This window comes from Camarhynchus parvulus, chromosome 1 (genome assembly GCF_901933205.1).
Source record: "Camarhynchus parvulus chromosome 1, STF_HiC, whole genome shotgun sequence".
NCBI lineage: Eukaryota > Metazoa > Chordata > Aves > Passeriformes > Thraupidae > Camarhynchus > Camarhynchus parvulus.
The window spans coordinates 79,226,640-79,298,728 of record NC_044571.1 but is presented as its reverse complement, the minus strand read 5'-3'; the positions used below and the strand labels follow the sequence as shown (position 1 = coordinate 79,298,728).

Sequence of the window (72,089 nt, the reverse complement as noted above, 5' to 3'; positions counted from 1 at the left end):
CTTGGTGGCAACTGCTCAAGTGCACTCAAATGACCCTGGTCTGAGGAGCCATTTTAGAATAACAGGCTTAAATTTGGAAGAATTTGCCAAAGAAGTGTTGGATTTAACAGATGGGAATGTGGCTGTGAAAAGCAGAAGGCTGTTTCTTTACCATGTAAACTCAAATGGCCAAGTAAATGTCCTGCAATGTTCAGTGAGAGGTTGTGGAATGAGAGAAAACCAGAAGACAGTACCAGAACTGCAGGTTTTAATTCTGGAACCAGAGAAGCTACTGACCCCCACTTTTCTTCTACCAGGGCTGACCTTAATGGATGAGTGAAACACACAGCAGCCCTGTAAGCACAGTTTCAAAGGCAGAACACGTTTGCTACAGCTCTTTGGGACACCTGAAACACAAGGATGAAGAGAGACATAGTGATCCAGACAAATCCAGTGTAGGAACTCATAATAATAACTGTGCTGGAGAGGAACACACCACAGCTGCATTATTATTCAGTACACTGTGCATTATTCCAAACCCAGCTCTGACAGACATGCAGAGGAAACCAATAGCTCTTTTAAGCAACAATATTGTAGTAAATGGGAAGGGATGGAGATGAGACAGCAAATTGCTATCACAAGAAACTGAAATTCCAAGCAAATGAAACCAGTTAGAAAAACGGCAGTGCTCTTAGCAGGCATACCTTTGAGGAATTATGGGTTAAATGGGGAAAAGCCATTAGGGTAGCAGCTGGGGAACCCAGCTAGAGCAGCAGCAAGCACTGAATCGGATGGGGAACCACTTCTTCCACTGAATTAACACAGACGTTCCAATAAGCAAGGAAAATGTTGAGAGATGAACAAAAGGCTCAAAGAGATAATAAACACAGGAATGAGTCAGGGCTTCAACATTTGCTAACGATAACCTCCAGCAATTGGACTTAAGAAAGAGGGATAAGAGTGAAGCACTGTATAAACAGGAGATCCAAATATGGTACAAATCCCAGAAGCAGAAAACGACAAAAGAAAAGGCAGCATCAGCTCCAAGACTCCTCCAACATTCATTCTGAATAGTTTTGGAAGAAAAAGAGAACCACATACAAAAGAATATCTAACTGCTAGAGTAGCTAAAATGTTTGAAACTGCAGAACCAGACAAGCAAATGCAATACAATTAGAATGAAAATGAGCCATTCAAATTAACAGAGAGTATTGTTAAATTCAGTGAGGCATGTGAGGAGGTGCATGAAGGAAAAATGGGGGGGCTGGGCGTGGTCCATTGCCTACAAAATCAACAGAAAAATAAAAAGGACAAACAACAACCAAGTGCTACATAGGACATGTACGTAATTAACAGTTGAAAGGATGGTGGATTAGGTGTGACCCTTCAATGAGAGAGAGAGAGAGAGAGAGGTATTAGCTATTTCATCTGAACGTGGAGAGATCTATCTCTTGAATACTGAAGTTAACACTATAATGTCTGATTTTAAGTGACATGTGAAAACCAGTATTTTTTTCAGAGTACAGATAAGGAAATGAAAAAAACAAAACCAAATAAAATGTGCCCAAAAAAACCAACAAAACAAAAGGAAAGGAAAGGTTGTAGAAGCCTATGCATACATAAGAACTGCTAATTTAAGATAAAACAAACCTATCTATAAATATATAAATAAACCTACCTATAAATAATACATAAGAAATGGATAATAAAAATTAATTGAGTACATATAAACAATAGTATAGCCATCTCAGGGGATGAATTACATGAAATAAAAAAGCAAACATGCAGTTAATCAGGCCTTTAAGATCACTAGAAAACCCTATGAAGAGAGATACTTAAACTGGAGTAACTCGGATAACTATTAATAACAACCCTTAAGCTGGAGTAACTCGGATAACTAATAATAACCATCTTTAAGCTGGAGTAACTTGGATAACTATTAATAACAATCCTTTCTGCTTTATCTGCCAGAGGTAGAACAGAAAATGAATCTATTCAAACACTACAAGTATATTTAATTATAAGTTGTTTGACTCCATTTCACTTAATTTTAATTTTATTTTATTATCATATCTGAAACAGGATAGATGTAATACTTTTATAGGTCAGTGGCTTTGTCTGGTGTTGTGACTGATGAAGGATATACCTTATTCTATCAATATGAATATGATTAATTGATCACCAACTCATAAAGGTGTGTATGTAATACAAAACTGCACATGGATATGATGTCTGTTTATAGGACTTACTATTCTGAGTGTTGAAAAGCAAAGGTGAATCAGTCAGATGCACAAATGTAAGAGCTATATTTTAAAAGACTGCACAGCCGTGTTTGGCTAATTTTTCCTTTCTTTTGAAGCCTTTACTGTCTCTTGTCCAGGAAGACAAGAAGATTTTATTTCAGTGAACAAGAGCATATCTTAGACCTAGGGGTGTTGGACGGCAGGCTGGACATGAGCTGGTAACACAGAGAGCCAATCACATCCTGGGCTGTACCAAAGCAGCATGGGCAGCAGGGTGAGGGAGGGAATTCTGCCCCTCCATTCTGCCTTCATGAGACTCCACCTGCAGTGCTGTGTCCAGCTCTGGGGTCCCAACCATAAGAACATGGAGGAGAGCAGCCATGAAGATGATCAGCAGCCTAGAGCACATCTCTTATGAAGAAAGCTGAGAGAGATTAAATTGTTTAGCCAGTAGAAGAGAAAACTCCAGGGAGACCTTGCTGTGGTCTTTCAATACTTAAAGAGGTCCTACCTGGGAGATGGGGACAGACATCTTAAGCCCAAGCCATGAACTCCTGACAGTTGCATAACAAAAGACATGGGGACCTGTGGCCCATCCAGGTGACCAGACACTTAGAAACACACCAGGATCTTCTCAAAGGCACCAGATTTGTTTTTTTCTCTGTTGCTGCACCATGAATAAATTGCTTTATAGAATGAAGCAATTTATGGGACTCTGTTACGGAAAACCTGGGGTTAACTCTGGGGTTGAAATCTGCAGTAAGGAAACCTAGTCTACCTGGTGTGAGTGTGGGGTGTGTCTGGAGTCAAGCAGGGTACCATTGGGTCACTGGAGCTGCCTGCTGTGAAGGGGCTTCAGTTCCAGCCTCTGGCACTGAGGATGTGACTGCCAGAGAGTCTCATGAATGGCCAGACTGGGAAGTTTACCACCATCCAACCCAAACTGTTCTATGGTCTTCCAACACACCCCTTAACCTTTTCCAATCAGTGCTTCTTTTCATTGCTTGGTCATGTTTCAGTGACACAGTTTTAGTTAGGACTGCACAAAGTAGTATAAATGCTGCCATTCCTACTAGACCCATTAGAACATCCTCCTCCAGCTTCACCTACTTGGTCTCATGGTCTCTGAAAAAATGCAGCCTCCACAATCATAAAGGCAAGACTGAAACAGGGAACTTACATAACAGTGTGAGCCATCATGTTTCAAACACAAGGGAAAAGACAGGAAAAGGTTTGTAATTTAAAGGGTCTCTGAGGAGGTCTTTAAAAGAACTTTCTAAAATTATGCTAGTGTGGAATAAGAAAAAAAAAAGATTGGAAAGTTTTTAATAAAGGAAATTCCTGTAAAATTATGAAAGCTTCTTCAAACATTGAGACACAAATTTGGGAATGAAGAAACTCTACTATAAATATAGAGGCAGAGGGACTGTGATGCCAGGAAATTGTAATCATACCTACCAAAAAACTGACTGAAAGAAAAGGTCCAGTTTGCCCCAGAGGGTGACCAAAAAGAAAAAAAAAAATTAAAATAACAAAGCAGAAAGATATACACATATATGGATCTAAGACTGAAGATCACAGACTTGGATCGGCAGACACTTGGGAGAGAATGATCTGGAGCTACTATTCTTTTCTACTTCCTTTTCCCAGAAGATGCAGTAAGTACTCTCAAAGTTCACCAACCCTTCTGCTACAGACCCTCAAGAAGTTATCCAAACACCACCATGTCCCCTGTTGCTGACACATCCTATGGAACTGAGCTGCTTGGACACAAATTTTAAGCTAATGTCATGTTGTCTCCAACATTACAGGGCAATCCTGTCGATAGCTTCTATTCTCCTTTAAGATGTATGTGCTTTTGTCAAGTTCTAATGTTGACTAAAATGGGGGAATCCCATTTGGGGGAATCCTCCCAAAACTGCAGAGATTTTTCTCTCTTCACCCTGTGACTATCGCAAATTTCACCTTAGCAGAGTGGTTGAATGTATTTCATCCCCTTCATACTGCTCACACTGACCTGACTTTCCATGGTTCAGTCGAAAGCTGCTTCCCAAAGTCCTCTGCTCTGGGAGTGACTGGGCTGGGTTTATGACTGGAAATGAGAAAAAGGGATCAGCAGCAAGGGAGAAAGAAAATACAGGATGGATTGATATTAAAGCAGGAAAAGGATGGTGAGATTGGGAAGACACCAATTGGGAGCAGGGGAGAGGGTGAAACAAAACTTCCACAGTTTTGAAAGGAGAACTAGACTTTGTTAGGCAAGGACACTGCCTGCACATCAGGAAAGGGAGGTCCTGGGATCTCAAAGAAGCTCCCAAAGGGGATACAAGGACTGTCTGTAAAAGCAGACAGGAATGAAGCAATGAGGGGGTAGAAAAAGAGATTAAAATATAAACCAGGTGTGATATACCCAAAGGGAGAAGACATGGAGGAACTTGACAGGAGAGAGCAGAAGGGAACATATATGGGAGAATCAGCTTGAAAGGTTCGAATCCTAAAAACACAGCTTTTCCATGCCCTAGAATGAAACCCAGATTCCTGAGCTTCTTCCATCTTCTGATGAAATCAAGTAGCCATGAAAGTCAATAGCTTCAGACTAACTTAATGCTGATGAAAAAACAGAGAATGACAACAAATTGTGATGTCATCAATTTGAAGAGAGCTGTAGAGAAGATTTAAATACATAAGGTCCACTATCAGTGACAGCCAACAGGAAGGTCAGTAATTCTGAATGACAGAGTATTCAATTTTGGGGTTTTTTTCCAATCAAAAATCCATGACATGACAAAAAAAGAATGCCAGGAAACTACAGCTTAAGGTTGTCAAGCCATGTGTCAGACAAGTAAAATCAATTTTGGTACAATCCAAATTCAACGCTTTTTTTGTCACCTTATGTCACAGTTGTGGATGACCACTTACTATCCCTAATGGACTGATGTGTTCTATAAGTGGATCAAGTTTTGCCCATATAAACGGGCCGGGAAATGATTATTAGGTTTCTCCCGACAAAAGAATGGTGTATTGTCCATTCACATATCTCATTGGTGTACTGATAGGTTTTTCAATGTGGGCCCTCTGAAATTTTGAGTCCAAAATACTATATAATCTGTTGTTCTTCAAGTCCTACTTTAGAGACCTTAACTTTAAAAATTGGAACCAGTTTTGGTTTTTCTTCTGTGAAAGCTTAAAAGTATGATGGTTTGAATTGACTAACCCCTTATGACACAGTGCATTTTTGAAGTATCCTGTTTTCAGTAATGTACTAATTAATATTAAAAAGTAGAAAAAGAGGCTATTTTTGTTGTCTTCCTTTCCAAATTTTCATCCATGACCCATACCATTTTCTCCATAACTCATGCAGCCCTCATTTACTGCCAGCCAAGTTTCACTTCATAAAGCAGACACACTCCTTTCTCTTATGTTAGTTTTGAACATAATGCTGTCACAGCATGTTCCAAATTGCTTCCTGAATTCTTCCTTTGTTGTTCTGCTTTCAGCCATATCCCACATGCCAACCATACCAACCCCGACAGTATTTACTTTCTTATTGTTTGAGGTAATAATCATTCTGAGTTAAAAAACAATTCTGAGCTACTTCCACAAACATACCTCCAGGCATTTTGTACAGTTAATGAATTCCAGTCAATGCAGAATAATTAACATTTACTATAAATATAGCTTTGTCCTAAATGATTCTGTCCTTTGTGCTAGGAGAATGACAGAAGAAAAGCATGATTATTAGTGCACAAAGATGAAAAAGTAGTTGGAGATTCTTTTGAACTTAATAAAATTCTAAACTAGATGTATATTTTCAACATTAAGAAGAAGACTCTAGTGCAGTGAATGATCTAATACATATAAAACCACCTCAATAACTTTCATAGATGAAACTCACCTGGAATGAAGGCCATCACAAGGGCACTGCGCCTCTTAAAACCTATTACAATAACGTTTCTCTCTTAAACATTGCTAGAGTAACTGAAATGGTGTTTAGCCTTTATGTTGTTTGCCACTGAAGAGAGACGTGTAGCATTGCCCCTAAACAGCAGCTATACCTTGGGTGGAAGATTATTCGGTGGGCCAGCAGGCAAAGCAATGAATCCAGGCAGTAAGTTCCAATTTACACCATGATCTATTGTTCTGTCTCCCAACCCTCAGAACATGATCCATCTTACATTGCAACTGAATGGCACCACTAAATCCGCTGCTGCTGACTCGCTGGTGGTCCTGTTGATTATCAAAGGGCCACACTCCTGCTGCATTGGGTTTGCATGGCCACGTTTTGGTAGCAGAGGCAGACAGGGGTGGCTTCTGTGAGAAGCTGCTATAAGTTCCCTCCATATCCAACAGAGCAAATGCCAGCCAACTCCAAGACAGATGTGTCACTGGCCAGGGCTTGGTCAATTGGAAATGGTGATAATGCCTCTATGATAATATATTTAAGAAGGGAAAAAAAAATTACTGTACAGATGTAATTGTGGCCAGAGAAGAGTGGGGCAAGAATATGTGAGAGGAACAGCCCTGCAGACATCAAGGTCAGTGGAGAAGGAGGGCAGGAGGTGCACCAGGCACTAGAGATGAGATTCCCCTGCAGGCCATGGTGGGGCAGCTCTGCCCCTGCAGCCCATGGGGGTCCAAAGGGATGCAGAGATCCACCTGCAGCCCATGGAGGAGCTGGACCCCACACTGGAGAACGTGGATGCCTGAGGCAAGGCTGTGAGCCCATGGTGGAGCAGGCTCCTGGCCTGCAGACCTGTGGAGAGAGGAGCCCATGCTGGAGCAGGTTTCCTTGTAGGACTTGTACCTTGTTGGGGACCTGTCCTTGAAGGACTGCACCCTGTGGAAGAGTGACCCACGTTGGAACAGTTTGTGGAGAACTGCTGCCTGTTTGGTAGACTCACAGTGGAGAAGTTAATGGAGAACTGCCTCCTTTGGGAGACACTCCATGGTGCAGCAGGGGAAGAACTCCTCTCCCTGAGCAGAGACAAGAACAACGTGTGATGAAGTGACCATAACCCCCCTTCTCTGTCTCCCTGAGATACTGGGGTGCAGCAGGTTGAGCTGGGAAGGAGGGAGGGGTGGGGGGAAGGTGTTTGAAGGTCTATTTTTACTTCTTATTATTCTACTCTGATTTTATTGGCAATAAATTGAGATAATATCCCAAATCTGAGTCTGTTTTTCCTGTGAGGTAAGTGGTGAGTGATCTCTCTTGGTTCTCACCTCATCTCGTGAACCCTTCATTATATTTTCTTATCCTGTCCAGCTGTGGAGGGGAGTGATAGAAAAGCTTTGGTGGGTGTCTGGCATCCAGCCAGGGTCAACCCACTACCTATGAATCACAGGTAATAGTGGGAAAACAAATTTAGCTCAGGATGTAATTTGGTTGGTGTGATGGTGGTTATCAGAAAATTATACATTCTAATCAAGCAATCACCAAGTCTGACTCATATTTTATTTCCAGGGGTCTATCATGTTCCAGCTCCAGTCCTAGTTCTTATTTACCTGGCACAGAAGAACATATGTGAGAGGAACAACAAGTGGATACAGTTCTTGGTAGTCTTGATGGAAGTGGGCTATTACAGAACCACTGTAACCTAAACTTCCCATGAAAATTGGACTTAAGATAATCAAGCCTTCTATTAAAATATCTGGCCTATTCTTAGCTCTTCCCTGCGACTTTAAACTTTTGCTAAATTGCACTGGATTTGAGTCCTGATCTCAAGCTTTGAGGTTATTATCCTTTCAGACATTTTGTGAAAAGCTGGGTAGAGGAGCCAGACTTCCACTCCTTTGGGAAAAAGCCAGTTGTAACTGTGTTTTGTGTATATTGTATCAGCCATCTGACTGATCTCAGCTGATACCTCACCTCTCAGCTGATACCTGCACACCACGAGAAAGCCCAACTCTGCACAGTTCATATTGTCTTGGGGACAACACTGGTGGAAACTGGTGGTGAAGAATGAAACATGACCTCTATCTTTATTTTAAAAGTTGTATTTAAGTTTCGAACTCATTTGATCCACCAAACCAAACTATTCCTTGGTTCCAAATTTCAGCTTATGCATGGTCAACCCTGTGAAGCAGACCATCCATTATTGCTGGTGTTGGCAGATAGCTGCAGGCTTGTTTTTATGCAGCTTAGACCATTTGTGACAGCTTTGCATTAACTTAAAAAAAAGACAATAAGCTGCATAGCAAAATTAAATTTATTTTAAAACATTAACAAAATCACTCTCAATTCCCTTCCAAGAAGTACATAACAGACATTCCTTAGCCTCTTTTTAATGCGACAAAAGAGACAAAGAAACAAAATTAGTTTGTTAGCCCCAGTCCCATGATAGATTCATGGGACAGTCATCACCAGGACTTCAGAGCCTCCTGATTGCCAGTGCATCTCTCCCTCCCCAGCCCATCTAGGCCTTCTGGCTGTGACAAAACTAGCAGCTGCTTGCAAAAAACAAGCTGAAGGAAAGAGATAACAGCACCTGAATGCTACATAAACATCAGGATTGTGGTAGCTCTCTCTAATAATATAAACCAATTATGTTCTTCTGACTCTGGTTTCCATCTTAAAAAGGATTAGTCATAGGGTTATGCAGAATAAGGGAATTAGCCTTTCACCTCTGAAAAATATAAGTTCAAATATTAGTTGAGGTCATGAATGAAAATCAGTTTCTTCCACTCCAGCTTGTGGTTATATATTAGGAAAACACAACACAAATTGGCAGAGCAGTCCCAGGAGAGGAATAGCAACAGCAGCTTGTGGTATACACAGAGAGTGTGCATACATATATTGTATACAAAGCACATACATACTTATAACCCCTTACACTAAAGAATGGGGAAGGTGGAATAGGAGAGCATGTTTAAAGACAGGATGGCTTTGAAATGAAATTTGACACTGAGTCCTGATCAAGAGATCTGACGTGGAGCTTTAGTCCTGCGATAACCCTTGGAATAATCTTCCCCAAGCAATCCTTCCCTTTAATCACCTCACACTGCAATATCTAGTGTAAGCTAGTCCTCAAAGCTCCTCTTCAGTTTCAGCAGAAAGACATGCACAAGGTTATCTATTCCACCTGCTTCCCACATCCATCCAGTGATTACAGGACAATAAAGGTTCACAATCCTTGGGAAGCTGATCTCGATTTCTCTCTCTCCCTTAGGTTGAGGTCTCTCCCTTAGGTTGCACTCAACATAAATCCCTTCCCACCCCACATCTCTGTTTTGTCCAATCTATTGATTAAAGCTTCAAAAATGGGTGACTCTTTTTACTGAAAATTCACAGCAGAAGGATCCTTTTATGTGCCATGGAAATTCAGTGTGATTAAAACATCATTAAATTACTGAGACTGGGATGGCAGGTCTCATTTTATGGGCAATTTCCAGCAGGTAGAAAGGGGTTGGGAAATTATGGACAACAAAATAACCTTCCTCTAACTAAGGCTTTGATTTCTGTATTAAAAGTATTAACATTGTATGGAAAAGATGAAACCCAGACCAGACAGTGTTGATAAGTGAATATTCTGTTCCTCCAGAAAAGAAAGACCCTTCTTGATCAGAGAAGATACACACTTTTTGTACAGGCTCATGACAGTAGTGGACAAGGACACAGACTTTCATTTAAACAGTGGGCTTAAGTTGACTTAAAAATATAGACTTATATTTAAAAACCCCAAATTGCATAGAAATGGAAGAGGTATAAAAGGTATAAGACTCCAGCCCCTGCCATGGTGTACACAATGAGAACAGTCAACTCAAACTGAGATAGTTAAAAGTAGGAACACTATTTGGAAACTGCATTTTAGCTCTAAGTGTCCCTTGGTTTTGTAGAAATGTGTGCTGAAATCACAAACATAGAGGAGATATAATTTCTTCTTCTGTGGAATACCTGAAATTCAAGAGATTTGCCAAAGGGATACTCTGTCCTGAAATTTCATTTGTGCTCATGAAAAATTTTGACTTCTGTGACCAGTTACAGATTCAGAAAGTCAAATCAACAAATCGCAAAGTGCTTGAATGTATTTCCAGGAAGCAGTCATTTGTCTTCAGAATGAACAGGGGGAAAAAAAAAAAAAAAAATAAGACAAACAAGATAGTTTAGCCTCAGGCAGCAGAGCAATGCATGGAATATTTGATTGCTCCACAATTCAGGCAATTCCTGGTCTTACCCGGCAAAACAAATAGAGCTTGCCTTTAGAAAACTTTAGATTGCTTTCAAAAATAAATACAAGACATGGTTAATTTTCCTAGACATAGAAGAAAATTTCCCCAAAATTAACAATATAAAGGTCTTAACAATCCAACTGTGAAGAATCTATCTCTTCCTTTGAGATGGAGAGCTTTCTGCAACAATCAGTTTTTTCATAACAACTGCAACAATCAATAGGCTTTAATACCTATTTCACTTTCAAAGAGAATTTGGTTAATTGGAAATAAGGCTACTAAAAAGCTGAGTAAGATCATCCACAGATCGTATAATGCATCTTAATCAATCATTTTACAAAGCAAATAAGATTAACATTTATAATTTATCCTTTGACAGACAACACTACATAATAATTCCAATCTATGTTACTGATACTAATGAAGAGAGCGGAAATTCAGAGCAGATAAAGAGCATCCTCTTTACAGGTTCCTGAGGCAGGAAAGGTACCAATTTTATTCCTACCTGCCTGTTTTCCTACTGTCAGATGCCAGTACATCCACAGAAGTCAGACTCTTGTTCCAAAGCCAGAACGCTCACTCTGTTTCACATTTTGTGGCAGGCTCATACTTCAGGCCAAGCTCAGGGCATAGCTTTCTAATTTTTCTCTAAATCACTTGGTACACTTTGGGGAGTTATTAAATGAAGTGAGCAATGATACATAACAATTGTGTGTGACAGGGAGAAATACATTGTTCCTCTTGTGGGGACAAACTGCAAACCTGGATTATGCCAGGAGCAAAGCCTACCTTGAAAAGCCACATTTATGCTCAGGGGCAGTTTAAGCTTTCAACAAACAGTTAAAGATAAATCCTGTAGTAATGACAGACAACAAAATGGTACAGCTCTCCTGAAAGCACTTACACAGATTCTGGAAAGATGCCCAGAAAGAGCCTCAGGCATGAAAATAAATGATAATGTGCGTAAGTTTCCCGTAACAAGTCCGTAAGTCTAGTATAGTACATAGATAATGGACAGAGAGAATAACAACTTTCTGAAAGGGGAAATTGGAACAGAGGCAGATAAAGGGAAACACTGTAACACAAAAGTTATTCTTAAACTATTCTTAAAGATTCTTCAGGGAAAAATGCTCCTTTGCACTGATGAATACAGAAAACAGGCATTTCCTTGGATCAGCTACCTTTTCAACTTCTGGAGAAAGAAAAAGGAAAATAAGTGAACTCTCGCTTCTATCAAGAGTGAGCCTGTCCTGTCAAGTTGCAGTTACTAGTTTCCTATATCAGAACTGCAAAATAACTATTTAGGAGTGACAATTCTCAGAAGAAGGTTCTTCTTTGGTCCAAGCCATGAAGCCGTGATAACTCTAGCTGTAGTTTGAAAAGGACCATGTTGCCTTACATATTGCCTACTTTAACAACAAGCATCTGAAGTAGGGTTGTTTTCTTTTTTTTAATCAGTGTAAATGAGATTGGCACAAAAATCCACATGCACGATTCTATGTTCACTCCAACCAGGACTACTTCAGTTTATCTAAAATTGACTAGGATTTTAAACCGAACTATAAACTATTTCTTTAAAAAAAAAAAAAAAAAAAGCCCACAAAGTAATCTTTAGCATTTTGATTACACCAGCGCACGTTAAGCCTCAAAGAAGCAACGAGCCACAATAAGTTAGAAAAGACAGGAACTTGTCCTGTTTTTTCAAACGAACGCCAGAAGGCAGGTTACCTCAGGAACTAATTCCTGAAAACCTGAGGGGCATACCTTCCTCTGAAAGCAGGACAACCATACAGCGTGACCTGGATGGCCTGAAAACAAGGTGAAGTAGGGCACGAAACCCTCCCGAGTTACGTCTGCTGAGAGCAGCGCTAATTGCCGGCCCCGGCTGTGCGAGCGCGGTGTCACAGTGCCAGCGGCACGTGGCGGCTGTGCCACGCCGCCAGCCAGGCACGGCGACAGGCGGGCTGTGCCCTCCTCTGCCGCACGCCTCTCGCTTGTTTATTTAATGCAAATGAGCATATGGTAGCTGTCACTTTGAGGGGCCAAAAGGAAACTATATGTTTCAAGCGTAATTGCAGAGCGGAGCCCGCCGGTGCCCTTCTGTCGGCCCTGCAGCTTGACGGGAAAATCCCGCGGAACGAGCCCGGATTCCGAAGCCGACATGGGCGCGGGCACGTCCCGTCCGTGGCGCTCGCAGCTATCGCCCCACGGGCGCTGCCCTCAGTCTCGACCTGATCGCTGTGTTCAAACGCGAGGCACAAGGCCACGGCGAAGGCAGGGTACGACCCCTTCAGATCTGCTGCCAGGCCGACGGGAGCAGTGTGCCAGGAACACTCGTCTGGGCGCACCGTGTGCCTGGCGGCGACAGCGGCGGGGGGAGCGCTGGCCTTGCGCTGACGGAACACCGCGGTCCGAGCCGCGGGGCAGGGAAACAACAACCAAACCAACTCCGCAGAACCAAATCACAAACAACCCCCAAACAAGCGCTCTCCCGGCGGCGGATGGCGGATGTCCTCGGCTGAGCCCTGGGGCAGGAGCAGTGTTTTGGGACAGGGGCTTCTCCGCCGCCCTCGCCTGTCCCCGCGGCTCTCCGGCCACGTAAGCTGTCACCGGGGATGGCCGAGCGCGGCTGCCTCCGCTACCCGCGGATGCTGCCCCCGCCGCTCCCGCCCTCCCTCCCGCTCCCGCTCCGCGCCGCCGCTCCCGCCAGCCCCGCCGCCTCCTCCCTCCCTCCCTCGGCAGGCGGGGCTGGGCCCGCCCCCGGGCTTCCCCCACCGCCCGCGAAAGGGGAGGGGGCTCTGGCACCGCCCTATCCCCGCCCCTGCCGGCGGAGCAGCGCCCGGCGCGCCCCTTAAAGCCGTTCCCGCCCGCCTGCGCGGGCAGTCCGCGGGGCCGCCGCCGGTCACCGCGGGGAGGCGCCGGGACGGGGTGGCCGCGATGCTGGAGAACGGCTCCCTGAGGAACTGCTGTGACCCGGGCGGGCGCGGCCGCCTCGGCTTGGCGGAACGGGAGGCGGCGGCGGCGGGCGCCCCGCGGCCCGCCTGGGTGGTGCCGGTGCTGTCCAGCGTGCTGATCTTCACCACCGTGGTGGACATCCTAGGCAACCTCCTGGTCATCCTCTCCGTCTTCAAGAACCGCAAGCTTCGGAACTCAGGTAAGGGCTTGACCCCCGCACCCTGCCCGGCCGCGGCAGGGAGCAGCGAGCGCCCGGAGTTCCGCCGCTATCCTGGTCCTCGCTTCCAGCTGTCCTGAGGAGTCCAGCCCGCTTGCCGAGTCCGTGCGGGCCGCCCGCTGAAGGCGGGGGGCAGAGCCCCCCATCTCTGGGTTCTTGCCCTGTAGTGTGTGCAGGGACCCCCAGACGCTCAGTCACCCTTCCCAGCGCACCGTCTCTGCGCTCCCCTCGGCCTCCGTCCTGCCCTCCGTCCGGGAACACAGGTCGTTCAGTGGTGCCTAATAAGGCATTATGTGGTCTCTATGGAGCTCCCGAGGAGGGAAATCGGTGCCATCCGGCACAAAAAGTGTGCCCAAAGCCGTCGGAGGAGTGAAGGAGGAGCTTTTAAAACTTGCTCAAGAGTCCTAAAGATACGGTGCTGTGCATGCGTGGGGAAGCGGCTTAGAACGCTCTCTGGAGCCCGCATCAGAGTTCACGGTAGTCTTCACGAAATCGCCTTCTTGTCTCCTCATCGCACATCCTTCAATTAGAACACAACAAATAAAGTGCGGTGTTGTCTTTGAATCGTGTTTACAATTTCTCCTTGTGTGTGCTAGAATGTTGCTCTGCGTTTTTCACTTGCTAAACGTACTGGCTTTATCTCCTCATCTCTGCCGGGCTGGTTGCAACGTGTTTCAAACTACAAAACTCTGTAGTTCCTCACCAACTTCTCTGATTTGCCTCCTGGCCCTGATTCGCGCGCGTCCCGCGGCGTGCGGATCCTGCAGCCCCTCCGGCTCCCCCGTCGATGGAGCCGATTGTTCCCTGATGCGCCGAGCTGGGCACACCCGCACTCGGCCGGATGCTGGGTGTCGGTGCAGTATAAAGTGCTACCCCCGAAATTGTGGTGTATCTACTATACTTGTAGTACTTTGTTGTTCCCGGAACTCCTCATTCCTTCGAGACTCGAGTTCCCTCGTTTTCCATGCGCACGCAGGTCGGGGTAGCCAAACTTTGCTGGGAGCTGGCAGGAGTCCGGAGCGCTACGCTCCCCGCACTCGGAACCAGAGGGCTCTGCCGTCGATCCTCTGTGTCAGCGGGTGCTCCATTGCCACCGGGAAGGAGGGAGAGCTGCTGGCTTGTTTCTCCTGGGGGTGGTGGGAGTGTTGGTTTGGGATGTTTTTAACCGGTGTCACTTCCCAACGCTGTTGTGTCTCACGTGCGGTGACCAGAGCTCCTGCTGACGGGGAGCAGGCGCTCCTTCGCTCTTGCTCTAAGTTAAATCGTCCTCAGGGGCAAAAGCAGTTTATGGAGGGGTAACTCTTGCGCTCCCCAATAGCTGCACATCTCGCTGCAGGCGGGAGTTGCCGGCAAGTCCCGTTTACACAGGGGTGAGTGATCACACTCCCCCGAGCAGCGCCGAACCTGAGAACGACCTGGAGGGGTGCCTTGGCTGAGAGAGGGAAGACATGGGGTGGCCGCTGCTAGTCCGTGCGATTGTGCTTGGGCTGTCCGTCACGGGGCAGCAAGCCGAGACGAGCAGAGCCGTGCCGAAGCCGGCGGTGCCGCATGCCCCGGAGCCGGAGTCCTGCGTGCCCTGAGCGGGACCGCGGCCGCTGAGCAGCGCTGGGCGCTGCCCCGGGCCAGCGGAGCGGGGCTGGGCTGGGCTGGGCTGGGCGCCGCGGCGGGGCACGGAGTCCCGCGGGACCCGCCGTGACTCACCGGCGCTCTCCCGGCCCCCTCGGCGCCGGGGGAAGGCGAGTACCCGAGGGGTTCGTGCCTGGGCTCCGGGGGCAGGAAGTGCCTAGGGAGCAGGGCTCTCGCTGGAGGGGCGGCCGGCCCGAGGCACCAAATCCCGTCCAGCGGGGGGAACAGAGGGACTGTCTTCTGAAACGTTCCCTTCACCCAAATAACAGCAAAGGGAAGTTTGGACTTGAAGAGAGTGATGCCTGGAAGAGTAAGTTTCAAGATAGTGATCAAAGTTCTCTGTGGCACCCTGGGACTGTTGGGGGAAAAATCCAACCGCCCCCCGCAGAAAAAAAAAAAAAAAAACCAAAAACAACACCACAAAACAAAAAATCCCCCAAACATAGTCGTCTTACCTAGTTCAAATACCTGCTAATTGATCTCCTTCTAGGATAATCCTTAATGTGATGTCACTGACCCTGTCCCAAAGATCTCTTTATCTTTGATAAGTACTGTGAAAAACAGCAGGGAAATCTTTCTGCATAATCTTCATTAGGTTAAATACCTTTTAAATTGGCAGTTCTTAGTTTTACATCGGGGGAGAGGACTCTTGGAGGTGTAACTGAAAGGGCATAGTTTGGTAAATGTCTGCAGAAGTCTTTTCAGGAAAAATTTCTTAGGGAGGAAGCAGAGTGGAAGAGGACTGGAAACTGATGTGGGTGTGTGGGTGGAGTGATAGAGGGGATGGGAAAGGAGCCCTTAGCCTCTGACAAAGAAAGGTGGAAAAGCAGGTGGACTTGCAGGTTTCTAGTCTTAAAAAAAAAAAAACCTATGTGTTTGTACCTGCAAGGGAAGTGAATGCAGTAGAAAGTGAAATGGTGAGGAAAAACAGCATGAAAGGAGTTAGACCTTGTCAGAGAAGAAAAAGATGAAGTTAGGGGAATGGTTATGACAGGAAGACATCTAGATGATCGAAGGAAAAAGGAAGATCTATACATCATGAGCACTCAGTTCCCTTTGAAGAAGTTAGTGAGAGATTTTTCTTGTATGAGAGTTTGGTACTTCAAATAAGTCACGGGTGTATAAGGAATAAATTAACCAGCTCTGCCTACTTCTGTGGCACAAGAAGTAATCATGCTTTCAGAAAGCAATACAGGTCTAGCAGTTTTTCCAGGATTTATCAACACTAGTCTGTTCTAGACCTCACAGAGAGATTTGATAACTGGAAACAATGTAGTTATGCATCACTGTCCTTAAAATTAAAGCATGACCAAAAGTAAATCTATTCTAATGCTGTTATATAATGGGAGGTGCAAGAATGGAGTGAAATAAAATGATCTATCAGCCACTGGGCTTGTACCCTATTATGTTCAGCAGGAGAGAAATAAAGAATAGATAGGATTGGTGTTTCTGGATATTGTTCATTCACTCCTCAAACATGGGAATTTTGCCAGCTTTACAACAGAATGATTGTTTCAGATCACACAGCAGCCTCTTTCCCACATTTAAATTTGGTTTTGGGGAAAATCTGTGAAGACTTTTCCAAGTAATGCATAGCATAATTGGTATGAATCAACATGCTTGTCTTACATAACTGCGCCCAGTCTTTCTATGAGAGGCTGAGCAACTTCTGATCTCTGAAAGTGATTTAATTTACAGAAATTAATGCTTTTATCAGTTCTAATTTGGGAAGAGAGCAATTTCATCTAACACACTACAAAATTAAATAAAACTTCGTATGTGGAAATAATAAAATTAAATCAGCTTGCCTTTCTATTTGAAATGTCAAATGTGTTCTGAATTTTCAGAAACAATTATTGATTTTGTGTGCCTGCAATTAAACATGCCCGGTTGACGGCAGCTTTTATATTGCTGAACTTCTGAAGTGTTAAAGTTTACATGAGCTCAACAACCACTGCTGGGTGATCAAGTATCCCGAAAGTGTATCAAGTAAATCAAAGCCACTAGATGCTTTTAAGAACCTTAAAGATACTTTTGTATAGCTGTAGCGATAAATGTAACATTATGGGCGGGGGTAAGAACCTGGTAGGAAGCACTCTAGAAAGTGGGAACCAGCAAGGCATCTCCCAGAGGACAGAGATAAAGCAAACCATTTATACTTCATTGGTCCTAAGGCCAGCATAAAATCAGTGAGAAGTGAGAACTAGGCACATTAACTCAATATCATTTCAAATAGTAATGAGGACTTGGGACCCTTTGACTTTTGGCAGAATATTAATACTAACCTTGGTGCATTGCCAAAGAATGCATTAGTGGAAAGTGGTATTTTTAGTGCATTTTGTCAGCCCTCCTCACCCTCTCCACTATTTTCCTTTCTATATATATCAGCTAACACAGCACAGTGAGACTCTCATTTCCATTTGAATAGCAAGGTGCTGTTGCAACACAAATTAAATCAAAATTCATGTTTCTTTTACCTGTAAGAGCATCGGTGTATTCGCATGTTTAGTTCTCTCTAATGTGTATGTGGCTCTAGAGATGGACAATGCTTCTCATGTGGTCATCTGTACAAAATAAACAATCCTGCATGTAGGATTATAATATTGGTACTTATCCATCTACTAAATAAACTTGTTCAGCAATATAAGCAAGTCTTGTAGTATTTTTCCATGCTCTTTCCATAGCCTTCACTCCACATTTCTGTGATACAGCTGAAGGTAAGTTATCTCCGTTGTTAAATGCTGTTTTCAGTTATTCTTCATCTCTTTGGCCGCACTAGTTCTCTTTCCCTCCTTTATTCCTCCACTATTATTTTTCCTGTCCACTGGAATACAGGGTAGTTTTTTCCTGTGATGGAATCCATCTCTTACAAAACGACAGTGGAGAAACCTGTTTCTGAAACCACTTGGAAAAATTGTCCTTTAATACCAGCAGTGACACTGACAAGAACATATTTTGATGAGCAGATCATGAGATCCAACTCTGATGGATCTCCTTACTTCTTGAACCCTGGATCCACAGAAGGAGTACTTTGTACTCCTTACTTCTTGAACCCTGGATCCACAGAATTCTTAGCCCTGGGACTGGATGTGTTTGGCTTTCATATTCTCCCTCACATTCTCCTTAAAGGTGCTCAATGCTAAGAAATTGATGGAAACATAGCTCCAACATTCCAAAAGTTCATTGAACCCAACACTTAGAATAAAGTTTTTCTATCTCTTACCATGATTCAAACTAATTTTTACTTTATTTTAACTTTGTAATTATTAGTTGCTTACTTAAAGTGGATATCTTTATTTTTAGAATTACAATTGTCATTTAAATTGAATGGATTGTTTCTCCACTGGTTGAGAACTCTTGTGCAATATTAATGGGAAGTAAACAAATGTTTACCCCTCAACCTTTTTTTTCCCCCATAGTAGACAAGTCAAATACTTTTGTTTCCTCTAAGTAACTAAGTTCCTAATTTTCCTGGGGGTTTTAGGCCTTTCCAAACTAAATTAATCTGTCTTAAACAGAAAACTGACCTATTCACAGTAATGCAGATGAAGTACCACCAATACTCTCAAGAAAATATTAACATTTTATTCTGCTCTGTCCTTTCCTGGATAGACAAAATGGACCTGGCATGCCTTGAAGACACATTTTCCTTTTATGTGGTAGCATAATATGGGTGACTGTTCTTGGTGCAGTCACTTGCTGATGCAGCTCTTCTTTTTCTTTTGTTACACAATTATTCCTTCAGTGCCTGACCTCATATCTCATGTTATTATACTCTATCCACTTTCTGGTCCTTTAGTCCTCAAGCAAAAAAGGATCTTGGCATGTCCATGTATCAGTAGGCTCTCAACTATGTATTATCACAAAATTTCATTAGTTCTCTTTGTGTTTTGTGATGTAATACTTCTGAAACAGACCAAATTAGTTCAATGTAAGTTATCTCCCTCCGGTCCAACAATTCTCTTTCATCATTGTCTAGGAAGTGGTAGCAACAGACTGTAAGTGGTACCCTGGTGATTCCAAGGCTAGATTTGTTTAGAGCAAGCTCCCAGATCCAGAAAGTCCAAGTCCAGCTTTTATTAAATAAAGATGATCACTTTGGTTGGTACAGCCACTTTGTATAAGTTCACATTGATTTTATTCCATTTCTCTATACATGCATCTTTAATTTTCCTATCCCTCCAAGTTTGTCTCTCCAGTTTTGGCTAGAACTGAGATTAAGAACCCAAATAGTTCTCAATTCATTCTTCCTTTTCAATGATTTCCCACCTTGAATACAGGTGACATGTTAACACATACTCTATATTAGACAAATTAAACTTCCAGAGGTGGCAACACTGGTTTGCTGTTCTTATTACTCCCTGACTAATTGCTTTTCTGACTTGCTGCAAGCACCATTCATGCAAAATGAAACAGCATTTGTGCAGCACCATAGCAAAGGAGGAGGAAATGGGTAGTAAAGTGTGAGAGCACCACAGCTGCATGTGAGTCATGGCAACACTGCTCTTTGGGATGCATGTGGGAACCAAGCTCTGAGAGAAATCAAATCACTCAAGCCTGAGAGAAATCTGCACTTCCCTACTGGCAGGGAGGACTAGAGAACATTTCAGCCCCTTTTTACAGGTCACACATGTAGCTCTCAATACTTTCAGAACACAACACTATCTCTGAGATAACAGATGTTAAAAAATTCCTGCCGTCAAGAATATTCAATCTTTCTGATATTTTCCCTTTATTGTAGTGTAGATATGCTGATTCCTCACCTGTCATCCTGCTTTGTCCCCAAAACCACCATTTTTGTCCTTATTAAAAGGTCTAGTGCAATCTTTCTTCAAACCAGGGGCCATATTAAATCAATTTTCAGGGTTCCCCTCCCCCAGTAACTTGTCTTTCCTTTCCTCTTTTTCAGTGTGCTGAAAGGGCATTTTAATAAGTTTAGAAGTTTTTGTGAAGTCAAAGAAGTTTAGGGGGTTAGTTTCCATTTTATCAATTCTTGCTCTCTCTAGCAGTTTTCTCGGTGGACATATCTTTTACTTCTAGCCTCATTTCTTGTCCTTACTGAGACAACTTCTTCTCCATCTAGATCTGGAACTTTTTCTTATATTTTTCCCTCTTTTGGACACAAGTAACAGAATATTTTTGTACCTTTAATATGAAGAAATGCCCAACTTCTTCTACATTCAAATCCCTAAGCTCCTCAATACAGCTGATTTCACTTTCCTAATTAGCTTCTTTTATTTATCAAAATGTGCAAGCCCCCTTCTTAGCTATGTCTGCTTTGTTTATTCTTGTATTTAATTTAACCAAAATAATCTCATCTACTTTCAATACAACCTTATTTTCTATGGCAGGCTCTTCAGGGATGTCTTTGTTCTTTATGAAAACAAAGGCTGGGATATATTGGGAAATAGACTCTGAATTGAAGAAATCTGCTGGGTGTATGTCCAGAACTCAGCTGCCATTTCTGTGCTTATTTTCCCCTTTACATATGAGGACCTGCATTGTTAAATTGGCTTCATTAATGTTTTCCTCCTAAAAGGAAGGTGCTCTCATCCAATTTCAGGTTTCTGCATTCTTCACTGCACATTGTCTTTGCACCTCTTCCCCCTTCTAACTTTGTCTTTTACCAGGATATCCTCTCTAGTCTCTCCCTCTCTCTCTCTCTCTCTCTCTCTCTCTCTCTTCATTCTCTTTCTTCTATGAAGACAATAGACCTTTTGGTTGGTATTTCTCTTCTCTGATCACTGGTGCAATTCCATTCTAACAGAATTGTTTCCATAAAATTTTATTTCTCACTGGTTTTGGATCCCCTATTTTATTGCATGGGTTCCTGGCACCCTTTAACTGACTCTACTGCTTTTTATATTACCACTCCAGTTGAACTCTGCAATGTTTGAGCTCCTGTTTTCTGTATTTTTTGCCACCACCTTCCTGAAGCCAAAATTCCCTTGCCCTGGGTGTTAAATGAAGAAACTATGTGGTTTCTTCTCAAGCTCTCTTCCCATCTCTCAACTTCAAGTTCTTTTTATTCATTCTGCCAGCTTGGATTGCAAGCTGGTATCCCATATGCTTAGGTGAAGTCTGTCCATGAGGATATGAAACCTCTTCCCATAAAATACCCCAAATGATCAAGACTCCAAATCTTTCCATATAACTTCTAGAACTATTCAGGCATGTGCCCGTGACTCATCTCATAATTCTAATTATACTTCTATTCTCTTCTTGGAGAGGAAACAGAATTGGTTCATCACCAATTCCATCCTCTTTTCTGTGAGGCTTGGTTCAAACAGTAACCAAATGAGAAAATAAGTCTTCAAAGTTACTTATGAAATAATAACTTTGAACTTTGTTAACATCTAAGTAAATCCAAAAGTAGAAGAGCAAAGTGAAAAGCCAGTATTATTAATTTGCAAAATAAGAAAATTTCTTTAACAAAGGAGGTGAATCTTGCAGGTAAATTTAGAAAAAAGTGAAAAGTGGAAATCTAAGATTGTTTTAGAAGAGAAAAAATCTGAAGGATACAGAATTTTAAATTATTTCAGAAATAGAAAGTTTGTAAGGTAATTATGATCCTAAAGAGATTGAAAGACGTATTTAAGAGTACAGAAAGGTCATAAAATAATGGCAATAAGGCAATAATGTATTGCCAAGTTATCATTGTTCTGAATTACCATTTACTTTTATCCTGTATGGTAATCCATTTGTTGATAAGCAAAAAAGAAGTTTATTGCCAAGATCAGGTCCAAGATACTTTTCTTTTGGAATGTAATATTAAATCCCATTCCACTTAATAAGTGGAGCTATTTGTATGCTTATCTTTATAGGAAATAGAATGATAAGGAGATTTATTTGAGCTGCAGAAGTATGTTTTCCTGAACTTGTGAAGAAGAATCTAAGGGTGTATTTATGTTGTGTATTTCATGTGGCACAAGTCCACTCTACCCATGTTTCAAGGGAAGGAAAACCAAAGGATGCTGTTAGTGTGATGCTTTTCCTGCAACACTGTATTCAGGCTCCCCTTAAGGCCTAGTCTAACACAGTCACACAGCTTTTTTTTTTTTTTTTTTCAGCCCAGAGTATGAATAAGTTTCTTTCATCTCCTTGATATAACCAATGCAAACATACTCTAAGATACAGGAAATTAGAAGAAGGTCTTAGCAGCTGTATTGTGGCAGTTCCAATGGGTCTTAGGAGCACTCCCTTTCCTGCCAGCTCTCTCCTGGACTCTGGACTGACATTCCTTTTGCAAGACACACTGACTGCATGAGGAATGACCTCTCTGCAGTAAAGCTCTATTCTTGGATGGACCAGCAGAAGCAATTCAAGGATTCATGGTGCTCTTTGGCACAATCAGCCAGAGCTAAGAGACCAAACCTCCCCACAGAGCGCTAGGACAACTCAGTTTAAAAGACTAATTTTTTCATCTATTCTTAGCAGATATATATTCACCAGATTGCTTTAATCATTGTGTTGAGGATGTTATAGGAGACTACTCTCTTTCTATTAAATCAGTGACAACCTGTTCTCTCCCTCTAGGAGTAAATTCTACTCCGACTCCAATTCAGATCTATTATGAGTACCACTACCTTCAGATATGCTTCAGATTTTGGCTTCTTAGAAGTTATCCTTTACAAGTGCATATTGGTACCTTGACATAAACCGGCCAGTACATTGCCTTGTTCCCAGGAATACATATGAAACCAGCCATGCTTTCCTGAGCTGATAAAACCATTTTTTCATTTGCAGAAAGGAATACTAATGCTATCACAATTTTCATCTTCCTAAAAATGAATCCAAGCACTTGTTCTGCTTTTTAACCTTCCACCTTGATATGGGTGTAGAACAGATTTCCTGACAGCAAAATCCCACAGAAACATGGCTAAATCACTGTGGGTGCAACACTGTGGTGCGTCCTCCCTAACAACAGTAGCTGCTTTAGAATCTTCTGTTTTACTTTTGATCTCTATACTGATAAGGACTGAGATATATCAGAGTCAGCATTTTCCTGGCATTTCAGCTTCATATGGGACAGCTACATTTTGACATGAAAACAAATAAAAGCACCTTAAGCACGTTCATCAAATTACTAGAATCCTGACTGTTAGGATTCTTTTTGTAATTATTTATTAATTGTAGAGGTATTTGATTACACTGTTTAATAAATGCTGCTCAAATTATGTCTTGCAGAAAAAACATAACCCTTCTGACAGACTTACAAATTTTTTCAGCTGTGTTTTATGGACTTGGATCAGTTTCAATGTTTAAATACCTTATGAAGATGATAATAATTTATATGATAGTTCCATTTATACTGTCTTTTTTTTGCTATAGAACAACAGCTGCTTACCTGTTGGTTTATATTGCCGTATTTGCTCAACATAGGCAATAATTGCTGTCAGAAGATAGCACATGCAGCTCCCGGAACTAATAGTCTGACTAACAAGAAAAATATCCTTGGTATGTCAGCCCTTGTAAATATAATTATGTTAACTAATTGTAAGTTTAGAACTAGCGGCAAATTGTAAAATATATCACTGCAAAGAAGACAGGAACCAACAAGCAGCATCCTCAGGTCTCTATGATTTGCTCCAATGCTGCCCAAAATTCTCAGTGTCCTCTCATTCTAAAATCAGTTCAATTTTTCCAAATAATTCAAGTGTACACAGCATTTCATTTGAGTGCAAATAGGGAAAAGAACCTTTTGTGTGAAGGCTGTCACCTATGAATATATGTAATAATAATGAAACTTACCATTTTTATGCGCTAATTTTTTATTCAAGTAAAAATAACCTACTTTTTAAATATTATCCCCACAGTTTAATGAAAAAAGTGTCTATTCAAGGTGTCCATTCTGTGCAGATCTTGTCCATGGTAAAATTCATTGGAGTTGTGATCCTTAGGACTTTTAAAATATGTTTTTAAAAGCAGTCAACTCTAATCAGATTTTCTACTGAGAAATAAAAGGCTGTTATATTAAAACATGCTGCTTTTCTTCAAGACATGCAAATGGCATAGTCACTACGTGCCAACTGGGAATTGTCCAACCCTCCTTTCTGTGAACTGCCACTTCAGGTTCTTAAGAGTCTTGTGAATATAATCAAGAGACTAAACATTCCAACCAGCTTGCTTGAAATCAGTTGTTACTCACCGGAATGCACAGGGTGTAATTTTTGGATTGTTAGAGAGGAAAAAATTTTGATTAATAGGGGACTGGTATCTTTGTATGCCTTTGTCTTGTTACGTTAGTGGTCATGACAGAAAGAATATTTAAAATTCAAACTTCCCTGCCACAGGTCAAATTGCACACCATTATACTCCAGGTGTTTTACTGGCGTAAAATATAATGTCAGAAAGTGAGTGTTGTGCTGTGGAAATTTAGAGCACTCCTACTCAAGGACAAGGAGTCTTCCTGAGATATTTTTAAAGCAACTGCAAAAGTAATTGTTATTAGATTCACAGGTGGGGTTAGAGCCCGTGGACAAAAGATTACTTTCTGAATCAGTTTTCATGTTAAGCAAGACTTTCCTTTCTTTTTTATTCTTCTTTTATTCTTATTTATTCTTCCCTTTGCAGTCATTAGAAGCAAAATATATAAAATATTAATCAGATGTTGAGGCAGGGTTTGTAAAAGGATGGTGTAACAATATTGATTTGCCTAGAAAAAGTTATTTATCTGTAAGTGGGTTGAAAGAGTTTATAAGATTTTCCCTATGATTTTGGTACTGGGTATGAAACCTCAGCTACACAATCCAGAGTCCAATTGCAGCACTGGACATCTGTTGTTTCAAAGTAGAAGAAAAGCTAACTAATTTGAGGTCTTGTAATTATGAGTTTGGTTGGATAATCTAAAAACAATACAAACTTCTTTAGTCACTCTTGTGAAACACCTGGTATGCTAGGACCATAAAGACTGTAAAACTTGCTGTACAGCCAGCTTCCTGGTTAAAGATGAAGCAAGAATATCTGCTCTGCTCATGGAGAGCAAACACAATAGTGAAGCAGGTGACCTTCAAACACTCTCAAACATTCTCATGTAGTTTATATATATAATGTAGTGATTTACATGTAGTTTATATATATAATATAGTAATTTCCATTTGAGCTCAGTTTAGTAAAAGCTATATTGGTTTGCTCCAGTTTGCAAGTGTATTCATGGAGTAAAAGAGGTGTGACTCAGTAGGTTAGGCAGACAGAAGTTGCCCACAGCAGTGTTTCTGGGTCACAGGCCACCAGGTCACTCACTGGGCTGAACTAGAACTGCCACAAGGAGCTAGTCTGAAGGGCTGGTTGCACTCAGTTCACAGCGCTCAAAGGTCATCAGAGCAGCATGTGGAATAGGATTCTGCAGAATCTAGTTTAGATCCTTCTAACCTAGTAGGTGAGTATCTAGATAAGGAGGAGCATTCTAGCCTTGCTAAAGCCAGTGGGAATTGCTTTCTGAAAACGATTTTGCTAGGAGCTGGTGCCTCCTGCCTCTTTCTGCGCAGACTTTACCAGACTCCACGCTCCACCCCCACAGAGTTCTGTACCCTTACTGGTCTGTAGATTTACTGGTCTGGAAATGTTTCTTGACCCAGGTTCTCTGTTTGCCTCAGACTATTTTGTCCAATCAAAGATTGTTCAAAAAGTTCTGCTGTCACAAAGAATCCAAAGGCAGAAGTATAAGAAAAACAAAGCCCCATCTATTCTAATCTGCACTGGGGCCTCTTCTTCTGGCCAAGCAAGTCTAGCTCATTGTTAATGACCATGTCTGGTCTCTGCATGCATAGTAACAGGTATGATCTTAAGTACCCTCTGATATTTAGTAGATCAAGTAGACCCCTCATCTGTCACAAAATTGACAGCATCTTGCCTCTATTCCCTAGTGAAAAGGGAAAATATCCTGTACACTGATTCCTTACTGGAACAGGTCACCCTGAGAGGTTGTTGAGTCTCTGTGGCTGTAGACAGTGAAAGGCTGACTGGACATGGCCCTGAACAACCCACTATAGTTTATCCCTTTTTGAATGGGAGGGTTGGACTCGATGAACTCCAGAGATCAGTTCCAGCTTTCATAGTTCTATGGCTATACCGGTTGCATGCCTATCACCCCTCATTTACCTATCTCAACAATATCATGACTTGCAGGCGCAGCCACAGCAGAGTTGTTGTCTTGTCATTTTTCAAGGCTTCTACTGGCTCTTAGAAAAGACCTTGATTCAGCAAATGATCATTACACACTTTGTCTGTATTGAGTTGGAACACAAAGCAGCTAATACTTCAGAAGAGAATACACAATCATCTTCTTTAAAAGCATTTTATTTATTCATCTGTTCACATGCTGTTTACAAACCTATGAGTATCATTATAAGATGAATCATGTCACTGTACTTTGCTTTAAGACCTTGTTTCTAAAAGAAGCAGATGGCAGAGACTGACAACAGCTTCTGAAGACATTCATCTCCCTATGCATGTACAGTAACGAGGCCTTCCAAAAGCTCAGAACAGAAAGGGTAAGACTTTTCCTTACTGAAAGGTTATAATGGCCATTTTTGTCAAGTATCATCTATTTTCTTCCTTGGTGAAACAGGAAACAAGAGAAGAAAAGAAAATTATAAAGAAGGGACTCCATAGGTTGTTTAGAATCATAGGCAACCTGTCAATATAAGTGTTTTCCAATTAGATGTTCCCGTGTACTCTATTTACTGCAGTGTATAAGATCCTATTTTATAAAAATCCAGAATCCTCCACCATGTCTGGGAGTTTTAACACAGGAACGCCCAAAAGTACACAGAAGGAGTAATGGGCTTAGACTTGGTTTCTTTTAGCAGATGGAACCTGTTGACATGTACACGCTTTGCACATACTTGTCTCGGTAGCTGTCACAGGCTGCAAGTCCTCCACCTGCAGCCCTAGAGAGCAGTTGAGCAAAGCACTGAGGAAATTGCCACTTGCATGACTTTGGTTCTCTAAGTGGAGATCCCAACTTCTACACTGGTCAAAAAGTTCTGGGCTGTTTATTGGTCTGAAGGGCTAAACTACAAGATGCACCTTATCATGGCTAATCAAATCTCTTGGCAAATTGGTCGTGATTGTGCCCCACAGTCTCCAATAGTCCCCAGTTTTATTCACTTCGTATACCAGCCTGATAGCCTGAGTATCTTCAGTAATATTAAGCCTTATATTTTAAAATAGACCTATTTCATGTCTGAGATTTGTTGGTTTGTTTGGGTTTTTTTAAATTCAACTGATCTGCTAGCAAATATTAAAATAGAACAAAACACAAACCAAACAGCTTAACAAAACAAAACATGGTCTTAGTTTGAACAAAATTATTTTCATTTTTCAATTTCCTGTCTTTTTTTATAAAAGAAGGTGGAAGTTAAGTTATTCTAAGGACTTGAGCAATGTTTTCTTGCAGTAATAAAGAAAAATACCAACATAATTTCCTTTGACACAACTATAGTTTAGATACAGTAGCAAAGATGAAAGTAATAATAAAGGTGATGGAATGAACTATTGTTTCACACAATATAAATTAAAATCTGTCAGGGCATAATGAAGTTTTTTCCCAGAGTTTTTATAAGTGAAATATTCTTCCTTTGTTTGGTTCCACATTTCAGCCTTTTATAGTTGAGCTTGAACAAGTTTTGGGGTAGGGTTTTTGTTTGTTTCTTTAACAAAGCAACATCTTATAAAATGCTACATATTTCACTTTTATTTTTTTGACATGCAATATAATGCTGACACACTGAATAAAAAGTTATTAAAAATTATAGGTCGCCCAGCTCTTTATAGGATCTAACTAGATTGCACCTGTTGTATTTTACAGCTTTTCATATTAGCCCCTTTGTCAGCAGTAAATGAGTTTTCATACTTGCAGTTGTACAAGTAGGTTTCCTATTCTTTCTTGGTTGAAGCAATCAACAGCTGTGATTACTTCAAGAGAAGAAAATTAAGCTGATATGTACTGGCAGATATAGAAAACAGGACTTATTTCATGAAAAAACAGTCTGTTTTTTTTGTTATTTAGTGGTTGTGCTCAGCAGCTGGAGGTTCTGAGGCTAGGCTGCCACTGGTGCCATGGCACTTAGCCTCAGAGTGAATGTCTTGGCTTCACTCCCCTTGTGACATGTAAACTGGAAAAGGGGAGGTTTTAAACTAAAGAGGGTAGACTTAGATTAGCTATTAGTAAGAGATTCTTTACTGGGAAGGTGGTGCGACACTGGCACAGGTTGCCCAGAGAAAACATGGATGCCCAAACCCTGGAAGTGTTCAGGGCCAGGCTAGGTAGAGCATTGAGCAACCTGATGCAGTGGAAGGTGTCCCTGCCCATGGCAGGGGGTTGGAACAAGATGATACCTGAGGTCCCTTCCAACTCAAACCATTCGGTGATTCTACAAGACATGATTCTCTCAGCAACAACATTGGCCTTTTCAATCCTAAATTACCCTCAAGGCAAGGGCCTGACTTCACTGTTAGGGCATGGATAAAAGGGATCTTCTCCCCTGAGCCTGCTGCAAAATGCAGCTCAGTTTCAGATGGCTGGATGCACAGAACAAGGCATTGCTAGACTCATACTCTGTCTTAAGCAGTAGATGCTTAAGCAGGAACTGAGGAGAAAAAGAGAACAGAGCAACCCTGCACGATGCTTCTGTATTATTACAACTTGTGGTTCCTTCCATCTCAGAGGAGTTCCTAAATCTAGTATGATATGTCTGTTAAGTAAACTTCAAATAAGTACTCTTACAAGTACTTTTCCAGTCTTCCCTTGAACACAAGTAAAATTTTTTCATCTACAAAATCTGTTAAGGATTTACTACCTAGTGCAGCAACCATTCCCTTTTATTTGCTTTTAATACAACTACAACTAGCCTTATTTAATAGCTCTAGCTCTTCTCTTTGCTCCATCCCTCAGCATCAGTATGCCACTATGATGCTGTTTGGGAGAAGAAAGCTGGACCAGTGCTGCCACTTTTCCCAGACGATGCCTAACAGAGGTGGTGTTATCTAGCAGAAAAGTAAGAGCAAGGTTCATGAACCTGGAATGTTCTTCCTAATCAGTGTCTTGGAGAGTTCCTGCACCTATCTCAGTTTCCCTGCTGTTAAATCATGAGAGGGATTTTTAAACTTTTTTTTGGATGAGCATACTGATAAAGAGCACTCTACAATACAAGTGGTAACCTGTGTATTCTGATTCTAGGCTGAAATTCTTGAACATAACCTAGAAAGGGACAAGCACGCTAACCCCAGAAGAGCAGCAGGGCTGGTGAGTAGGGCACTCTCTGGGGACTATGGGAGACATAAACTCAACTCTTTCAAAGAAGGGTTCTTCTGTCATGGAAGTGTCCTAACTACTAGGCAACAGTGAAATTTTCTAGTAGTAGAGCCTGTCTTGCCACTTCTGCTTCCCCTTTTCTTTCTAAAAAAATACCCGGTAGTGGAAAAGTTCCTGCAATCTCAGAAAGTATCAGAAGCCCGGAAAAGTATTAATCACCCCGAAAATGTAGTATCTGATTAACGATCAGCGTTTTGCTTTGGAAGAGCAAGCCCGGGGCGTTTTCCTGCTGCCCTGCTAGGGGATGCGATGCTCTGTCTCTGCCGTGGCTCCCGCACTAGGTGGCAACAGAGGGTCACCACCGTCCCCAGCAGCACCCGAGCGAGCCACAGGCGAGCAAAACTGTGCGCCCAGGGACTACAAACCTCAGGCCTTTTAACTCAGCTTTCGACAACAGCACGGCACTTTTGCACCTGTCGTCTATTGGCAAACTCAGGGCAACAAACTCGCAGCGAGGACTGGTGTTCCCATATTTAACCAGAGGGAGAAGAAGAGGGGAGAAGAAGCAGAGGTTTTGTTTTGGGTTACATTTATGCCTAGTTGCCAAGCATGGTAAAATCATGATCTCAAAAACAACAGTGCGATTTAGATACCTCCTTTCAGTAAATCTGCGTCTGTGTTGACAGTTGAGAGATCTGCTTAATAAGCCTAAGATTCACCTCCTGCAAATGTAGCTTCCAGCACTAATTCATAGCTGCAGATGTGGGGCCAAGAACACAGTTCTGTTCTGGTTCGGGAGTCTGCAAGTCACTTAGCCACAATCTCCAAGTCCTTTTTACATGCTGAGCTTTTGTTCTTGTGAGTCCAGCATTCTTCTTCAGGCCAGTCCTGTTTAATATCTTTATCAGTGATCTGGACAAGAGGATTGACTGCCCCCTCAGTCTGCTTGCAGACAACATCAGATTGGATGGGAGTGTTGATCTGCTGGAGGGCAGGAAGGCTCTAAAATATGTTGTTCTGGTGGAAATCTATTGCCTGTCCCTTTCCCTTGTATCAAAGTCTGCAGTATACCTCACTAATATCTGAAATAATGAAACATAACTACAAAAGAGCATATCACTGCCTTTAAACTGTCACATTCAAAGAAAACAAACCCCCATCTGGCATTTGTTTGGAGCATTATGTTACACCTTCTGTTAGCAACACGCTGTTGAACATTATACCAAATTAACATGTCTCAGTAAATCAAAGCTTACCCTAGGTCTTGGCTTGTACTGTCGCAGGGAATTCAAATGTCAATGTGTGAAAAACTTAATTCTCTGCTCCACCTGATGCCACAGATTGAAGAGGGTGATGTCTCCCATATGTTGTATGTATGCAACATATTAAAACTTATTAAACAAATGTGTAACAACCAAAACACTATCTAAAAAAAAAAAAAAAAAACACTAAAAAAACCCACCATGATATAAGATATATAATTAAACATTTTCACCAGTTTAAAACCAAAGAGAGAAGAAAAACCTTTAAAAATAGTTGCTTACTGCAATTGCTTCTGGTTTTAGTGGAGAAATTAAAAGTCAGTTGTCTTTTCAGAAGGCAGATGCTTAGCTCTTTAAAGTTTTGGCCTTACCAAAAAGTTTGTTCTGTAAGTAAATTCCCACAACATCAAGTCATATCAAGATTACAAGAGGATGTGACAGCTCTCTTTCTCTTGTTAGTTGTAGTAAGTAAACCAGTATGCAGGAATGCTTCATGAAATACCTATCTAGTTCTGTTGCACCCAAAGTCAATATCAGAACTTATTTTCTTTTTTATGCATAGAACTGTCAGTGTTTAAAACAACACAGATGTGCATATTTTTGAATACCTGGCAAGACATATGGCTTTCAGTAGCTACTGCTTGTAATTAAGGGGTGTTTCCACTCCAGCGAAAAAATTAATATACCTCTCTCTCTAATGAAACTGAAATCTAAGAAGAAAGTTAATCAAGTTAATTCCAGAAGCAATGATCATTCCAGCTAGATGAAAATTCTGTGCTTTCTATTTGGTTACAAGCAGCAAAAAGTTACCTCTTTAGTTATATTATTAATGTTATTTAGGCCACTCTAAAAGCCCTGGTTTAGGTGTGTCAAGGAACATTTACTTTCTCCAAGCACATAAAAAATGTCTAAGATCTTTGATTTCTCAAAATGTCAATTATTTATGTTTTTTTAATTAGAAAAGTTTCTCTCTACATCTGTAGATTATTCATTGCAGTAATAAACATTGAACTTAATACTATAGTCATCCACAAAGACAGAAAAATACCATTGGAGCTTACTTTGAAGTGCACAGTGGGAACATTCAACCCTGTAAAAAGCCATAGAAGTGACATATCACCTGAGGCCTTTATGGATATTGGACCATTTTTCTTCTGAGTTGTAAACTAGTAAATTAAGTTTTTGACAAATTCCTTGCTCACTCTATTTATTCATTGCACCTGGAATTTTCCTGAAGTCCTAAATTGTGCTCAAAACTTTGAAAATATCTTGCTAAATGTACTTTGCAGTTTATTTCCAAATGTGATTGAAAGAGCTCAATGCCCACTCTATTTCAACTGAGCAATTACATTTTGGGTAGAAGCTGATGCTGGAAGGCCTTAGAGTTTAGATTAATCTTAGTGAACACACTAGACTAAATTCTCTCTTTCTCCAAAAGGCATTCTAAATCAGAAAAAATAGTCTTTTTTCCTCCCTTTTTCTGTCTTTTTTTCTTCTTTCCTTTCTTCTGACTTCCAGCTTCTGACTTCTCTATCTTCTAATGTCAGATACTGTGATGAAAAAACATAAGATAAATTCTTGTTGTCAGGATGTAAATATATTCTGATAAAGATGCCCTTGTTCTTTCGTTAGTTTTGTTTTTTGTCCTGTTTGCCACATGGCTACAAGAGGCCTTCATAGTCAGTTCATCCTTCCTGGTCAAAGGGATCAGCTTTATTTAGGCCAGTACTGACAAATCCTTGTTTTCTATTTTCTTACAATCTTCAGTGGCAGACTCAAAGCAACTTCCTTCTTCTTGCCATTAATTTTTTTCCTCTGTGTCTATTTTGAAACTTCCTTGTTGTGACTGAAGCTTGCTTGGAATCACTACAATCATAGGAACATTTGAAGTTATCATGGCTCACTCAATGATCTCCCTAATTTGTTCAATCTTTCCTCACAAATCATCCAGCTGCAGCTATGGAAAAACTTGTGTAGCTTTTAAAAATATATGAAACAGGCTACTAAATGCATAACAAGGAACTATCTGAAATAAGTTGAGCACTGCTTTTGAGATGGGCTATGTTTCTGAGGGTACAGATGGATAATCCTGCTTTCCATTAAGTTTACTTGCTGTTGTGCATATTCTGGTGAGCATGGTGGTCCCCTAAAGTGTATGGGAGAAGGACAGCTCCCCATTCCTTAATTCAAGAACCTACAGATGTAAAGCAGGTGGAGAAAACAGAGTAGATGTGAAAATCCGTCATTTTTGATGAGCATATTTATACATGGTTGTTGCTTTTACGACTTCCAGTGAATGCCATTCTTAATATGACATGGAGAACTTGTTAGCTGAGGACTAGTAAGCTCAGAATATGTAGAATGGAGCACCTAACTGCGCTTTCCAAAAAATGATTATGTTCCATGCACAATTTTTTTAATTGCTCGGATTTTTCCATATCAGTTCATGCTGTAAACAACTTCCACGAAAGAAAGAAGAGTGGGCAAGCCATATACAAAACCATATAAACCATATACATTTCATGTTACCTAAATGCCAAGAATTCAAAGTTACTACCTCTATCTTCTAGAGTGAAGTTCCTAAAGAACATTTTTCAGGAATATAGTTTACTATCTCACTATTATATAAAAATACCCTTAGATACACTGTCAGAAATTTCAAACAGATGAAAAGGACACTGGATAAAGAGAGAAGATAGTGCTCACCTATATCACCTATATTCCCTGAATATCATAATCAGAAAATATGAATACTTCCTCTTGCATGCATGGAACTTTTCTTTGTATAATTAAATATGCCTTTCTGCAGAGGATGGTGAAGATGATCCACTCTTCCTTAGACAATCCAAAAGGAAAATAACTACAGTATGGGTAGCCCATTCATGCAGAAAATATCTATTCTACAGAATATTGTGCAGCAATTTAGAGCATACATAAAACAATACATCCTTCCAATACCTATAGACCTAGTCTTTGTATATCCTTCTCCTTTATGCTTCTGAAGCCCATTAGCATTCCAGTGATAGGATAGAATGGCATAATGACTTACTTACCTGGCACAATTTAGACTTTTTTTTCTTTTTCATTTTATCAATCCAGCCGTGGAGTTAGCTACACTTAAACAACTCAACATGCGCTTATGTAACGGCTCACTGATGGCTATGTTTATTAAAGATAAAAAGAGCAAGGAGGATATAATCCAGTTACCAACAGACTTGAAACAACCTGTTGCTGCAGATATTTCCGTGGTGCTCCAAGTTACATTGTAAAATCATTTCCCTGTCGGTCCTATATACCAGCTGCTTGCTGACATCACCAATAATTTAGCATTGCAGATATCCAAAATAATGAAGCACTTTTTTTCTTCTTCACAGCTATGCTTGCTTTCAGACTTACGCTTCTGTATTTTTCTTTCCTTCCAGGTAACGCATTTGTGGTGAGCCTAGCTTTGGCTGATCTGGTGGTGGCCTTGTATCCATACCCACTGGTGCTCTTAGCTATTTTCCGCAATGGATGGACACTGGGTGAAACGCACTGTAAAGCCAGTGGTTTTGTGATGGGACTAAGTGTAATAGGCTCTATTTTCAACATCACTGCAATTGCAATAAACAGATATTGCTACATATGTCATAGTTTTGCCTATGACAAAGTGTACAGCTGTTGGAATACAATGTTGTATGTCTCGTTAGTCTGGATATTAACAGTAATTGCAACTGTGCCAAATTTTTTTGTTGGCTCTTTGAAGTACGATCCACGCATCTATTCATGCACGTTTGTCCAAACTGCAAGCTCCTACTATACAATAGCTGTGGTGGTCATTCACTTCATTGTCCCTATCACCATTGTCAGCTTCTGCTACCTTCGAATTTGGGTTTTAGTGCTTCAAGTTCGAAGACGAGTCAAGTCAGAAACAAAGCCAAGATTGAAGCCAAGTGACTTCAGAAACTTTCTTACCATGTTTGTTGTTTTTGTGATTTTTGCCTTTTGCTGGGCACCTCTAAACTTCATTGGACTGGCTGTAGCCATTGATCCTACAGAAATGGCACCAAAAGTTCCTGAATGGCTATTCATTATAAGTTACTTAATGGCCTATTTCAACAGCTGCCTTAATGCAATAATATATGGTCTTCTTAATCAGAATTTTCGGAATGAATATAAGCGAATTTTAATGTCACTGTGGATGCCAAGGCTTTTCTTCCAGGACACATCCAAAGGAGGAACTGATGGCCAGAAGAGCAAGCCTTCTCCGGCTTTAAACAACAACAACCAAATGAAGACTGAAACCTTGTAAATGTGTAATAGTCAATGCAAGAGTTTGTCATGGAGAAAACCAAGATCACAGTTGTAATGTTCTGGTCATTCCTGCTCAATTTTGGGGAGTTTCCACTTGGATCATGCTTTATGACTGGAATACTGTCTTCATAGTAAAGCACATTGCTCTGGATTAGTGATTTATACAAGATATTAATTGAAAAGATGTCTCAGAATTAAAGCAGCAGGTGGGTGCAAGCTGTTTTAGTTCTCAGAGCTGAATCCTACTTCCAGACATATGAATGAGGTATTTTTTTACTTCAGCAGGAGTTTTGCATTCTTTATACAAGACCAGGATTCATTTCTTTGAAGAAGTAGTGAGTCTATGTGCTCATCAGAGCTCATCAGAGCTCTGGAGTGGTATTTTCCTCCCTTCTGTGTCTGAACAGAGGGTGAGACAGACACTCTATTTTTCACATGTAAGCCAAACACTGCATTTCTGTGACAATAGTGGTGTCTTTGAATTCAATTTGTAAACTGGAGAGAAGAATATTTGTGTAAAAGCAAATATTAACATTAGAGACTTTCCTCACAGGTTCTTCATACTTACATACATTGAAAATGGGAATACACTGTGTCTACTCACTTCATCTTTCGTGGTTAATTTTATGGTAGATAATGTAATTGGTTGATTTCTCACAGATTTACCTTACACAATATTCTTCCTTTAGAAAAGATTGAATTTGCATTGAATTTTTTTTATTTACCAAAATATCTATATAAAATGTCATTTGATGCACTTTAGCACACCTTACACATTTGAGACAGATGGGAAATTATAGCATATGACCTGTGATCATCTGTACTGGCGACTGAACACTAGACAGGATACTCTAGATCATCTCAAATGATGCTAGACCAAAAAAAGAAGCCCTTTTGACTATAATGGTAGCTGATATACTCAACTCACATGTCTACATCTAATCTCGAACAAAACCCACTGCTGGCGTCTAACCTACTACAACCTTCAGGGTTCCCTGTAGTGGAGATATGTTTCCTTCCATCTGTGATGATAAACACACATCCAAGGATAAGATTAATTGCTTTGCGGAGGTGCTGGTCTCCTTTCACTGACTTTAAAAGCAGCTTTTATAAATAGTTCGAACACCTAATTTTGGATAGCTAGAGAGGGATTTATCTTGCTTAATTTGGGATGAACCCAGTGTAGACGTTTGCACACAGTCCACTGTCTAAATGCTCACAGTAGTTCTTAGAGTCCTAGGAATTTATTCCTTTTCTTTTGAAACAGTTATCTTTATTGATCAGGGGAGCTATCAGCAGAACTCAGTAATTGTACCTTCACTGACTCTAAAAAAGATCTGGTAGCTCACACACAGACATTTCAGGCAAGGTCATCTTAATTCCATAGTTTACCTACACTTCATATTTGCAGTTCATAAAATAAAAGATTATTTTCGGCTTTATTTTTGAACTCAGTTCAAATTCTAACTGGATTTCTGCTTTTCCAGGTAACAAATTGTAACAGTGACTGTGCAGATCAGATTACAATTTGGGTTATACTCCAGAGCATCATAGTAATTAACACAATGTGGTTGTATTATCTTGAAATCAGACTAAGGATCTGTGCACAAGCACACAATCAATGAGCTTATTTTATCATTAGGCTTGAAATGCACATTACTCTTAGCATTTCTTAGCAATGCTGTTCAGGCTAGAGGAGCTAGATTTCTGGTAAATCCATGCCAGGGATTGAAATGGAACAATGAGGAATTCAGGTTGCTATTACATTCCAGGTTTCCTGACCTGACTATTATGAAAAATATTTCTGCAGTAATATTAATTTGTACAGCAAATATACTCCTTCTGAAGCCATAAAGATGTATTAAACATCACCCTTATATTGCTAGAGTGATAGAAAAATATCAAAGAACCACAGTATTTTAAATGTTCTATTAGCTGGCCAAAAGCCTATGTAAAGTACAGCAAAGCAAAAAATGTGATTATTATTTTAGCTGCTTTCATGTTCTTCACATGATTTCTGAAAATCTCAGAAATCCAGCACCCTCAGACTCATACAGTGGTAAGCTGATAAGAAGCTGAAAACTTTGTGCATAGGGGTAATGAAGAGATGGGAGAAATATAACCTCATGGCAGAAAATAAAAATATTGTGGCTAAAAGTAGCAATCATTAATAAGTAGGGCTTTACCTGAAACATAATTTTGTAAGTCTGAAACAATTTTGGTAGGTACTGTCTTTTTCCATGATGTCCACAGCAAGATATGGATCACAAAATCAATATACATGTATATCTACATGTTAAATTTCCTTCAGAGTAAATAAGTTTCAAAAGTCTCTGAAGCCTGTAGGAAAGGATATAAAATTTGATTCCTGACAGTCTTGCTTTTACTGACTTCTCTGAGTAGTCAAAATTGTGACTTGAAAGTCAAAATTGGTTGTCTGACTTATTGGTGAACTATTATTAGAAATAAGCTGATAGACCTTGGTTTATCTCTCACTGGAATGAGTTAGAATAGAGTCTAAAAATAATTGGTTTAGCTCCATAAAATAAATTTAAATGTTAGAACCATTTCTTTGGCCACAAAAATGAGCTGCTATCGCTCTCAATACTCATGAAGGGCAGACTTGAAATTTGTATAAAGTCATTTTACAAATTTTATCTCCTCTTTAAAAATTAAACATCACTTTCAGAATCCTTGTTCTGATATGTTCCCAACTGTCCTCAATTAAGCTCACACAAATAATTGAATAGAATCACTGAGTCGTGGAATAGCCTGGTTTGGAAGAAACTAGAAAGATAATTTTTTTTCAGCCACTCTGACCTGGTCAGGGACACCTTCCACTAGACCAGGGTGCTCAAGGCCCCATCCAGCCTGGCCTTGAACACTTCCAATGATGGAGCAGCCACAACTTCTCCAGGCAACCCATGCCTGTCACAGAGAGAACTGTTCCAAAATTGGATCTTTCGTCACAATTGACGGAAAATTTCTGGAACAGTGCTAATTTTTTAGGTGTGGATTTTATCAGCACAGCATTACCTGGAAGGGGCCCTCCACTGCATGGTTGTTGCAAAGCCAGATTTGCTATTATTGTGCCAGGTACTGCTACTTGTTGAGTCCTGATGTATGGAAAATAACTCATGCCTGTTAAAATAAGTTTTATACCATGTATTACTACAAAGCATTGCATTTTAGTTGACCTGGAAATCAATCAAATCCATAAAATTTAAATTTTCCTGTAAGTCAATCAAATGCATAAAAATTATATTTAGATAACTAAATGCGGCTCTCAATGGTGAAAAGTCTTTGTGTAGAAATGTGTATTTCTACCTATATTTCTATCAGAAGCCTTAAATTAGTTTTCTCCCTTTTCTTACTTTAATTCAAAATCCATTTTCCAAAATTAAGTTTGAAGGAAAACTCTCTAAATGCACTATCAAGAAAGCTGATATGGTCATAGCGTGATTTGAAGGTATAGTCAGGAAGAACATATCAGCTCTGAACAGATTTATGTGTCTTTGAGGAAATTGTTACTTTTGTTTTATAAAAGTATTTACACCAGCATATCTGATATAGGCACTTTAAGAAAAAAGAGGAAAAAAGTCAGGTAGACCCTGTGTCCTGCACACGGTAACTAGTGAAGGAAAAACTTGGGCCTCAGGGAAAAAGTCTGTTTCCAGAAAATGTGGAGTGTTTTCAAACTTTTAGTGTTACCTTGATTAAAAAGTGTTGTATTTTGTGTTAATTAAAAGAAGTAAATGTATCCTAGAATTGTTCTTAAAATAGATTTCAGATTAGATAAAAGCTTACTCTTATGTAGATGGGTGAAGACCAGTTGTAAATTCTGTTTCAGTAAAGAGAGAAGTGGAGGTCTGGTAAAGTCTGAGACTGAAACAATGCATTAATCTTATCCTGTCTCTCTGTGCTAGTGAAAATATCACATTCAAGGAAGAATTAAAACTAAAGGCACAGTCCTATTAATGTTGACTTTGATGAGATTTCTCACCAAATTATTGACTGAATGGAATAATTCTGCCTGGCTCATTCTCAGAAGCAGAAATGCTTTTCTGTCTCTCCACTTCTTCCTTTAAGAACATACTTGGATAAAAATTATTGCTTTCATTTCCCAATTGTATTTTAATGAATTGAACCAGCCTGGGAATTTGCCAATGAATAAATATATATGGAAGATTGTATATATTTCTTAATATGTATATAAAAGAGTTTTGGTCATCAGAACAATTTGTTGCACTTAAAGATGTTTACAGATTTAATGGAAAATGAGGGAGACAATTTATTTTCAGTCATCTATTGAAATGTTGCTAGTTTAACTGGATCTTGCACATCATTATTATCTATAATAATAAATCAATATTTTACCTCACATTACAATGAGCATGCAGTGACACGACTATGAATGTCAGCTGCGGGGCATACAACTGAATCCTGTTCATTGTCTTGTTAGTAACATCTTCATCTGAGTAATAAGATGATTTTTTTCAGTCCATATTTATAAATACTTTTGTGGCATAAAATTACTCCAGGTTAACATGAAGGAGCTATGAAAAATTTGGCACTCCTAATTTAACTGGAGTTGGAGGTTAAACCTGGAGGCGACGCACTCTGTGACCCTCTGGACTCGGTCACAGAGGTGGAACTGTCCCGTTCATTAACTGTAGAGACTCTTGTGTTCAGCCCTGGGAGTTTTACTCCTTGTGGATAGCTGGGAAAGTACTATGAAATGTTGCTGTGATTCACTCACAGAATAAGTTAATCTCATGGCATTGCACAGACAAAACTCCAAATAGTTCAGTGGCTGCAGAATGAAGTCTCAAAACGGCTGTATAAAGGGAGAATTCCTCTATGGGAGGATGAAGTAGAGCTGGCCACAATAACAGCATTTTAAAAAATAGTATTTTATGTCTGAAATACATAGCAACTAATTTTACTCTTCTATAAACCTACTAGGTTCCCTTTACCTACAGTCATGTGATAAAATTAACTAAATGCATGTGAACTGGTAGTACAGACCTCATAAATGAGGTCTGTTGTTGCCAGATATGTTTTATTTACAAACTAATGAACAGTGAGGTTTTGTTCAAGGAGGAAAAAAAAAAAAATGGAGGGAAAAAAAAAAGCCTATGAAAGCAATTCATGTGACTATCGTTTTAAATTTCTTGTGGCAAATAACCAGTTTGCCTGTATTTACCGTAAGTGTAATCATTATATACTGGGAACAAAAATCCAAAATGCTTTGCAAAAACTTAATTATACAGTCCTGCTTCAAGGCAAAAAATACTCTCACTACTCTAGAAACATGTACTTCTCAATTCCTAATTTTCAGAAGTCTCCACAGGACACTGAAGATACACACAGGATGGTGTGAGGGCAAAATGTGGAAGATTGCACAATTGCGAATTTAAATGCTTTTTACTTTGCCCACAAAACAGACCCTGCCTGACTACTTAGGAAACACCTTAAAACTGTTAAGGGACTTTAAAATAAAGACTACCTCTGGTTTGAAATGTTCATATCTCTGTGGCAATCAGTATATGAGCAGAAAGAAATTTTGCCCCACAATCTCAAGAATACTGCCAGAATTCCATAATCATGTCTTAGGCTGGGAGGGATCTCCAGAATTCCAATTCTCATTATGCCCTGCTCACAACAGATCTAAACTGATCAAGTTGTTCAGGTCCATGCCAAATCAATTTTGTACGTGTCCAAGGATGGAGACTACACAACATTTCTGGACATCCTGCATCAGTATTTGATCATCCTCATGGGATTTTTTTTTCCCCCTAATAACTATTTGGAATCTCCCATCTTGGAGTAAATTGCTCCTATTTCCTCCCATCCTATCACTGTGTGCACTTAAGAAGACTCTAGCTCTATCGTTCTCTGATCAGCTAATTGTGGACAGCTGCGCAGTCTGCCCTTCAGCTTCTCTTCTCCAAACTGAACAAATCCAGCTTTCTCAGCCTCTTCTTATATGGCCTGTCCTCCATGTCCTTTATCAGCTTTGTGGTCTCTGCTGGGCTCAGTCCAGTACATCAATTCAATCTTGTACTTTAGAGTCCAGAAGAGGACACACTGTCCTAGATGTGGTCTTGAAATCACTGAACAACATAGATCGCTTCCCTTGCACTGCTGGTGACCCTTTTTTTAATGCAGCCCCCTGCTGCAAACACATGCTGCTGGTTTATGGTGAGCTTCTTGCCCACAAAGGAGACCCATATCCCTTTCTCCAGAGCTCCTTCCAAGATGGGTGAGCCCCAGCCTGTAGTGTTACATGGTGCTATTCCATCCTACATGCACTATCTTGCTCTTACGGAGGTTCATGATGGTCCTTGTAACATATAACTTGTCCAGGTCCCTCTCAGTGGCAGCCCTGCCCTCTGGGACATTGACTGCTTTCTCCAACTTGTTGTTGGACTTGCCTACAAACTTACTAAGGATGCACTCTGTCCCATCACCTGGGTTGTTACTGAAGACTTTAAGTGGGATTGGTTCTGTTATTGACCACTGAGGGACCCCATTAGTTACTGAACTTTGCACCACTAATTGCAGCTCTTCAGGTCCACCAGCTGAGCCAGTTCCCTACCCACCATTTTGTCTGCTTATACAGCCCATATCTTCCAAATTCAATGGTAGGAAACTATGGGAGATTGTGTCAAAGACCTCATTAAAATCAATGTGCACAACATCCACGTGCTTTCTCTTGGCCACAGCACCCATCACTTCTTCACAGAAGGCAGTGAGGAAGGTCAAGTATGATTTCCACTTGCTAAACCTGGAAAATTAGGTAAAGCCTGGAAAAGAGAAGACTTTAGGATGACCTCAGTGTGGCCTTCCTGTCTGTTGAGGGAACTTTTACAGAAAAGATGGGACAAGATTATTTACAAGGGCAAGTAGTGACAACATGAGTGGAATGGGTTCAAATTGAAGGAGACTAGGATTAGATTAGATTTTAGGGAAAAAAAATCTTTGCTGTGAGAGGCACTGGAACAGCTTGCCCAGAAAACCTGTGGATGTCCCATGCCTGGAGGTGTTCAAGGCCACATTGGACAGGACTTTGAACAACCTGATCCAGTGAAAGGCGTCCCAGTGGGGTAAAACTAGATGACCTTTAGGGTCCCTTCCGACCCAGGACACTCTATGGTTCTATGATAAACCTGTGCTGGCTGCTCTTGATCTCCTTGTCATCTCTTTTTGAGTTTAGAAATCAATTATGAGTCTATTTGCCCCATCATCTTCCTGGAGACTTAGGTGAGACTGACTAGCCTGTAGTCCCCTGAACCCATCTTCTAACCCTTATTAAAAACTATGTGACATCTGCTGTTTTCAATTCTGAGGAGCATCCACAGTTGCCATAACATCTCACAAATGATGTAGCGGGGCATCACAATGTCATTAGCAAGCTTTGATGCATCCCACCCAGTTCTGTGGACTCATGTGTGCACAAGAGGCTTAAATGATGCCTAACTTTCTTCTTCTGCCATGGGTACTGGTTTGCTCCCATGGATCTGGCTAGAAGGCTCAGGGATCTGGGAGCCCAGAGGACAAACCTTCCAGTGAAAAACCTGAGATGAAAACTGCAATAAGTGCATCAGTCTCACTAAGCTGAGACTCCTTGTTTCTCACTAAGACTCCTTAGCTTCTCACTAAGTTCTCTGCCCCACTGATAAGTGGGCACCAAGCATTCTTACCCTTCCTTTAAGCACCAATGTGTTCATAGATATTGTCCTAGTTGCCCTTCACCTTGGTCACTCCAGGTCTTTTATGTGCTGTGTGAAGATGATTACTGCACAAATTCAGTTTTGATCTCTGTGCTCCAGAGCCTGAAGAAGCCTTTCAATTCTCGTTGCAGCAGTCCAAGATTGTGGCTGGGAGAAGGAGGTGCTATTTTATGCTTTGAGGTGAGCTGGCACAAGGCTAATCTTGATGATCCAAACTGAATGCACAGCCCAGGGAGAGAGACTCTGCTGGCAAATCATTTAACATTCCTCAGCAATGACATTTTGATCAAATGCCAGAGCAAGTTGGGAAGGACATATTTTTGTGATGAAATCAATCAATCAATCAATCAATCAATCAATCAAAAAGAAAGAACAGGCTTTGGGATTTTTTCCCTCCTATATTTCATTAGCAATCTAGGGACTTCTAAAGGACATTTTTTATATGGAAAATGTTATTATCATATTCTGTTCACATTCACTACTATTCTGCTCTTTTTCATTTTCACTATTCACTCTTTTTCACTACTATCAAGCAGAATTTCACTGAAAGTCCATTTCATCAGTCTAGTTCAAGCAGTTCTCTCAATGTTACAACATCCTTGTCAAAAGTTGCTTAGCCAATGTAAATACTGCAAACCTATTTTCTGTTTCCTTTATAATTCACTTTGGTTAAAAGGCAATGAACCAGAAATGTTTAAAAGAAGTGCATGTCATATATCTTTCAAAATTTAACCTAGATTTTTCACACTTTAATGAATTCACCAATCCCACATGCCTTAATTAATTTATGAATTGTAATCCATAAAGTCAAGAGCTAGTGATCCCAATACTTTCCAAATAGTAAACCCTAATTCAGTATTTAATCAACTGCAGCCTTTTTGTCATGCTTCAATTACTATATCACTGGAAATTAATGCAAATTTTATATTCATAGAACTAGGTTGCTGCAAGGGTTAATTAGTTTTAGTCTAAGCCCTTTACACAATAGCACAGCAGGAAATTGGAATTTCAAGCAAGATTACATCATTAAACATAGTATAGCAACGATTTTTCCCTTTGCCCTGAAGTAGCACTGTTCTTAAATTGAGTGTCACTGCACATGAAAGCTGTTCTGCTGCTAAATTTCAAGCAGATATTCCGTATTTTAGAGTATTTTATACAATTAGCAGATACAAACAATCAAAAAAGCTGCTTCAGGGATTGATCTGGATACTCTTGGGTTGGACATAAAAAATGAATACAATGGCCCTAACAGCCCATTCTGGTATAGACCATAAATTGGTAGGGCCTTCAAATCAGGTCTGCATATAGATTTTGTGAGGAGAAAAATTTAAAAATAAAACTGCAAAAAATCTTCAAACAACATGATCATGTCCTGCATACAGTGACCATCTCTCCAATAGATTACATGCAAGGAACTAGGTGGCCTAAATTTTGGGGGGAAAAAGGATATAGATTCTAGAGTTTTATGCTCTGTCTTGTTCTCTGGCTGACCTTCCAAAAGATACACTTGCTTCTTGAGCAACTTTGGCCATCATCTTAACTTTTCCAGTGCAAAAAAGTACATGAATTGAACTGAAACTTCTGAATGAAAAATTGTATTATTTGAAAGAATTTGATGTCCTACTGATGCATTTAGTTCTGTACCCCACCCCTATGCCACCTCAGAGGGCTTTGTTACAACAAGGCTGTGATCCCATGTCCTTTGTATCCTGATAGATTCTCCCTTACATGCTCATTTTCTTGAGCAAAGGAAGGAATTTTACAGTAAATTTGAATGTAGGTCTCTCAACTACTAATAATTATTAAAAAAAGGTATCAGAAACAGTGAGGTCTTCTTCATAGTTTGTTAATGAATGGTATCTGAAGTTGCAGGAATCACCAAAGAATATTCATGCAAATCATGATCCATTCTGTCTGTCCTTAGGTCAGTATGCAGCAGGTGGGACAATGTGCAGACACCACGGCTTTTTTGTTGTTGATCTTCTTGAATAATATGTCTTTGTTACTCAAATTCATTCCAAAAAAGCTGTCTCTAATGAGAAGAGATTTTAAACCTATCATATTTTTTATTCATGGAATGAATACGAATAAAAAGCATGAAAGCATCTGGACAGTCATAAAATTCAATCCATGGTATTAGAACCTCCTAGATGTCACACACCATGACCATGTGTGATTCCTTGCCTACACTGAACACTCTCCGGAGCAGTAGGAATCCCTGTAGCATAACATGTCCTACCTGGCTCCCTGAAAATGAAACTCAGGTAAGCATTTTTTCTACCTCAGCTTTTTTCCCCTGACCCAACGGATTTGCTGACACTACAAATCATACTTAAAAAATAGAGATTCGACTAAAAAGCCAGACTATACTGGTTGTGAGGATGAATTTTTTGTGTGCTGCTGTAACGCAAACGGTCCAACAAAGGAGGTGCTTCTTCTCCTCAGAGTAAAGATCTCTGGAAAGGACCTCAGTTCCCTCAGTTCCCTCAGTTCCCAACACATATGCAAATACAGGCACTGATGAACCTCTCACAGTCTCCTCTGGGACACAGATATCTGCAAAACCAGGTTTTCTGGAAATGGTTCAGTAGGCTCAGGGTTCCTTGGTGACTCTATCAGCAGTATTTCCTTCCCTCCTGCTCTACTGTTGCCACTAGCACTTGCATCATAAGACTAGATGCTAAACAAAACACCTAATTGTCATGAGACTAGTGATAAAACCACAGGGGTTAGCCACAAACAGTATAAAATGGGAGTATTTTGGAATGAGATGACGTTTAAGGTCACTTTCTGTTCACAGACTATTCTATGATCCTGTATTTTTTCTCTTTTTCTTTTTTTCTAGATGATATTTCTTGTAAGTAGTTTGAACGGGATGCCTTATAGTTTAATGATACAAAGCTAAAACATGCAGTATTTTTAATCTCTCTATGGAAGACTCAAAGTAGGGAGGTTTGTTCTGATGTCTTGCAAGTATTAATATTCCAAGTTTAGAACACACCACCTCATGACCTTAAGGCAAGGACAAGAAGCCAGATCTTCTGTCAGCTTTCAGTTCTGGCTTCCTGGATTTGCTCCACTGAGGTCCCAGGCTTTAATCCCACCCAAACCCTAGGAACACTCCACAGCCTCAGCATTTATGGGCCATGCTGAAGCAGCTGAAGAGAGGATGGTGGCTCCACCACGTGTGGTTTGTAATTCCTTATGATTCCAAGGAACATGAATCCTTTTGGAATCTGTGTTCCTTACCAGTTCTGTAGTGCCCATATGTGTGGGTAAAGGAAGACCCAACCTCCTCAGCTGCTGGGAGACTTTGGTATGGTGGCAGCGTATTTCTAAAGATAGGTAAAGAATATCAGCTACAGATTTGTGTGAACATGTAATACCACACATACACATACAAACCCTTGGAGTTGTTATGCCATAAAAGACTGCACAAGCAGGATGGGATTAAGCTGATATTTATTAAGTTGCAAATCCACTATGAGCATTTAGGAGGGATATATTTAAGAAATCAAGACATACGAAACTTCAGTTTGTTCCAGGAAGTGGGAAAATTTACTTGAAATTTCCCACTCCATCCTATAATCCTATTTTCTTAAATTTATCATAAAATGTTCACTTAAATTGGCAGAAATGGGATACAGGGGTAAACAGTTCTGTGATGCAAATGACATTTTAAGCTATTTTATCTCTCATCACAAGTACATGGAAAAAAGATTATTTAATTCTTCCCCAAACATCACTGCCTATTTATATTTTAAAATCCAGTATATGTATTAAAAATATGTTCCTCTAATTTTAAAGGCCTTTTTTGTATTTGGAGACTCATAGCTTCATTAGGATTTCTGTATTGTAAAAGGTGTGTGTGCTTTTGGAGGGTAAGCAGCAAGCACAATCTCTCATTAGGCCACAAGTAGTTAACACATTCCTATTTTCCAAGTGGCTCCCAACTAATTTGTCTGTTGCATTTAAGAGGTGTCTTCGTGGTTTTAATTGGATAAATTGTAACACAAAATATTTAAAAAGTAAGACAATTTATTTTTGAGAATCTCTTAGAAGAAAATAGCTGGCAAGCAGGTTTTTTACCACCTCATATTTTATATCTGGTTTATTTTGCCTTTAGGCATACTGGTAGACCTCTTTATCTACAGTGCGAAGCATAAGGAAAAGAAGAAGCAGGCACTGGAGTGCTCTTTAGGAAAACTTGGTAAAATATTGCTCGTAGCCTCCGTATTTCTCCTCTGCTATATGAGATGTGACACCAATAAGGGCTGAATCATTTCCTATTGTTCTTCAGAGACAGGAGATGATGGAAGGATACTGGCTGTCTTCATGTAGAGAAAAATGCTTCAGATTTTACTGAGGCTTTCCTGGTCACCCACATGTTAAATTAGCTGATTTTGAAAGGATGGGTAAACTAAACCTAACAGACTTTTTTTTCAGATGCTCTCATTCCAGGCAACATTGCATATCTCGCTATGGAGCCTCTGGAATTCTTCTCATGGCCCTTTTCATTTATGTTCACTGGATTGGCAATGGCTGCAATATTTACCTTAGGGTTTTCAAAAGCCCACGATTCCTTCTTTGAAGATGCAAAGTGCCCTTTGTAAAAAATTCACATCTTCAGCTTTGAACTTCAGCAGCAGCCTATTATTTTAACACTTCATTTAAATGTTAATGTGCTATTTTCTAAACTTCAAACTGCTAAACTGCTGCATGATTTCCAGACTCCACAATGAAGGTTTTCATGTTGGAATGACATTTTCTCTAGATTACACAGGTACAAGTCTCCATAATTACAGAGAGAATAGAGCAAGGCAAGGCTTCTGGCAGAGGACAACATACCTGAGCTGTTGACGGAATAGCTGCATTGAGATAGAGGACAGTCATTCTCAGGCTGCATGGCATTTAAAGATACTTGGAAAAGACCATTTGAATCTCCGATGCAGCCACAAAACAAGACAGAAGCCTCATCCCATGCTGCAGTAGCCATCTATCCGTTCAGCTGATGCGTTTATGCAAAACAGACATACACATACACTCCCAGCGAGGCTCAAACTGCCAGTGAAAATAGGGATGCTGCCTTTTGGTGTAGGAGGGAGTCTTCACATTACTAATTTAATTTTTCATCATAGGTGGCTACTATATGGCATCTGATCTGCAACAAGTTTATATTTTAAGTAAACAAGAGGTAAGCAAAAACATCCTAAGACTTCCTGGCTTGGTGAAAGGAGAAGGAATTCTCTTGACCAGAGTGAAATCAAACAAAAATCTGCAGGAGAGCAAAGAAAACATTTTAAAAAACCCTCAAAAGAAAAACAAACAAACAAAAAAATCCAGCTGCCAATTCTGTCCATTATTTGCTATTTCCTTCTATCAGTGCAGCCACAAAATGTCCATCCTCTTTTCCAGGAGTAGGAAGAAACAAGCAAGAGAAGTATAGAATATCTAAATGTACTCTGCATTTCCCCCTGTATTCAAGGATCAACTACAAGGGCACAATTACGACACATAGTACATGTTTTTCATCTAACTATCTGGGCTCTGGAACATCCAGGAACACAATGTGGGTTTAGATTTATCTGACTCCTGTGCATAAAACTGTCATGTCAGTGTCTTTTTGTTAGCGGATTAAGCTACTTATCAGGCATATTAAGCCACCTAGCACTCACACATGGGTGTGCAGGGTCCCACAGGTTTTCTGGGGGCACCTGCTTTTTGCTACAGGGCCACATTTTTAAGCTGCATGATGAGTTTCTGGACTCAGGTCTTCAAGATGCAGAGAGTAGATTCACTAATTTTTGCTTAATTTTGGTTGCCCTAGAGTCCTTCATTTAAACAGCCTCCCAGTGTACTGGATACGGAGTATCAGGTTCAGTTTTCCTCCATAGATGAGTAGGTACTTCAGGCAAATAGATAAATCTAGAATCATGTTCCTATAAATACATAACATACAAATATTAGTGGGATCATACCTGACATATCTGAGGCTGTATTTTAAGGCATGTATAACCAAGGACCTGTGGGAATGTGCAAATTTCGAGAAACTCTAGGGCATTTCAGATTATTTTAAATGCCTTTGCATAGCCTGGTCAGTTGGACCTCTTGTGTCTGGTCAGACTTGCCTTCAGTTCCACGTGGATTCTATGAGTGGATTTGTCATAGATGAGAGCTTAGACATTTGGCTCATAAATGTTAATTTTCATTTTGATGTCTTAATTTATGACTTAAACCTATTTCTAGTGACTTCAGCTGATGTCAGATCTGATTTTCTGCAGTGTAAGCACCATACCCAGCCCTGAAAACAAGGAGTTAAGGAACAGCAAATTTTCTGGTCAGTAAGAAGGACTGGTGGACAGGCAGCAAGACTCCTTCTAGAGTTGTTTGTTTCTTTTTATCAAAACCAAAACCAAAACCAAGACAGAAACTCATCAAAAGAGTAGGTTTTGCACAGGAATAATAGAGAGGTGTAGCTAATATAAGAAGAATCATGGAATCCTCTGCAAAGTAATAAATGTTTTCTAACATAGCCTGCAGTTCTAATTGGGGTCTGATGGGGTAAAAGGTCTTTGAGAAATTACTATTTACTCAGTAATTCGGAAAGGTCCTTTTTATTTACAGCCATTTGGGTTTATTGAGCAACTACATAGAATATTTATAGTATCTGCAGTCTGTTCACTATTCGTTTGGAAACAAATAGAGCACATCCACAGTTGGTAAGTTAAAACCCTGTATTATGTCATCATGATGGAGGCAAGAGCCTTTTACACAGCATTTAGAGACACCCCCACAAAGATCTGAATCATACTGTGTGTGGAGTTGTGGGCAGCTCTCCCTGTTGCCTCTCCCTCCTGACTCAGAGGGGCTGCTCTACCACAGAATAGGGAGGATTTTCTGTGGGGAATCTAGCCAGGAATCAAGCTAAATCAGGTAGGCATTTAACGTGCAAAAATCAGGGAAAATACTTGGGATTTTAAAGCTTTGCAATATTAATAATGAAATACTGACTTTCATTAATTAGCAACATTAATGTATCTTTGCAATATCATTAAGGAAAAACTGACACCAAAGGGTGAAACCTCTCATTTACACTGCTGTGTTGTAGTAGTCCCTGGAGATTTGGAAATCAAAGGGTAATTCACAGGCCACATCATATTTGGTTTGAGTGTGGTCTCTACATGCCTCAAAACTAAGGATCAGTTTGACATGATTTTCAATTTTTTCCATATTCCCAAAACACCACTTTTCTTGCAAAAAACAGCTCAGATAATGAGTGCTTTGTCAGATTTATTTTGCACAAACATCTTTAATACAAACACCTAGCAATCCAGGAACTACATTTAGTAAGAGAATGACTCGAAGCAATTAAAGACATTAATTCAATTAATTTACAATAATATTTTTCTAGTGTAACTTAAAGCATGTCAGTGGTTTTTCTTTTTCCTACTACAGAATCTCAAACCTCTAAAACATTTTCCAACAAAATTATGGACTTGACTCTGCTAAGTGAGAACGGACTTGCATTTTTGGACCATTTAGAAGTCTTTAGTATCTAGTGATGAAGAGACCTCCAGTTGAAAACTCACATCCAAAAGAAACAATTCCCAAGGCTGAGAAACACAACACAGGCTAAAAGCTTAATAAATTCAGCTTTGTTGTCAGTGGTGGGCAGAGATGATCTGTGGAGGACTTGACAAATAATTTAATACAATGTCAGCTCTTTAAAGAAGAAAAAAGAATGGTTCCCAAAATAACTAAGGGAAATATCTCCACTCTTACCAAGAAGGGTATCTTAAAGTTGGGCATGAGGCTTTTATCATTCATCTTCTCCTTTTCAACTACCTCTTAGGCTAGATTAAATCATGACAACCACTCATTCCTGACTTTTCAGTATTTATAGCTCAAAGTTAATTTGAAACCTTGCTGTGCACTCTTTTCTACAAAGGTCTAGATTCATGACTTGTGTTCAAAACACCACCAGATTGGTGTCGCATATCTTGTCTTCGGCTGCGGCTGACTCCGATGCCCAAGGCTGGTCATTGCTCCTCACATCCAATGGCATAACTGTCCCTGTAATTGCTCCTTGGCAGAACTAATTCAATAAAACTAAGACTAAAAGAGGTCTACTACCCAAGAGAAGGTAGATCATGCTTAACCGATTAGATTAGACAGCAGTTCCACAAGCACTTCTGCTGGAAAATAAAGGTTCCGAGTCAGCATCTGTAGCTCAATGAAGAATGATTGCAGCAAATCTCCACAAAGCTCTGGACACACACAGGTAACTGATGTGGTATGAAATTACACAGAAAAATCTGCTTTTAGTCTCCTTCTTCAGGGGTAAGAACTTGAAAAAGGATAATTGGAGTCTGGACTCATAGCAAGAAGATTAAAAGCCTTCCAGGTGCCTTCCAGGCAAACTGTAGTCCTTCAGGTTTGTGGCAACTTGTCCTCCAACCAGGTACTTCTGTTTCATGGTAGGAAGTGTAAAAGCAGGTAAATATAATTATATGCTTTTATGTCTTCACAGTTTCCAAATGTCTTGGACTCAGGCTTGGGTAAAGGTACAAGTAAAAATTCCATTTCATTTAAATAATTTGAGGAAAAGAAAGAAAAGAAGTTTTTAATGCAAGAAAAACTCAGAGTACAGCCCAAGCCATGGGCCCTCCTATTTCTCTATTGGTTTTCAGTCAAAAAACTTTTGGTATAGGAATAAAATACAGCAAATTTCAATACAGCACTGAAACTCACGGAAATTTTCTCTAATGCTTAATTTTCTGGACTTTACTAATGACCAACTTATTCCATAATGCCTCTGATGCAACAAAATCCTTGTTTGGTGGAGCACCACCTTGTGTACTTCTATTCTGCCTTGTTTAGATGCTAAATATTAAATATCAGTCAGATTTTCAAACTATCTTCCAGGATAAAAAGTCTCATTTTACCCTAATCCTCTACCGGAGCTCTCAGTAAGGAGCTAACAGGTCACTATTATTGAAGCAAATTAGGTCAACTCAGCTTCTCACTTGCAGTTATTCACCAGTGAAAAAGGTGTGGGCTGAGACCTTCCATCAACATTGAATATTTTTCTTTTCACTCTCCACCTTTTTATGGGAGAGATTGGGCTATAAATCATGATTGTTATGATTTGATCAGACCAGAGTGAACATAAAGCTTCCAGAACATTGTAAAACAAGTCTTGGCTCACAAATGAGCACACCAGATACAAAGGAGGTTTATGAACAAAAGGATACAATCAAGTTATTTACTTTCAGACTCAACTGTTAGTGATGCAATTGAAAAGAAAGGAGACACAGCTCTTGTTTCCCTCTCTGGCACCAAGTTAAAGACAGAGCTCAGGTCTTGAACCAGGTTCTAAGAGTAAATGCATAGTTGATCAGAAGGCTGAGACACCAGGTTGCAAAGCTGCAAGATGTCACAGCCCTGGACTTCCCAGTCCAGGGAAATTGGCACATACAGGTAATCAAGGGCAGCAATGAAACCACAGCTGAAATGCAAAGAGTAGATTTATTTCATTACCTCACTGACAGTTTTTTCTATGGTGGAACTAAAATCTTCCAGTCCCTGAGGAACTAAGGCTGGGACTCTGTCAGCCCAATTCAGCAAGGTTCGGGTTGCAGAGACAGTCTATACACTATGAATGAGAACTCAAAGTTTTACAAGGTAGGAAGCTAAAATGAAAAACCTTTGCATTCTGCTTAGTCCTCCCTGTGCAAGTGTTAATATCTTCATTAGTCATAATATGTCACTTGATCTTACTTCCATTCAAAAACAATTGCTTAATTTCCTTATCCCAGGCAGCAAGAGATGAGGGCTGGCAGAGACAGCTCTTTGTGTAAGAATGGGTAGCACATTCTGTGAGTAAAGATAGTTCTTGATTACTTTGACCTTTCATCATTATAACTTTGCTTAATATTGTAATTAGAATATTAGAATGTGCTTCATTTAGCCAAGAATGTGATAAAAAGTAACTCTTTCTGAGGTATTTTTATACACCAGAGATGATTAAGAATTCAGTCAGTGTGTGATTTTCCATTTTCTTTCCTATATCCCCTTTTTAACTTCAACTCATGAGAACTATTAAGTTAGACCAAACCTTAATTATTGCATCCTTTTGCTTGACAGACTGAACTATATCACCAGAATCATTTAGCATAACACCTGGAAATCATCATTTGGAACAAATAAACCATTAAGAGTGAAAAAAGGGTGTGAAGGAAGGGGATGAATCAGGGCATGAAAAAAAGGGCTCCACTGGTGGAGTAAGGAGACAAAACTAGTGCCATAAGGAATGTGAGATTTGTGAAGATAAATTTAGGAGTATGTTGGTCTAAAGATTTTAAAATCACCTTCTGGAATAATCTTTTAGCCACTGCTTGAGATTTGCTTTTCAGTACACTCAGCAGGGTCAGGATTTGCCTGACTGTTCAGAAATTCTCTTGATTTCCTAGCCAATATATTACATTACCTCATGCATGCAAAAAAAGCTAAAGTCAGGAAGGCACTGTTAATCCATCTTTTCTAAACATATACTTTCAGAAAATTTTGGGAGGATTTGAAAATGTGAATTGGAGACTTTCTTCTGTTCCTTTGTTGCATCCTTTTTCCCCCAGTGAAAATTTTTTTACTTTGCAGGCAGCAGATTTTGCATTTGTGCTGGAAACAGTGTTGATAACACAGAGATATTTTAGTTCCTGCTCAGAAGAGCTTACACAGATTTAAAGTCTTTTCTGCTTCTCATCCCACCCACCAGCCATGAGGGTGAGAGTGCACAAGAAGTTGGGTGGGGACACAGATGATCCCAACTGAAAGGGATATTCCAGACCATGTGGCATTATACACAGTATATAAAACTGGGTGGGGGAGAAGAAGGAAGAGGAAGGCATTTGGAGTGATGGTGTTTGTCTTCCCAAGTCGATGGTATGCATGATGGAGTTCTGCTGTCCTTCAGGATGGCTGAAAATCTGCCTGCTCATAGGAATTGGTGAATGAATTCCTCAATTCACTTTGCTTGTGTGTGTAGATTTTGCTTCACCTATTAAACACTCTTTATCTCAGCTCAGGAGGTTTCTCACTTTTGCTCTTCCAATTCTCTCCCACATCTCAAAGTGAGGACACTGAGTGAGAGGATGTGTGGGGTTTAAGTGCCACTTGGGGTTAAACCACAACACCATTGTAAAGAGAGGAAAACTGTTATGCCATGGTCTGAGTTAGTTGTACACATTTTCCAAATCAAAGTCAGACAGGGTCATCCTGGCTTCAGAAATCCTGTGGAGTTGAATAGACATAAGACTCTGTTCTAAGAAACTCCTGCAGATCCTTGAACTGTGAGTGATGTCTCATAAATAGCTCAGAATTTCTTGAAGATCAAAGCACTTAGTAAGAAATTAGATGCCACAAGGAAGGCAGAATCCAGATCCTACAGCAATGACAACTGTGTGGTCTTGGGGTGCTCACAGTCTGCCACATAAGGTGAGCAATTCTTGAAGACTCAAGAGGAGAATGCTGACCCATGCAGTGGTCCCTGAGCTCTTCTAGCCATGCAGAGATCAAGGGACAGCCCTGAAGGAGGTGGGTCAGTAGGAACCATGCTCTTACAGAAATGGATATTGCCTGTGTTGGGGGAGCATAAGCCTGATCCAAGAAGCAATAGAGGGAGCTAAGCCAATTTCCATTTATTTGAAACAAAGGTGATTGTCAGTTTACTTTGGAGTTAGTTGTTTATATATATAGTGAATAACAGTACTCTGCTACGTGATTATATAAGGCAATGCTCCCAAGCCTCTAGGATTTTGATCATGCCCCAATTTTCCTCAGTAGCTAAATCCAAACTCCCCTCTAGTCTTCTTGGTTCCTTTATTTAGTTTCTTCATTTGTTTGTTCAGGCTTACAGAAATATAATAAAAATGCCTTGCTGGTGCTCTATGCATTTTGATAGTACATTTAAAATAAAACCTAACCAAGATCTTACCTGAAAAATTACTATAAAACCTGGTTTTGAAGGACTCCGCCTTCATATGTTATCCCCAGGGTAAGCAGCATGTTCTCTGCATTCCATGCCATGAAAGCACCAGTCTGGTGAACTGTAACACAGCCCTTGCATTATTTCATACACGCTGAATAGCAAAGGAAGATATTAAAAAAATCATGATTGTGCCTTAGGCCACAGGGGACCAGAGTAGACTCAGAACCAAGTGTTCTGAAGAGCAGTCCGTGTCCCTCTGCTCTAAATAGGGTTTGGCCTCAACAATATGGAAGTAAATCCATGTGCATGCTTGTGTGTCCCTCAAAGACAGAGATCAGTCCTTGTCTCCCTCTGCTTAGCAGAAGAGGTAAAACTTCTGTGTTCCTTTATTTCTTACTGTGAAGAGCTGTTGACTCCCTTGAAGGCAGCGAGGTCCTGCAGATGGACCTTCCTAAATCAGAGGACACGGCAATCACTATCCATATGAGGTTCAACACGGGGAAGTGACGGATTTTGCACTTGGGATGGGTCAAATCTGGATATACAGACAAACTGGGGAGTGAGATGCTGGCGAGCAGTGCTGCACAAAGGGACCCAGGGATTCTGGTCAGTGGCAAGTTGAGTATATGTCAGCAGTGCCCTGGCAGCCAGGAAGGCCAAGTGTGTCCTGGGGGGTCACAGCATGGCCAGCCTGGCAAAGGGAGGGGATTGTCCCACTCTGCTCTGCCCTGGGGTAGCCTCATCTTGGATATTCTGTGCAGCTTTGGGCACCACAATGTAAGAAAGAGATTAAGCCACTAGAGAGTGTCCAAAAGAAGGCAACAAAGACGATGAAGGGTCCTAAGGGGAAGCCATAGAAGCCAAGAAGTGGATGAAGTCACTTGGTCTGTTCAGCTTGGAGGAGACTGACAGGAGACCTCATCACAGTTTAAGACTTCTTTGTGAGGGGAAGAGGAGGGGCAGGCACTGGTCTCTTCCCTTTGGGAATGAGTGACAGGACCCAAGGGAATGGGCTGAAGTTGTGTCAGGGAAGGTTTAGGTTGGATATCAGGAAAAGATTTTTCACCCAGAGGGTGATTGGGCACTGGAACAGGCTCCTCAGGGAAGTGGTCAGAACACCAGCCTGACAGAGTTCAAGAAGTGTTTGGACAATGCTCTCAGAAACATGGTGTGACTCTTGGGGCGTCCTGTGCAGGGCCAGGAGTTGCACTTGATGATCCTTTTGGGAACCTTGTAACTCAGCTTATTCCGTGATTTTCCCACTCTCATGAGATTTATGTTTTGGTTGTTTGGCTTTTTTCTCACAAAGTCTCATCCACACTCTTTGTTTAGTGATTCACTTGATCTGTAGGTATTTTTTCCCTTTCATCCCTACCCAGAGATTTTCATCATGACTCACTTCCTACTACATTGCAGACCTCAGATCGAGCCTGCATCTTTGACATGGAAGGAACACTTCCTTCCTTTTGTCCATGAACACATTATACCCTTTAAATTAATACTTTTAATCAATATGCCAGTTATGTGAATTTTCTCTCCAAGTCTATTCTGTAAATTTAATCACATTCTGATCCTCTGCATGAATAATTTCCAGTTTAGAGATGTATTTCTATATACAGAAACTTAAATATTTGGCAGGCTTTCTATAATCTCCTTTGATACTCCTAAACTCTGTAAAACAAAATATCTCTTCTAGTTTCTTGGCCTTTGTCCAAGTCAGCAAGTCAGCTTGAGTTTATACTCATCTGTAGTGCACTGTCCATTGCTACTCTTGGTCCTGGTTTAAAACTCTTCTCAACAGATTTACAAAATAATCTTCAAAGTTTCTCTTCCTCTTCACATATTCTAAACTCCGCCATCAGTCAAAGAATGACTCATTAAATACCCTTGGATGAAGCAGTGAAAACCCTCCTGACAGCACCATCTGCTTAGCCATGGCTTTGTCAATTGGATATATTTTTATGTGGATGTGCTTTGTCCCTTCACTGGAGGAACAGATGGAAATCCCCAGTCCTTCAATTTCCCTTCCACTATCTCACAGTCAGTTTGGATCAGCATAGGAACACTAGCAGGGCTCAGGAGAAAAAGCAGAATTATGCCTTGACCAAGAGTCTGGATGTACCTCAACAACTTTCAGTAATATTTCAACTCCCAAGTACTCTCCAATGCATCTCTAGGAATCTCTGGGAGTCTGGGCAGAGCTTTTCCCCTGCAATCCTCACAATACTCGCCTGCTGACTGTGCCAGAGGCTTGGAAACTAGAAGAGATATTTTCTAGAAGAGAAATTTTGTCATTACAGAAATTTACTCATACAGTCATACATTCATCTAGATCTCTGCCCCTTTGGCAGCATGGCTTGCCCAACTGAGCTCACTTTCAACCTGTCATGCAAGCTGTCCCTGAGCATGCAATGGAACAGATGACATATCAATAGGTATTTTCTCCTCTTCTTTATTTTACTACCATGTTATTTATGAAATGTCTCAATTTTGAAAAACAAAAATTTATCTAAAAACTCAAATTAAACAGGATTTTCAAAATTTGGAAAGTTTTGAAAGATGAAAGTGAAGCTAAAAACAAACAGAATCATAGAATGGTTTGTATTGGAAGGAACCTTAAAGATCACCTAGTTCCAGCCTCCCTGTTGGGCAGCGAATATTCCACTAGATCAGATTGCTCAGAAAAAAAGAAAATAAAACCCAATATTTGCTAATTTTTTCCTTCATATCCTTTTATAACTTACTTTAAATATGTTATATTTTGACCTCCCAACCTTCTTCCAGATTATACTTATTAAACAATATATTTTAAAAGTCAGGAGTGCTAAATTCTAACATAACAACCCAGTAAGTACTTAATCAGCTAAATCTTTATCATTGTAATCTGCTAAAACCATGACTTCATTACAAGATTAGCTTTGCTTTTTACTTTGTTCCTAGCCAAACCCAATTCCAATTAACAACTCCAGCTCAATTTTCCCATGCAGTTGACGTGCTCTGCTGCAGGAAGGTGCTACACTTTTGTGGGTAACATGACAATTTCAGTGGATTGTGATGAGATTTCAGTTATACCAAGAAGCCAGAGTGTTAATGAAAGGGATTTTTCAAAGTCAGCTTCTTTTCTGCCTTTATTTCTGTTTGTCAAAAAAACATCTCTGGAAGGTTAATGCATCAAGTGACACATATTGAGAGCACCAGACTGCCTACAGTACAAAAACCCAATAATCTTATTTCCATTATTTGAAAACTTTTATCTCTATGCAATTAATCAGATGTAAAGGCATAATTTAAAGCTACATTATTCTTGCTGCTACAAAGCTGCCTATTTGCAATGTACTTTTTTTTACTCCTTGCTGTAAATGGTACAAGCCCACAGGCAGCCTTGCCAGTGTGTGGTTCCTGGCCACACTCAGTTCTTGCCAAAGAGGCAATTTAATTACTGACAACAGACCTACAAATTAATGGTGGTCACTCAGGACAGGACTACGGTTACAGGAGATGGTTTCTGTGGGATATTCCTATTAGCAAGGGAAGAACCAGTGTTTCATAACCTGTCATACAAAGCTTGTATGAATAGAATAAAATATTCTTTTGTGGCAGAGGCTTAACCCATCAACCTATCCTAGTTTTCATGGATACATGTGGATATCACCAAAATCCCTTGTGGCATTTTGGTGGTATCCACATGTATCCATGAAAACGAGGGTTTTCATGGCCTCATAATATATGCAGTACTGTACATATCTCTTTATGTCTGAAAAGTGTTTACCTTTAAGCACCCAGCAAGAAAACAGGGGTTTTTGATCGTCCTCCAAACACACCACTGGGTGTATCATGTTCTGGTTCCCCTTTAGCACTGGGTGTTTTCCCCTGATCACTGGGGTGCAATCCTTATTTTTGGAACCCAGTCAGAATTCTGAGATATCTCATTGTTAGCGACACTTCCAGGATCACTTTGAGTATGCAGCATTGTTTCCATTGTTTTCAGTAATAGCAGTGTGATCTTTCTCACAATTTCTGCAAAAGACATAATTTGTCAAAGAATTCTAGAAATATCTAGATTGAAAGAGACCTCTGGAGCTCATCTGGAGTCACCCATAGCCTTGTCAAATGAGTTTGAATTTTTCCAGGTATAGATGTCTCTTGATCTTTCTCAGAACACATCCTAATGCCACACAAGACTCATGCTGAGGATTTTTAACTTATGCTGGTTCTGTTTCCCTTGTCACAACTTTTGCGACATTGATTCCTCTTCTTTCACTGCACACATCCAGGAAATTACAGTTTCATCTTCACATTTCTCATTATGAGAGTGAACAACTGCAATTAAATCAAGCCTTCAGCTTCCTTTGCACCAAACTAAACATATCCAGTTCTCATCAGTCGGGCACATCTCCATGCTAGTGGTCCTTCATTGTGTTCTCTCCGGTTTGTTAGTCTCTGTTATGCACCAGAGACCCCTAAACTGGACAGTGTCGTCCAGGTTCAGCTATCCTCTTCCCTAGCATGAATGTCAAACCTCAGCAGTTCAGTGCAGGGAATCACTACTTGTTTTGGTATCACATTTGTAGAGCACTCAACACCATGGGGCTCTGCTGCTGTGTGGATTTTGTCTAAAGAAATCTAAAGGAGTTCAAGATGAAAAGGTTATGGCTTCAAGCCTTGTAAATGCTAACATCATGTATGAAAACTATAGCGACAGGTGCCTTCAGGACTAGTGCATCAGTCAAGCAAAACAGGACTGAAAATGCTAGAACAAGTTTTCATAAAAGAAGAAAATAGAAAGTCATCAGGATATTCAAATTGTGGAAGATTTGTAAAACATGAAAGCCATGTCCACATGCTGACACCTGTCAAGAGCACAGAGGCCATAAGCTAAAAACTGTAAAAATAACCAAGATATCTTCTCTGTGGGCAGAAGACAGCTGGTAGTTACTCTGGCCTCTTGCTGAGCACTGGGCTCACTGCTGTGAGCACATTTACCTGCTACTGACAGATTCCACCAGTCACAAGAAACCCAATGTTCCATTCCACAGGCACAGGGTGACCGGGCAAGCAATCACCTGAGCCCTGCAGTCAAACTGGAGAATTCCGAAATAAATAAGAACATCTTGGTGTCCCAGTCTGGGAATCTGTCCTAAACCACAAACACAGTGAGCAAGAGGGAATATACCCAAATATATCTGGTAAAAGTTCTTATCCAGTTATTTCACCATGGTAGCCACTGTGAAGAAAATTAACTCTACCCCAGCCAAAATGATCACAGTCACACAAAAATAAAAATCTAAAACATGCTTCTGTGCTATTATAATTTTCTTTTCTTTAAAATAATATGGTTCAACATTTCTTAACCTTAAAATCAACCCTTTTTTCCCCTTTCCATAATAGAAGTAACCCTCTATGAAAAAACAAAGATCCAACAATTGACAATAAAAAAATATAAAACTCCCTGACTATGACTGAAAGAACGTGCTTAGGAGAGGTTCATTTTCTCCTACATCATGAAATGAAAAATAATTGTCATCACTCCCTTGCAAGCCATCCACTGTGATTTCTATTTCATAAGGATGCAATTATTGTGAAATGTTAAATCCCCTCTAAAAGACGCTTGAATTCACTGAAGGGCCATTAAAATTTATCAGCCTCACATCACAGAGGTCTTGATGATTTTTCTGCCTTTTGGTTTCAGTTAATATGACCTCAATGACCTCAGTTTGCATTTAAATGTCAGATTAAGATTAGATATCCAGCCTGGCTAAATTCTGACAACCCACTTTGTTGTGAAACTAGAGACTGCTAGTCTGATATGACCAAAACTAGTATCATATCTTTCCAAGTACCCAGGGAAGTAGATAGCTTTGTCTGGAAAGACAAACAGGCAGGACAATGGAAACCTATTTAGGACAGGAATCCTAGATGACAATTGCCCAGCTCAGAAAAGAGAGAAGCTGCAGAGACCAGCATCTTTGACAGAGTATTTCTTCTGTGTCAGGGATAAAACAGACTAATCTGATTCATTTTATACTCAGTAGCCTTTTATCAGTTTAACTTGCAAATCTTCACATGTGTGCTGGTTTTGGCTGGGATAGAGTTAATTTTCTTCACAATAATTTGTACGGGGCTGTGTTTTGTTCATGTGCTGGAAACAGTATTGATAGCACAGGGATGTTTTAGTTCAGTGCTCACACAGGCTCAAGGCCTTTTCTGCTTCTCACCCCACTCCACCAGAGAGAAGGCTGGGGTGCACAAGGAGTCAGGAGAGGACACAGCTGGAAGAGTTGACCCCAAATGACCCAATGGATATTCCATACCAGAAGGTGTTATGCTCACAGATAAAGCTGGGGAGAGAATAAGGATGGGAGGACATTTGGATTGATGGCGTTTGGCTTTCCAGGTCACCATTATGTGTGATGGAGCCCTGCTGTCCTGGAGATGGCTGAACACCTGCCTGCCCACGGGAAACAGTGAATGAAAATTCCTTTTTTTCTGATTTGCTTGTGTGCATAGCCTTCACTTTACCTATTAAACTATCTTTATCTCAACCCCCTGGATTTTCTAGCTTTTACTCTTTGAATTCTCTTCTCCATGCCATCATGGCAGGGGACTGAGAGAAAGACTGTGTGGAGCTCTGTTACCAGCTGGGGTTAAACCATGACAAAATGTTAATCAAGCTATTGCCATGAAAATCTCTCAACAGACATCCCACAAAACAAGACAGAGGATGTCATGTTACAATAATGATATTTAAAAGGGAATAAAAACTTAAAATAAAAATAAGATGTAAGATACTGTCTTTGGAGCAAAGGATAGCTTAGCTGCTTGGCCACAACACAAGTCCTGGCAGGCAGACCTGATGATGGAAGTGCCTTTCTTATCATACCTGCAAAATCATCCAATTTCCTCAGCTCATCTTAAATTTCAGCTCTTTGTTTCTAGCCTAGATTTCAGATGCTACCAGTCAGCAACATGAAATGTCTGACCAACCATCATATAAAAAAATCACAGGAGAAATTTCCCAAATATAGAGTTTTAAAAATAATTATGTTCAGAGTATTGCAGCTGTAAGCCCTTTTTGTTTCTGCTAGGAGCTTTCTGTCTTTCAGATTTCAGAATTTACACAATTCTGCTTTTGAGTTTCTAAAAAAAAAAAAAAAAAATAAATTCCAATAGCTGTCAAGTATCACATGAAGAAAAAAGGAAAAGACAATACAATGATTTCCATGGACCTTAAAAGTGTTCTGTGTAACAGATTATTAAGGAATACCTATGCTTCAACTGCCAAAACATAGTGTCTCTGGATCTGATTCAACTCCAGGAGCTAGCAGACTAGAAGTCTGCCACCAGAAATTATAGTCAGCATCATCCTATTATTCTCTTTTCCTGAGGACAATCAGCCTAGATTCTTCAAAACAAAAATGTCATTTCACTTCTCTCTTGTCGCACTTGACTGTATCCATAAGTGAAGTTACCACCTTGCACATGATCTGCCTTCAAAGCAAACAATAAAATTGTGCCCTCCTGCAGTACAGCTGAGATATAATATAATATATATATATAATATTACATATATAATATATATATAATGCTCAAATAACCTTGCACCTCAGCTTCTGTCAGCCCCAAATACTGCCATCAGTGTTACTCACAAACAGCAGAAATCAAACTGCCCAAAACTGCTGGATTCTAACTCTGTCCTCATTACAGGCTGGTCTCGACTTTATGTGCTCGGTGCTAATGCAAATGTTTGTTTCAGGATTTCCCCTCACTCGCTGCAAGACCACACTGATCATGCTCAGTCCTGCCTAGGAGTTTCTCAGCTGTGAGTCACAGCCCACTGTACAACAATCACCTCTGTGACCAAACATTGCTAAGAAAAACTATTCAGCCTGGATTTTCCACTCTATGTCTTATTACCTAAAGGGCAAAAGTGAAGGAACATCCAGTACCATCAGAATTCAGGACTACTGAGAGATGCCAACTGCATAAGTCAGTAAGGGCTCCATAGGAGCCACAGGAGCTCCTATTACAAAAAGTCACACCAACAGCTTCAGCAGGAGCATTGATCAGGACAAAAAAGTGAGCAGAGCTTAGTATTCACCATATTAAAATCTATTCCTCTGCTCATTCTGCCACATACTGATCCTAGCTGGTCAGGACATAAGCTCCACCTCTCCTCTTTAAACTTCACAGTGTACTGAAGCAAATTATTACTGTTGTTCTTAGTGGAAAACTTCCAATAGAAACACCTGCACAAACAGATCTTACCAAGCATTGGCTGGTTACCAAAATTAAAGGACCACAATCATCCAACCCCATAAATTAATCCAAAATATAGTCTCATGCAAGCATGCCCTCCTCTGTACTCCATCATACCATACTCTCCTTCCTCTTAACAGATATACATATAGTTATGGACATTTTAGTGGTGGTTTCACCTTAAATTTCTGCATAGATTTCCCATACCTTACACCATTTGGAGCTGATGGAACTGTACATTCAATATGAGGAGTAACCCACTAGACTGCAAGACTGCAGAGAAGTGACCACTGGTCATCTTGAGTAGATTTTATGCGTTCCAGTTAATCCTAGCAACAGAACAAAAATGGCTATCTCCAATTTGCCTTCTAAATCCTATTTCCTCATTCTTCCTCTCTTAAAACACCCAACAAAAAAAATCAAAATGAAGGCACAGGGAGAATGTTGGAAAAGAGATTTGCCTCTGCCCTGCCATCTGAGCTGTATTTTTGGCTGCCATTTGTTTATGTGAGTCTCGAAGCTTGTCCTTGTTTTACTGCATTGAAGCATAGCTGGAGTACACCGCCTCTCATTGCTGATCCTGTGCTAAAAGCTCTTCTCCAGCTTTCAATTCCCCTTTAGCACTCTTACTTGGTACCTAGCTTTGATTTCATGCTTTTTTTTCTTTTTAGTGAGTCTCAGACCATTAATTCTCTACAACTCACGGACATTCAACTTTCAAACTGCCAAGATGGTCTTGTGTCATGTAGTTAACTTTGCCTACAGATTGTTAAATGCTCCCCCATGAGTCAATTCAATTTAACATCATCCCACAGTGATGGTTCACAGGAATATGGATCAGATGCTTTCTCAATGCTGCACCTCAAAAGGATGGAGAAATGGGCTGACAGGAACCTCATGAAGTTCAGCAGGGAGAAGTGCAAAGTCCTGCACCTGGAGAGGAACAAGAAAATGGAGCCAGGCTCCTTTCAGTGCCAGGTCCAGGGGCAATAGAAACAAACTGAAATGCAGAAGGTTCCCTTTGAACATCAGGAAACACTTTTTTCTTGTCAGCACTGGCACAGATTGGCCAGGGAGGTTGTGGAATGTCCATCTTTGGAGGTACTAAGAATGTCTAGACATGGTCTCGGACAATTGTTCTAGGTGGTCTTGCCAGAGCAGGGGGGTTGAACCAGGCACCCTCCAGAGATCCCTTCCAAACTAAACCATTCTGTGATTCTGTCTAAATGCACTAATAGGTTATTTCCCTTATAGAGTCTTTCAACCAGCCTAAGAAATAGCATCCTGGTCAGGTTATCTTGTCACATTATTTGAAACTGTAGGAGGAAGAGTGGGATCTACACATTGATTCATGTTTTAGTGAGTGGAAGTGAGCATCACATGCAGCTGGGATTAGGAGAAACAGGATTTCCAGGTGTTATTGCTAGTTCCCATGCTGCTTTTATGGATAGAATAAGAGCTATCATGGATAGAATAAGAGCTAAAATACAGAGCTTAGTCCCTCTGTATTTTACTTAATCCACATGAATAATGAGAACAGAACACATTTTACTCCCTTGCATACTTACCACTGGGTAAGGTATGTCATCTAATGACCTTAACATGTTTTGAGATCATTATGTGAAAGACAGCACACTCAGTGGTAACATCAGTTATTGAAATGGGTATACTAGCAAGAGAAAGGCTCATGTCTTAACCCTGGAATGCATCCTAAACCATGAACACGGGGTATGAGAGGAATTTGAATATACCCACAACAAGATTAAGACCCAAACTAGGTTGAATGTTGGTAACGAAAATCACAACTCACTTTTATTTACAACCAACGAAGACAGTAAGGAGGAAAGATAGAAAAGTAGGAAAAAGCAGAGAAGCCCCTTTTTGCACCAGGCTCATCATATGGACTGCTCTGGTGGATTGCACTGTTGGGTGTGAGAAGCTGCCATCTGCTTCTTTTGTTTTCTGAGTGTCTCAATTCACTCCAACAGACCCAAGCAGTGGTGAAACGGGTTGTTTTACAGCAGTTCCACAATTAAAGACCAAATTAACATGTGGCTTAACATGTGAAATTGCTTTACATAAATATTACTAGTTAAATATAGGCCGTGGAAATGTGTGTGCCGCATATATGAATATTAATAAACACAGGGCCTATTTGAACAAGGCACAGGCAGCCTCCAAACCTCAAAATAAGAATCTGAGTCAAAGCATAATTGTGTGTAAGCTCAAAACTCTGTCATTAGTATTAGTTGTCTTCACTAAAGCAGCCTGGAGGAGGAATCCTGCAGTCACTTTAAGCCATGTATCCTTCTTTCTCTGACCAGAAATCAGCACTACTTTGAAATAAATATTTGAGTATTAAATCATTACAGCTCTTTTGTTGTTTGAATCATAATGTTTAGCCAGCAAGTCAGTTAAGCTTAAAATCCCTGGGCTGAGGGCAAATTCCAGCTGTGGAAATGCATAATAACTGGTCATGTTTGAAGAGAATGGCAGCACGGCAACAACAGGTCTCCTGTGTTTGACGGCTTGAAGAGAACCAGACACTTTGTCTATGGGGGGGCACAGGGCGCATTTGCCACAAAAAGGACAAACCCAAGAAACAGCATGGAGGTAAAGAGACCACAGGAGGAAGTGCTTGGAAGGGGAGTTTTGAAGCTCTGTTTGAAATACTGCAGCTAAAACTTTTCAAAATGTTCTATCATAAAGTGAATTTCAATCACAGCTTTATATGATTGACATTGTATACTAAATTGCTATCAGTGTAATCTTTACCTTTTGGTATTTCCTTCTGTAAGAATTTGGTTGCTGTTCTTTATCATTAGGAGAAACAGCTTGATGAGCTTTGGAAGACTAAGCCTCAAAGCAGGTAGTGTGCAGTTAGGTGTACTTCAGAGTGGAACTATTTTCAAATGGACAGTAGAAGCAGGAGATATACAAGTTTGGAAGAAAATTTTGGTCTCTTAAGCTGTTTTTCTCTTTCAGAATAACTGTGCTAATATTGCTGTTGAAGTAAGATTTTGGTTTGAAAAAACAAAAATATAACAATAACTGATTTTTTTACACCCTGTCACAACCCTTCATATGTTTATCCCTAACCTAAGGATAGCTGCTGGAATGGTAAATCCAAAAATACTCAATTTTCTTAACTCTTGGCAAAACTACTTGCTACATGACGGGAAATGGAGACAGATCAAGCGGCTCCACACACAGAGAAGGCATCAGTTAGGCAGCAGCTGAACCATGAGTCTCTTCTAGAGACTCTTCTCTCAAGAGTCTCTTGTCAATGCTTTCACCAAAACATTACGCAGGAGCCAAGATAGCAATGCTTTTATCTATTCCCCCTATGAACTAAAAGGAGGACACAGCCCTGCAGCCAAAGCAGCACGCAGAGGAGAGGAGAAGTAAGGTTAGCATTTAAAGTTGAGCTGAACACTTCAAAAATTTCTGATTCTTTGACCTCATTATGTTTTTACACAGTTTCTGTAATAATAGTCTCCAAGAGCAGCTATAACACATGCCAATCTGGAACTACAGAAAAATAATTAAATAGAAGGCTTTCAGTTGAAGTAGTCCACATCTAGATAGTTGCAGTGTTATTAAATACTACAAACTTTTTCAAAGTCCATGTGTAGGAGTTTACTGATAGGCACAAACGTACTTTCTTCCATTTTTAGCTAATTCTTTTACGAAACACTGAATATTTAAGTACTTTTAGTTATTTTTTTTCTTAAAACTGAGATTAAAGCTTGATTCAAGTTGCAACATGTTATTCCAACATGTTATAAGAAATTTTCTAAGCCATCTAAGATCTGTTTGCCATGAGGTAAGCCGATCCCACCAAGGGGTACTTTTAGCGATCTTCTATTCCAGCATTGCTTTTTCAATTGATGATGTTCCTGGCTTTTGAGCATTTATGCCAATTCCCCCTTTTGGGAAGGAGAGAGGTTTTCTCTCTCTACTTCCATATATTACTTTCAATTGATGTCTGACACTGAATTTATCCTAAACAAATTCTGATCATGAGTGTGATAATTATAATACAGATTAAGGCCTCAAGTAGTGTAGCCAACCCTTCAGTGACTAATTCCCAATTTCGTGCAGAATTTTGTTTAGCTGATTAGTCTCTGCAGCCTGTTGTAATTCCTTGGAGAATTGACTGGTTCACTAACTCAGTGATAAGTATACAGGTGGTGATATTACTCAAATTGCACATTTTGCCAAACCCTTGAACTAAATCTAGTATGAGATTCCCAGTTTCTCCAGAAGAAGCTATATACCTTTGAGCTACTATCTTACAAAGTATAGAAATACGATCTTCATTAACCGTTTCATTTCAGACAAACACTGTCATGCACTCTATAACCATCAAAAAATTCACTTCATGCCAAGTACAATTTATAAATATTTCGTTTCAGTCTTATCTGTAAGGGATTTACTGTCTGCTGAATAGCCCAGTAAAGTATTTCCCAGTTTGGGGCTGGCTTTGTCCAGGTGCGGTGAATGCAGGAGTCTCAGCCAAGAGTTTTCACAGCCATGTGGGTAGCCAGGAGAACTTGGAATGGTCCTTTCCACTTTTCTTTAAGTGTTTCATCATTCCACATGTGGACATATACCTAATCCCTGGGTTGATGAGGATGTACCTGAATGTCCAAGGTTGTTGAGGAAGATAAACAACAAACCTATGTGAAACTGAGAGCTTTTTTCTCAAAGATAATACATACTCTTTTGAATTACCATTTCCTATCACATGGCTTTCTCCTGAGATAGTTAGTTTGATACAGTGTGCCTTAAATAATTTCAAAAGGACTTCATCTTTCTTTAGATCTAGGCTGTATTCTAATTCTTAATAAGGCCAAAGAAAAAGCCTGAGGCCATCTTAGTGAAGTTTCTTGACAAATCTTGCTAATTTGTCATTTCAAGTTGTGGGTCATCCTTTCTACTTTTCCACTGGACTGAGGTCTTTAAGGAGTGTGGAGATTCCATGTAACTCCCACACAGAATGAAATGCCGCAGAATGAAATTCTCTGTCCGAAGACAGACCCAGTGGTACCCAAATCTGGGTATAATTTCCTTTAAGAAAATTTCTGTTACTTCTAGAGTATTATTGGTGCGACAGACAAAGGCTTCTGGCCATCCAGAAAAGCTATCCACCAAGAGCAGTATCAATAACCATCTTCTCAGGGTAGTTCTAAAAAATATGTCTTGATTTAAGACAGTTTAAAGAGGTGAACACTCTGAAATGAGTTACCTCCCCTTAGTTCCATCCAGTCCCTTTCCACAAATAAGGAACAAACACAAGCAGATATAAAAGAATAGATAACAATTTATTGACAATTGAAACAGCAGTAGGCAAAAAATAACAGTAAGTAATCACTAGATAGTGATCACTAGATACAAAATTGCTAAATTTCACATATCTCACGGGAACAAAGAGACACACAAAATAGCAGAAACACCAACAGGATGACCCAGCCCCTGCGATTGGCTCACTTTGCACACTTCACTCCAAAACAGTTTTTGATAGTCTGTGGAAAATCACGGTGCCAAAGACTGGTGTCCACAGAAGAGTCCTGCAAAAATCAACTTTATTTGAATAAACGGAGAGTCTAGTGGGCCATATCCGTGTGGGGTCTCTTGAGATTTTGGAGGATCCAGCCTCCTTTTATCCTAAACTCCCTACCACATGTTGCCCTCCTCCTTTCCCCATTGGCTGAGGCACTAAGAATAAACAAACTTCCCAAACCACCTACTTCCTGTCTTCCTTCCAACATGTACCCCCACACCCATTCTTCTAGAATATGATTGGGTCTTTCAGGTTATCTAGTTATATGGTCTGATCTCTCCTAGATTCCCTCTAGGAAAACCTGAAAATTTTAAATTTTTCCCACATGAATATGGAACTAGGCTCTATGGGTCATGAACAGGGAAGGCTCTGAGTAGCTTACTGAGGTAAGAGAATGCTGGATTGTCTCAAAGACTTCAATAGTCTTGGCTTGTTGCTGGATCGTGGCTTCCAGCCTTGCCGTTTGCATTTGGAGCCTGAAAAACGTACAGGCCTTATCACAGAAGTCCACAAGAGAACAAATCCCAAAAGAATAGCACAAAAGAACCTCATCTAAAGAGCATCTTTGAAAATCATGTATTAGTATCTCACTGGGATGCAAGACAATAGTCCTGTTGTTATCACAAAATCACACAAAGTGAAGCCTTGCTCCACTGTCTTACCGTTGAATGCGTTCTTCCAGCTGGGGGATAGCTGCAGCTGAAGAATCAAAAGAATCAGCCAGGATGCCTTGCATGTTCCTCAAAATTGTTATTACCTTCTCCTTTTGGGCATTCTTCCCTGAGTCAGCATAATATTCATTCTTTTTAAGAGGTTCTTTCAGGTCCTTGAGCTGTCAAACCACAAGAATAATCCCCAGTAGAAAGTTTTATATATTAGAAAATAGTAGAGTGTTTTGATGTTTTAACTCTGATGTTAACTTTCAAAACCTGTGTTACTTCTTCCTCTCTTATAGTAGGCCCTCTCCTACGCTGATTTCCTGGAGTGTTTCCTAAAGACTGGCACAACACTTTTCTTCTCCTCTCCTCTCTCAAGATCTCTGAACACACTTTGTAGCCTGTTTGGGAGTCATGGTTTAGGAATGGTATTCCCCTAATTCGTGCTCCCACTGAGATTCTCCCAACTACACTGCTGTTCCCTTGCTCCCTCCTTCTCTTCTCCCTCACCCCTGCGACAGGAAGGAGAGGAGAACTGGGGACACAAAAGGTAAAGGTCATGGGTTCAGTTAAGAACAATTTACTGGAAACAGTAATGAGGTAAGAAAACAGTAAGAGCAACGGTATTCATAAGAAAAGTGTTCCAGAGAGAAGTAAGAGACTCATATGCAAAATGTTCAGGACCAGTGTTACCCAACCACTCCCTCTGCCACACTTACTCACCCACAAGGGAATAGACTCTCTTTCCTTTCCCCTTCCCCATGCACTACATTCTCTCCTGGTCCTCCCACCCTGCCCAGCTTCCTCCATCCTCTGTCCCCGGCAATGACCTGAGGTGGTATAGAATAACCTCAGGGCCCTAGCCCCCTCCTGGCTACTGTGATTAGAAACTCCTCCTCTTCCTAAAGTGACTTTACAACTCCATTACAATGGTGATGGGGGGAAGAAATACTACAAAACATCAGTGCAACCCTCCAACAGGCCTATTCTTTCTCTGCCAACACACAGTCCACTTTGCAAAACCACGGAGAAGAAGAAAATACTGTGTGGTCCATGAAGCTTGGGAAGCAGCTTTTTGAAAGGAATACACGTTCTTCTCCCATTAAGGACAAAGTGACATCACAACCAGTGAGTTTTTTTAACTGTAGTCACCAGACGTATAAAATCAGTCGGGTCAGTCGTGTCACTCAACTTCCTCCTGTTGCAAAACGGTGTAGTGTACTAAGATCACCTCAGTGCAGCCCTCCACTGTTACTTGAAGCGGTGCCAACAGGCAAACATCAAAGGCAGCAGTGCTGTTCCTTCCCCTGAACTACCCCATGTCACACAAGACTAAAGTCTTAAGGAATAATCGGTTCCCTGCTCTGTTTACTACAAAGAAGGCTTGGGACTCTGCCAAGAAACAGGCATTTTGCACACCCAGTTTTTACACCTCTCCAGTTTCTCCAATAGCAGTTTCTGTTCCTTCCTGCTGTTGTTCTTCACAGTTCCAGGAGGAGCTCCTTCCAGGGAGTCCTTCTGGAGAATTTTGTCAAGCTTCTGCCTAGCCAATGCTAAGGAAATGGTGTTTCATAAGCATGGCAAAATCAGTGTGAATGTGACAACAAAAGTGATGCCTTTACTGATGAAATTACATCATTAGATTTGTCTGCAGGTTGAGGGAGAGGTTGGCCAGCAGGTTGAGGGGGGCAATTCTCCCTTTCTACTCTGCTCTTGTGAGACCCCACCTGAAGTGCTGTGCCACCCTCTGAGGCCCTGAGCACAAGGCAGACATGGACCTGATGAAAAGAGGCCAGAGGAGGGCCACAAAGACATTCATGGGCCTGGAACACCTCTTGGATTTTCCAGTTTGGGGAAAAGCAGGCTCTGGGCAGATATTATTGCAGCCCCTTAACATAAAAAGGAGAGATATTTTTACCTAGGATTGTAGTGACAGGTCAAGGGGCAACAGTCTAAAATGAAAAGACAGTAGATCTGTATTAGACGTAATGAGGAAAATTTTCCAAGTATTGTGACAGAACACTGGACCAAGCTGTCCAGAGGAGTTGTGCTCATCCCTGGACGAGTTCAAAATGAAGCTGAATGGGACTTCAAGCAGCCTCTTTTTGCAGCCCTTCTGCTTCAAAAACATATGAAATTGGGTCCAAAATGCAGCGCAGGTCCAGATTAATTACTTCCTCTCAGCACTATTTCAAAATATACTCACCAGCAAGAGTACATGTGCTTACACTGATAGGGGTTCTATTCAGGGATATTTGCATCTATCTCTAAGAGTCACCTGTTTGTCCTGCTCAGAATTTGTTTGAGTTGAAGAATCAACCTTTAGCTGAAGATCTTCTCCCTGTAATGTAGGAAGTTAAGCAAACAAGAAAAAATATAAACAGTTGGGAAAAGAATCCTTGGCAGGACTGCAGCATCACACTGCCTTCAAGCAGAGAGCATGAAGAAATGTGACTTCTGCCAAGGGTAGTGTAAGAGCTCAGGAAGTACCTTATTCTCAGAAGAGGACATAAAATGTTCCTTGCGTTCTGCTCTTGCAGCTGATAATAGAGATAAAAAATAAGGTAAGAGTGTTGCTACTGTGAGTGCTTCTTCCACTTTGCTTTTCCAGAACTGATCCATTCCAGAGAGGCCTACAAAGGCAACCATGCAGACCCTCTGAAATTACCTTTGCCACGCTTCACTGCAGCAGAGCTCACACCCACTCTGCTTTGGTCTGCAGCAGGAAGCTGCACATTGGCCAACACTTTCCTTCCACCTTCAGAATCAGTCTGCATATTTTAAAAGAAACATATGAGAACTGCCACAGGTTGCTTTCACACCCTCTTCCACCCTCAAATCTTCTGCTTCAGCCAAGAGGCCTAACAAGAGAGGGATCAGGTGATGAA

The 72,089-nt window shown here is 40.4% G+C and overlaps 1 protein-coding gene across 1 annotated transcript; it reads left to right on the top strand.

Annotated features, from left to right (window-relative positions):
• Positions 1-13,325: 13,325 nt before the first annotated feature.
• Positions 13,326-35,137, top strand: MTNR1B (melatonin receptor 1B). Its single transcript, XM_030951060.1, has 2 exons — positions 13,326-13,542; positions 34,128-35,137. The coding sequence occupies exons 1-2, from the start codon at positions 13,326-13,328 to the stop codon at positions 34,994-34,996; spliced, it is 1,086 nt and encodes a 361-aa protein (XP_030806920.1). The 3' UTR covers positions 34,997-35,137.
• The last annotated feature ends 36,952 nt before the right edge of the window (positions 35,138-72,089 follow it).

Coding starts and splice junctions, on each gene's coding strand:
- MTNR1B (XM_030951060.1), top strand. CDS start 13,326: ATGCTGGAGAACGGCTCCCTGAGGAACTGCTGTGACCCGGGCGGGCGC. Junction 13,543..34,127: donor CCGCAAGCTTCGGAACTCAG/GTAAGGGCTTGA, acceptor CTTTCCTTCCAG/GTAACGCATTTGTGGTGAGC.